Consider the following 72,089-nt stretch of genomic DNA (forward strand, 5'->3'; position numbering starts at 1 on the left):
AAAGTTTTTGTCCCCCAAAGGAATAGCAAAGCTAGATCAGAGAAGATGGATATAGCCATTCTTCCAAAGAGCCCTCAGCAAATTCTTTTATTTCCCCTTCTCCCATAGCTCTTTGCTCCAGCTGAAAGACACTTCCTTTACAATTACCATGCTAGAAGCAATTCAAGGAAAAATTACAAGCTTTGGCTTGGTATTTGAGCTGTTTTATGAGAAGTCATTCTTCACTGCATACTTAAAACTATCTGAAACTAAGATACGAAAAAATGGCTAGAGAACTTCCATGCTGCCTCAAACGTAATTCAGTACATTTAATCAAAAACATATGGATTATAAAAAAGGGTTTTGAGAAAAAAATAATAATGAGAACAGCTATATAAAGTCATTTAAAGGGCACTTTAGCTCAGTATCTAGCCTGAAAAGGCAGTCAACAACAAATGCCTAAGGAATAACATCAGAATAAGGCAAGCATATGATGCATCTGCCTTGGAAATCACATGCAGCTTCTGGCAGCGTGGTTCAGTTACTTTCTGAACCAGAGGTGATATCTTGGTGTTTAATACTTTCAAACAGACATATTCATGGGGAGAAAAAAAAATCCAACGTTTTTGGACTAATCTAAATTTTAGCGTCCTTAACATCCAAAGACAGTTTCACAGCCTAGCTATACTTGAAGCATCTTATTTCCTTCTGAGTACTTTTCTTTTCCATTTTCTACTTGATAGTTGTATTCACTGCCCTTTATGTCTTGCATTAGAAAAGATAGACATGAGTTTCCATATCTCTGTCATATGCATTCTTAGCTGTAGTCTATTGAATTATTCCTATATATGTGAGCAGGTTCATGTGTTTGGTAATGTTTGTCACTCATCCGAGTGCCTCTACTATTCCAACATCATGCTCCAAGTGTATGGAAACATGAAAAAAAAAAAAAAAAAAAAGCATTTCAGAGCATAAAGATTTATGGACCTTAACACATGGCAAGACTTTGTCTTCAACCAGCTCAAGAAGGCTGAAGAACTCATGAATGAGTATTGCTATATATACATATTAAGCTCAGGTAAAAGCATCTTGATTTGCATATGGTGCCTCAGCCCACACTTTGGCTTTCCAACACTCCCTGCAGACAGAGAAGCAGAAATACTAGTGCTGCTGGCAAAAATCCAAAGATGACATACACTAGATGAAATGTAAATAATTTTTGAATGCATTGGTTGGAATTTCATTCAAGGTAAAGACACCTTCCAATCTGAAACTGACAGATCTCTCATAAAGCCATCCTGGTGCAATATACCACCTCGTCAGCTTCGAAGGCCAACAGCCCAGGTTAGAACCAAGGAACAAGACTCAGGTTTGTTCCCTAACTCACCTGAGGTACTAGCAGTTACCCTATTTCCCAGAACCTGAATGGGTTTCTGGAGCTCCTCATCTCTTCCTGTGTGGGATTTTAGGGAGAATAATCTCTGCAGTAATGTGAACCAGATGTCTAAAGTTAGATACTCAAAACACTGTGAAGAATGTTCTTCTTACTCTAGGCCATTAAGGACCTGACAGGCACCTTACCAGTCTTACTGCCATCCGGACGCCTTAAATCTCAGGTGCACCCTTAGTACCCAGCTGCCTCAGAGAGTTTGGGTTGCATCTCCTTCATCCCCATCTCCTATCTCACAGCCCCATCTGGGTATTTTCTGGACCCTAAGACACTTTAATGAGCACTACAAGCATCTGTAAGACCCCAGGAGTCACCAGTGAAAACTAACAACTCGTTAATAGCTTAAAACGAGAAGGCCACAGCAAATTTTCATATTTCCCTCAACATCTTTATTCCCTTCTCCGGCCAGCCCTGAGTCAGGGCAACGCCTGTTCTCGTTGGCTCCTCGCAGCAACGTGACAGCAGGAGGCAGGAGCAACGGGTCCTTCCGGAAAAAACAACTTAATTAATTAATTAAACCCAAAGCCTGGCGTATCAGAAATACGCATCAACGAATGCTGTGAGCCTTTCAAGCCGCAGCCCACAGAGGCGCCAGGTACGCGGCTCATCGCCGGCAGCACGATCGGGGAGCTGCCGGGAGGAAGACAAGGAGCCCCCCGGCGGAAGGCACCACGCCTCACGGAAGGCGACACCCTTCCCCCGGCCTCTCCCCTTCCTTCTCCGGCTCGGCCCGGCCGCCTCAGCGCCGCCCTCAGGGCCGCCCCTTCCCCGCCATCACCGGCGGCTCCCGGTGGGCGCGGGGCCGCGCCATGGCGGCGGGGCGCTGCTGGCTGCCGGCCTTGGCGCTGGTGTGGGGCTGCGCCGGGATGGCGGCCGCCGCCTTCACCACCGCCACCCCGCCGGTGCAGGGTAAGGACGGCCACAAGGCATGGGGGAGCCGCGGGGCTCGGGGTTTTTCTCTTTTCTCCATCCGGGGGCTCCCAGCCCAAGCAGGAGCCCCCTAGGCTGCTGCCCTCCACCGCCTCGGGTCGGGCAGCCCGCCCCGAGGGGGTCGGGGGGTGCTCGGTGCTGCCCTGCTGCTCGGGGTGCGTGTGGGGGGATCTTCAGTTTGTTTGCCTTTAATAGATGTGACCAGAAAGGTACAGTACTTGCATTAAATTAGGGTATTGCAGATGGACCTTGACCAGTACTCTTAGAGCCCAGCTTGCGGGGGCTCCATTCTTTGAGGGTAAGGCTTACGAGTGATAAGAAATCTCCAGGTTTTGGGACAGCTGACTTGAGGCAGAAGAGAAAGGGAGCAGTCAGCCTCTCTCAGCTATTGGAGAGGAAGGGACCTGCTGGCAACTGGAAGCTAATCAGTTTCTTTCTAATAGCTGTGTGGGACATCAGCCAAGCTGAGGAGTTTGGTTTGAGCCAAAAATCGGGTTGCCTTGGCAGTGAGTCTGCTTAGGGGTGCCCTAGGATTGAACTTCTTGTGCGTTTTTATTTCTGTGTGAGGTTGGGAGGTTGCTCGTGACACAAAGTTTGTTGCTGGTATGGAAAAGGATCGTATTATATAGAATTACGAATCCATATTGTACAGAAGGATTCAAGGGACTTTTAAGAAATGAAATGAGCAATGAGATTAAGTGAAAAACTTATTTTTTCAAACTTCCTGGAAGTTTGCCCATGGGAGATAAGAAGGGTTTAAGCTGAGACTGTGGGCAGGGAGCAAATTAACACAAACTGCCTAAGAACAGCCTTGGTGTAGGTGTGGAAGGGTTTCTGACTGAGTGGTTGTGCTGGTTTTAGAGGCGTAGTAGGGAGCTCCCTCCCCAAAGGGTCACTGATCCTAAGGTTATGTGGCAGTCCTTACTGTACAGTGGATGGTTTAAAGCCCTGTCTTCCTTACATAAATAAAAAACACAATAAAAAAAATCTGTGTGCTACCTCCATGCCTATTGGAAAGGGGCTGTTCTATAAACAGGGCTTTATTGTCTGTGCTGTTAGGTTTTACCTGTATTTTGTGAAAGACCAGCCTTGTGCTGGAGCTGTGTTACGCTGGTCCTTGAGGACACCTCCTAGAAGGTGAGCTCACACAGGTTGTCATTTTACAACGGGTGCTCCAGTAACTGAAAACATAATTAGTTATAATTAATATACTACAATTCCTGTACATGTGGGCTGAATTCTGGTAATTTCCTAAAAATGTAGGAACAGTACTAGCTTTTTCCTATCTCCTTGTGAGAATATAATCCTCATGAAGCTGTGGCTGACTCTGCAAGGTGTATTACGTTAATGGAGCTGCTTTAGTGAAACTGATGTAGCTTATTGAAATAATTATGACACTTCTTGGTAAACCAAGGTGGGCATGTAAAAATTAAATAAAGGGATAAAGGGAAAATTCATCTTAGATACTTAATGTCGACGTTACATTAAAATAGAAGGAATGATTGTTCAACAAATATTGGCTAAAATATAGTGCGAGTGATTGTTGGTAGTGGTGCTGTGGCTTATGCTTTTTTTTTTCCCCTGATAAAGAGATTGCAGTAGTCCCTTGAAATATTAGAGGGAGTCTGTCAGCTTTCTATGTTTGAGTCCAAACATTTCCAGGTTGCTTTTGTTTAATATGCTGGTACCCGTATTGCTTTTGCAAGGTGCAGTGGAGGGCCTGAGTATGTTCTCAGTTTGAGAGGTGTTTTTTTCCGATGTTCTGCTCTTGAAGAGAACACTGACTGGTGGAAGACTTGTATGCCTTGTAAGCTAAGGGACCTGGAGAAATACATAAAGCACAATTATACACTTTTTTCCTGGTTACTCATGGTGATATAACATTTTGTAACGGAGTACGTAAATCAAAGTCTGATTTTATTCTTTTTATATTTTGAGCCCCAGACTTTTGGTTATATTACTCTTATAGACTATGTGATATATGTCCGTAAGAAGGCAGTTGAGGATAAACAAGGTGAAAAGCTTTTTGATAAGGATCTAAGGGATGTTACATTACTTCATTTGGTGGTTCAGTTACTGAAAATGTAACCTAAATCACTGGTGATGTTGAACTGTGAGAACTTCAGCAGAGATACTGGGAGGCTCTTGGGTTGTGTTTCCCATGTTGTCCTTAAAGTAACAATCCTCTCTCGATGAGATGGCTTACCTGTACCTTCAATTCCAAAAGCATAAATTGTTTTCTATTTCAGAGGTCAAACCTGACTGCTTTTTATCTCTGTTTGCTACAGTTCTGGAATGAAAATATTAAGCTTTCATTACTTAATCAAAATTATTGCACATACCTAGTAGTGGGGGGACCCTAAATATTTCGTTAAATGTTTGACATTACTGAATAAAAGTAAATTATACCTATGTGTTTTTTTTTTTTTTTTCTTCAGCCTGTTCAGAATTGTCCCATAGGTCCTGTGAAGAATGTCTAAAAAATGTTTCGGTAAGATTTTAAGTATCTTGGTTTTTTGACTGATAAGAATGTGGTGATTTTTTTTTTCCACTTAATTTTGTATTGAGTTGTTGGGTTTTATTTGGCTGGTTGTTTCTTTTTTTGAGTTCTCTTAAAATGATGAAGCTAGTTGAACTACCCTTAATAACAGGAAATCCGGATCAGTTGGCTCTTGTCTGCCTTCAGTTGGTAAAAATTGCCTGCCTGATGTCCTTCTTCCCCTTGGAGCCACTGTGCTTCCTGTCTCCCAGGGTTACAGGGTGGCCCATGATTTGGTTGCTCAGGGTATTTCTCTGGAGAGGAGTGACCAAGCAGTACTTAGGCTTCCCCTTTCCATGAGTGCTCAGTGCTTGCACAGTGTAGTAGAGCAAGTTGCTGCTACTGGTTTGGATTCATTTTTCAAGCAGCATTGGTTAAATTTCCATCCTCTATGAGGGCTGGATGAACTGAATCCTATATGGATGAAATGCCTTGAATTTCTTGTATCCAGAATATGAGAGCTGACAAATTCAAGTAAGCAAGCTAGAAATGCCATTTTCTAGAGATGCCCTGAGCACTAGCACTGTGTTCAGCTGAGGCAGACTGGTCAGTGCTTTGTAGCTGTTCAGACACTGGCCTCTCTGACTACGTGAGACTGAGTGCTTCGGACTGTTGTGCTAGATCACTGCTTTTTGTAGCAACGTGTTCAGATTTCCAATGAGATTGTGGTAACCTAGACATTTAAATCAATGGAATCGTATGCCATGCCCTTTGCTCAAAACCTTATAGCTACACAATAAGGGTTGTGATAAGTATCCAAATGTGTCTGTCACTGCAGTGCAGAAGAAAACTCCTATGTTTACAGTGAGAGTGTTTCAAATTCTAACTTCAGATGTCACTGAAAATGAAATGCTTCAGGAGTCTTGAAGTTATGTGTAAGTTACCGCAGGACTTTAAGGGAAAAATGCAAATTGTGTTGTAGTGATGTAGCCATTGACTATGTGCTGCTAGACCTCTATTTGTCATCATAAGCCTGGCATACCGTAAAGAACTCTTAATCCTCAAAAACACAAACTAGGAAACATGAAATATGTGTTATTAACGGTTAAATGTTCGTCACTACCACTGGTGTGCCTGTCACTTCAAATAGGTGCTGTAGCTGATGCCTGTAGGTGCTGTGACTGGCACTATGAGCACCACTTTTATTAACCTGAGAACTGTGTGCTCACCTTGTGAGCAGAATAAATCCTTCAGGTGTGCACTGAAGACGCTAACAGAGTTACAGATACATTATTCTCAGAATCTGTCAAACCAGCAACAGAGTCCAGGCTTGTTCTGATGGCTGAATGACGGATGACTCAGGGCAACTGCTGCAATAGCATCAGTGTTAACCTTGAGGAGGTAACTCTAGACTTGATTCAGACAATTCGTGCATACATTTAAAGAAAAAAAGGCTATAAATAAAGCCATTAGCATTTGTGTAAGCAATATGAAAACAAAGGATTGCTGAAATTACCTTAACTGCCTCAGTAGATGGAATTACCAACTGATGATAATGTAGACAGTAGCAGCAGATAAAAATGAAAATTGAACTTTTGGTGAATAGATAAAAATAATTCCAAGCAAACCATAAAATGTTACCATTTAGTTCAGTTAAATAGAATTGTGATTCAAAAGATCAGATTTTTTTTTTTTAATTATAATTGGGTTGGTCCTTAGAGTTGATTGATACCAACTTTCTTGTGTTTTTTATCAAGAAGTTCTGAGCGCTTGGTACTTCTATGGAGATGCTGTTGTGTTTGATTTTATCTTAAAGGTACTGTTTTGTAAGGAATAACATATAAAGGTTTTGGTAAGAGCTTTAGAATCCTGAAATACTACTTTAATGTGCAAATAGCTATTGCTTAATGTCTTGAGATTTTTCACTTTGTGTGATACTCTGCTTCATTTGATTTGCTTCTAAATAAGATATTTTTAGCCTGCCTTTGTGGGTTGTGTAGAGAGGAATCAAAGTTAAGGAAATGTTTTGCCCCTGGGTGTTTAGGCTTTTTTAAAGTCAATTTTGATAATTGGATCAATTTTTAGTGTCAGGAATAAGTCAACTGAAATATTTCCTTACTTCAACCTCTGCACTGGTTAGTAGCAGCATCAGCTATTACCTGTAGGGCTACGGACCTTTCTAATAGAGTTGTCTGTAGAAGTCTCTGTTACAGGGATACAGCTGGCCTTTTATGCAGGGTGCTACTGACGGTGAATATTGTGAGGTCATCTGGTACAGCCTCCTACTGGACACAGGGTGACCACTGCATTCAAACCAAGTTTAACAGTGACTTCCAGTCTATTAGTATTGTTATTTTTGAGCTGCTAGTTTTTGTTATTAAATAGCCAGGCCAACAAAAATAAGCATGGTCTGAGCTAACATTGTTAGACACATTTTACCAATGTCTGTGTCTCAGTCTACCAGCTACAGCATGTGAATACATTGGTTTTGCTCCTTTCCTCGCTCATTGCAAGAGAACAGAATCCACTATAAAGGGGTTCTTTTGTATTTAACATTTTGTAACTCTTGAGAGCAAGATAACTCTTTTTATGCAACTGAGGATGTGTGAGAGATGTTCTTGATAGTCTGGTTAGATAAAGCACAGTTTCTGCATGAGCTTTGTCTGTAATGAATCCTACAAAACCCCATTCTGTCAAGGATTCCTTTTACTCTTATCTAGAACTTATTAATGGGTTGTATTTTTTTTTTTTATCTTACTGCAAAAATTTCTGTAGAACTGTAAAAGTTCTTTATGGCTTTATTTCTGTTGGTAGCCAAATATAGGGCTGAAGTAAGATTCTAAGTGTGTTTTGTATTCCTCAGAGATACTGCTGGCTTTAAAATTTTGAATGGTTGGGTTTGGGGTATTGTAATTTTTGTTAACTTCAGTAATTCTAAACCCAAAGCCGTTTGTGCACTGAGTACCTTGGATTGTCCACAGATATTTTCAGGTTAGTGTATATATTTATTAATATTTATTACCTAAAGGTACAAAATTCAAATTGGGCTTACTTTGGAATTGTACCAAACTTTTGTAGGTTTCATGTTACTAAGTGCTATCAATGCATCTATATGATATTGTACATACTTAAAAATATTTTCTGTGGAGAGGAGCACCAGATTGTAAACTGTTTTCTGAAGATCAATAATGTTTCTTTTTTTTTCACAGTGCCTTTGGTGTTACACCAACAACACCTGTATCGATTATCCTGTAAGAAGCATTCTTCCATCATCTTCATTATGCTCACTCTCAAATGCTCGATGGGGAGTTTGCTGGAGTAGGTACTAATTTTACTTTTGCTGTAGAGAGAGAGATTTGAGTATGTTTAGTCTAAAATGCAACTACCACTTACTGATAACTTGGTTGGAGGGTTGGGGGAAAGCAGTAGTTATGATTTGGGGTGGGAGGCTAGCAGGGAGATAAGCAAAGTAAATTGCTCACCACCTCCCACAGGCAGACTGATGCCCAGCCAGTCTCTAAAAAGTAGACACCATGGAAAACAGAACACCTCCTGCCTATCCACCTGCTGCTGACATCTTCTTCCTCTACCTCATTTTTTTTATTGCTGACTGTGGCATTGCACAGTATAGAATATCCCTGTGGTCACTTCAGGTCAGATGTTCCAGCAGTGCCCTGCTCTCGGTGTTTTGCCCACCACCAACCTATTCACTGCAGGGGGAGCAAAGTCAGAAAAAGAGCAGCCTTGATGTTGAGCAAGCACTGTGCATCGGTAGCCAAAACACTGGTGTGTTACCAGTGCTGCTGTAGCCACAGATCCAAAAGCCATATGGGCTGCTAGGAAGGGAGTTAACTCCATCCTAGCCCGTAGAGGAAGACATCTGTGCTGTGTCCTTTTGCAAAGCAGTGATCGCACTTCTTTACAGACAGAAAGGGTGCTCTTATCAGTTTACTTTTGTTAGAGAAGGGATTTCTGGCTTGGATATGGATTATGTTTCTAGATTCAATGTAGCTTAAACACAGAATGAAAACATTGTATTGAAGGACATTCTCAGCAGAAAAAGAGTGTAAATAAATAAACCAACCAATAAAATTTACAGACAAATTTGCATTTCCTTAATATATTTTTACATATCCTATGCAGCAGCATATAGTCTTATTGAGAGTATCCTCTTCAGGTATAGTAGGAAACTTAATTTCCCATGAGAGTGCTGGGCTTATTTTTTCCTTTCTGTGAATAAAATGAAGAGCCAGGCATTGGCTCAGTGTTGCTGCAACTATTGCAGCAATAGTGTTGAATATTGCAGCTCTCAAAATTCAAAAACAAACGACTGGCTTCCAGTTGCAATTTTATATGGAATAAGACATGTTGAAAGATTGTTAACCAGCAGTGAAGAAAAAAAAAGGTATGGAAGCAAAATAATACAAATTAGCTTAATTGCTTTGTTTTTCATAAACGATAAGCAAAGAAATAGCTGAGACAGGAAAGCAGACTGGATACTGACAACTTTATTGTGCACTTAGTAACTTCAAATTACTTTTTGCTTCAATTAAATGGCAATTAAAAATATAAATAGTATACTTTATTTTCTTAATGGAGATGAAACCATATTTAGAACACCGAACAAATTTAGTTGCTTATAACTTAGAGGAGTAACAGAATGAGAGAAGTAATGTGGTGAAATGTTTTCATATGAAAATGTGTAGGTTCAGGAACTATATATTAAACTGTATTATAAACCATAGCCAGTAAATTACAGTGCACAAGCAAAAATTTGCCCAGAGAAGCTGTGGATAGCCCACCCCTGGGTTCCAGGCCAGGTTGGATGAGGCTTTGAGCAACCTGCTCTGGTGAGAGGTGTCCCTGCCCATGGCGGGGAGAGGGATGGAACTCAGTGATCCTTAAGGTTGCTTCCAGCCCAAAGCATTCTGTGATTCTATGAAATGTTTACAACATTTTTCTATGGAACAAAATTGAAGTTGTAAGTTGGAGTTTATGCATCTTCATAGTTGCTTTGATGCTTTAATCTGCTTTAAGCTGTTCATTAGGTTTGGGACACTACAAATATACTTTATCACGTTCATGTTTGTCACCCCAGACAAATAATGATTGTTATGTGTCCTGTTCTGAGGAATCCATAATGTCAATAAAGAGCACAAACTACTGGGGAAGTATTGTAACTGATTCTAGGCAAGGATTATGAAACAAATTAAGATTGCATTTAATTTTGTATATGTAAAGTAAAGGAATCTACAGTTCCTTTCTACATCCAACCTTTTCTGTATGCTTACATCCCATGATTATTTTTTTTATATTGAATTATTTTGAAAGATCTTTGTAAAACACTAGCAGAACTTTTTTTTTCTTTAATCAAAATTCATATTGTTTGGGGCCCTCAATATGTTGAGGCTTCTATCTTAAACTGTGTACATTATATGTAAGCAGTACACAAGAAAATGAGATAAAATTTTAAAGCTGTTTTAGTGTTTAGAGTATACATACAATAATTCTTTATTGTTAATAGAATTGCATGCTACTCGATTTGGCTGCGTGTTGTCATATATCACATAAAAATGACTTGAGTTTTATTATCGAGGATGGTCTTATTGGCAGGGCTCATAAAGTAGTTGTGGGCTCATAAAGCTATAGCGGGATTTGGGGTATCTAAATCTGAATGTCTCTTGCTTGTGGAATGAGCCATCATGGTTTAGGGGAATAAACAGTGAAGTTGTTGACGTGGTGCAGTAAAAAGGTTGCTAACACTACAGTTTGCTGCTCGTGAATAGGAGTTCATCTTTTATTTGTGTGCGGCACTGTTATGATAATACTTGAAAACTTTGCGTGGTTCTTCTGTCAGTATTTTTAAAGGATGTTGAGAAAGAGAGGGTTCATGTGAGGATGACAAATCATGATTTAAAAGCTGGAACAATGATTCACAGTTTCTTATAGGGTGTAATCAGTCTCCCTACAAAAAAAAAGATGTTGAGAGGAGACTTGGTTAATGTATTACTACTGAGAAAAGGTAGGTCTTAAAGGTGTTTTTAGAATGCAAGAGGTAGATACAGAACCAAATTCAATGACTGCAGGATCAAACTGGGGAATACTCTCCAAGTCATATGCTGTGCTTCAGTGTGATTTGACTGTTAAAAGAAACTACTAGAAAACTGGTAGGTTGTCCATCGTACCATCTTCGAGGCTGGGATCTAATCTTTCGCAAGATCTGTGAAAGATGCGTGTCAGTTAGACACAAGTTGGTGAGGTCAGTGGAGAAGTAACTCTCACTTATGCATGTGGTCAGAGAGGGCAGACTTTCAGAAAAAGTCATTTTCTGAATTTGAGTTGCTCATCACTAGTACCCCAAAGCAGTAAAAGCTAGAAGTAGCATGTGCAGCTGCTTTTTATGGCAGCATAAGGCTGCTGAATTTTGGCAGAATTCAGAGGGGAGAAGTGAAGCTTTGCTGCCACCCCATCATGCTTTGAAATAGCAAGAGAGTGTGGGGTGGAGGTATTTCTGTTTTTAATCTCTGTTGCTAGAACCTCCCTTAGTCACTTCATTTTACGCCCTTTAAATAGCTCCCCAGAGCTGTGTCCATTGCTTTGCTTATGTTTTCTGTGTTTGTTTGCTTCTCTGGATGTGTTCTCCAGAACTACAGATTTCTGACTTCTTTTATGAATGCAGTCCTGTCTCAATTTAGACCAGATATAGTTGTTAGAGCATACATGTATGCTGTTAAAATAATAACTCCTGTCCATGTGTTAATTGCTCTTTGGATGTAGGAAATGACTTAGGTAGTGTGGAGTGGTTTTTTTTGTTGTTGGGCTCCTTCAAATCCCCTGCCTGATACTGTCATATCATTTGATTTTGCTCTTTCTCTCCCTGCTGCCTGTAGTGTATACACAGTAATGCTGCACCTACATGACTTTTTGTTCACCCTGTACAGAGGCTGAGGTAGCAACTGGGGGACAAAACTGTGGAACTGCACCAGAAGATTTATGTAATACAAAGTGTTACAGAATGAATGTTTAATAACTTCTTGTATGTAAAGAGCAGCTTGTTTTACTGTTTTCTCGGTGCAGATCATGCATAGTACCTAAATTCTAATGATATGCTGAGTTTTAATTGGGGTGATTACACAGAGTTGTGACTTGGGATTTTTGTACATAAAGCTAATAAAAAAATGGGAGGGGTTTGGGAAAGAGTGGAATAATTATTGGAAAGGTAAATGTTAATGCTGGAGTCTAACAAGTTGAATGTATTCATATCTTTCAGTAAACTTTGAGGCTTTGATCATTGCCATAGCTGTAATAGCTGGACTCATTCTGGTGTCCATAGCCGTCTGTTGCTGTTACTGCTGTTACTGCAGAAAGCGTTCCAAGAGGTATTTATTTGTGTATTTATTTGTTTCCTTTACTAACTTTGGGTGCTGGTTTCCCCTACCTGCCAACCTGCCATTCTACTTTCCAACATACTAAGTCTTTTAATTTGGCAGTTAGTTATGATAACTTTGTATTTGTTTGAAAAAGACAACAGAAAGGAGGGGTTTAGTGACATGAGTGATTCTGAAAATGATGCTGGAAGGATGGTGAAGTGATGTTAGGGGCAGAATTACAGACATGTTTTTTAAATAAGCTATTGCTTTACAATTCTATGTTTTATATTTCCTTGTTAAGACCAGACATGAAATATTTGTATGGCTAAATAAATACTTGTTTCTTGTGATAACAGAATGGATGACTTCTTTTAAGGCAAGCTCATGGTACAGCAAAAAGGTAGGGAACATGTAACAGAGCAACATCCTAGTGTTTGGTGGTCATGCTTCAAAGTTCGCTTCAGGGTCTGTCAGCACGCTATCAGTATCTAAGTGTGTTTGCCTGGTCCATGAAATATTCTAAATGTAAGATGATAATTCTTTGCTCTAAGATACTAAGGAGGACTGACTTATTTTCAAGTAAAGTAATACTGCAAAAATTAAATGTCTTTTAGATCTTGGAGGACTTGTAAAACTTTTCTACTGGTGTACTTACTTGATTGGCTGATGTCCCTCAAAGTGGGGGTGAAACAGTTGATGAGCAGCTTAAACACAGGCTCAGTGCTGCCATCTGAAGTTATCAGTGCTTATTTCATAATAAAACACCTGAAAAGCTATGTTTATTGCTACAGCACAATGTTCTCCTCTGCATTGGTGAAGTTCTAGGCTTTTGGGCAGGGTAATTTCAGCTAGCTCTGTACCCTTCATGCTTCAGCACTTCTCATGTGAACAAAATGCGGGCCTTATTTCTTGGTCTGAAATGATTTTGGCACTATTTCAAGTACTTCTAATTCATTTTTCTTGTTGGATTCTTTTTTTTTTTTTATAATTTATGCAGTCATGCAGTGGCTTTTTTCAAGCCACTGAAAAATGGTACACTGGCTTTCAAGGAAAAGAAAAAAAAATTGTCAAAAAAAAAAAAAAAAAGAAAAAAAAATTGTAATTCCCTTCTCTTTTCCGTGAGGAAGATGCATGTACCTGTTTTCCTGGTAGATTGGTTCATCTTAGTGCAAATCCATCCTAGTGCAAAAATTGGTGGCTCTTTAGCCCTGTGCTGATAAGCCTCGAAGACTGTTTTAGATTTTTTGTAAGATCTGCCAACTTCCTCTCAGAAGAGCTGTATTGGTTCCAGTGGCTGACATGCCAACAAACAGAGCTTGATTCCTGCACAAAAAGAGATTTGTGTCAGACCTCAGTGTTACTAGCTAAGTCGTCAATCACTGCTGTAACATCTAATTCTAAATATAGAGGGGTAGTTGAGAGTTGGTTTATGTCAGGGCTCCAGAGGTGTCAAGCTTAATCTTCTGACACTTAAAAGCTGTAAAGGTCTTGTCAAAGTGGGGTCCAGATTATTTCAGGAAGACCCAGAATGTATTATTACGCTGAAACCTGAGATATTACTGGCTCTCAACCCACTCATTCCCAGCAGGAATTCTTTTGCTTTCTGATTCCTTAGGTCTGGGAACTCTTCTTCCACAGAGAACAAAACCAAAACAAAACACCAACAACTTTATACTTTTAAAAATTAGAAAAAGGAAAATTTGTAAAAGGGTAGTATTAGATCTGCTTTATTGTTTTTGATCTATCTTCTCATCTCTCAGGTATAACCTTGTTTGGCAGAAGCATTAGTGTTCCTTTGGAGAATTTACAAGCTGTAAGAATTTATTAGCATTCAGATGACAAACTCGTTCGTTTTTCTTGAACAAGGAATATTTAGAAGCATTAATGCCCACATTAATGATGTAGTTGGCTCACCTGGTTCCATCCCTACCACAGAAATCCTAGGACTATTGATGCATTGTTTCAGTTCATTATTTTTTATCCTTCATTTGGATTTTGAGTCTGGTTCCGTGTACTTGCAATATAATTAATTGCAGAACTGTAATAAACAGACTCTCATTGATGACTTCAGGATATTAAAAAAAAAAAGTGGTTGTTAATTCCAGATTTTCTGACTTTGAGGAAAAACTCAATTCCCTTGCAGTATCTAGAATCAGGTGTAATTTTATGTGCTTTTTTGTTATGGAAAAGAAATACATTTTTTGAATCCTATACCATTGTTTCGCTGATTTGTTGGTTTTGTATTTTGCAACACTAAGATGAAGTGAGACAATTGCATAGTTAAAAGATACCAGCGTCTCCAGTGAAGTAGTTTTGCAGAAGGATGCCCAAGAATGAAAGCTGCTGGTCTTCCAGGACATGCAAAAATGGGGAATTAATTAGTCAAACAAAAGGATGCCTTTCTAGTAAAGGTGCATCTGTTTCTTGCTGCTAATACCTGCTTGTCCCCCAGACTTTTTAACTCTTCAAGTGGAAACAAAAATGAAGGGACTAGAACATTTGTACATGAAACGTTTATGTACGTTCTGAATTACTGGCTTGCATTTAAACAGCTAACATGTTCAAATACATGATTGAGCAGATGGAAAATTTGAGTTTGGTTTACAGTTCTTATCTGTTAAAACATTACATGTGCTGTAATTAACCACTGGATGTCACTCTTGCTTAACTTGTGTGCTGGTTGTTGCAGATGTGTGGTACTAGAGCTGTCTATTAGCAGGTGTGTTAATAGTGTAAATATTTAAATCAGACATCTTCAGAGAGTGTATTTAGTTCTGAAAAATTAACAATTTCTGGAGAATCATGGCAGGTGTCCATTCACAAATCCTGAGGAATTGACATTTAATTCTGTCAGAAACAAATAGCAGACAAATATTGTTTGGCACGTGTTTTAGAGTTCTGCAACTCTCATGTGGCACCTCTGATGAATAAGTGAAGCTGAGCTTTCTCAAAAGCAAGTCACAAACCTTTCCTTAAGGCAGGCAAAGGCTGTATGTTGCAGCTCTTACTGTGCTATGTAGCTTAAGAGCACGCATTCAGTAGAGCATATCTGCACCTGCACAGCTCAGCTCTACCATGTAGACTCAGCGTTTCCCAGAGTCATGCAGCAGTTGCACTCAGGTAAATTCTTGCTTACTCCATAACAAGGCAGGCAGCTGCCAAGACAGTTCATGCAGACCGCTTTCCTGGGGCCAACTTGGGATTGGATAGTGATGGTTGTTGGGAAAGATAAATAGTTCTGGCACTGAAGTCTTATGAACCATCAATCTTTGAAGGTGCAACAATGAACTTAACTGTGTGTGTAGTAGGCTTACTCTAAATGGGGTGTGACACGTGGGGAAAATGGCAAGCAGGAGAAGTCTGCGATGTGTCCTTCAGAGGCTTTAAATTGTCCTGTGGAGTTGGAATGGCACATTGGAAATGGTACAGTGGGTGAAATGTTTGGGTGTAATAAAATTGTGAAAGGGTAATTGTACTTTTTTTTCAATTATACAGCAATGAAGTTATACATCGCTGTGAAGAAGTCTCAGATCAGACTATAAACACTTTTCAAAAATAAGTGTCAACACTGTCTAGCACTAAAATTTTTTTTCTCCTCTTCTGTTTTCCTTCTCTTGTTATTCTTCTAGTAGACGAGATGACGAAGAGGAACAGTTAGCTAGAAAGAGAGAGGAGCGAAGACTACAGTCTCTTCAGAGGTAAGTTTTGGCAGCTCGATATATAGCCACTTCTTGGTAATACAGGAGTATTCTGCCCTTCTAAGGAATACACAGAGCACTAAGCAAAAAGTCCAATAGCTATTGTGAACTTTGGCATAATAGTGGATTTTTACAGAACTGGGCTCAATGTGAGATTTGCAAACCTGGTTAGGAGACTGCATTTCCATGGCTTAACAGGTGCCTCTGAGTTAGATATCGTGAATTTTGCTCAGGAAATGGAAAACTTTGCGTCAGGTCTCGTTTTAGACTTAGTCCCGCGTTGCCATTTCTGTTAAAGCTGTGTAGAAATAACCAAGAGTAATGGTGCTACAGAGTCATCCCTGGTACAGCGCTGTTCGGTGAGAACAGCATCTCTCCAGGTGAAGGATTTTATTACTTTAGTTCTCAAGTGACTGTTCAGGCTTTTACATTGTTTTTTAGATAAACAGTTCTTATAGGTAAGATCGTGATACATGGTACCTACCTAGCCTATGTACATTTTGAATCATAATTCCTTTTGAAGTCTTTATTTTGGAGATTGACAGTGGATTAGCTTCAGCAAGTTAAGAGGAGAGTCCTAACCCAACTAATGCTAGGCTTGGAGCTGTCAGGTGCGGGTCTAAGTCTGTAGAGACTTGGAAAGGAAATTGATCCTAAGTTGCTGCTTCCTGGTTATGTTTGCTAAATACTTGGTGGCCGTATAGCAGGTGAGCTCCTTTGCTGCTGTTGCTGTTTTCTCCTGAACTCAGATTCATTTTTCGTGAGTAGGGACTGCAAGGGGCAAAGGTGTGCTTCCAGTTGACTCCACTCAGGGAACTTTTGGATGGAAGCATTAAGTTTCTCATGCAGAAATACTCCTTTCTTTTGACACCTTAATGTGGAGCATGTTGCAACAGCAGTGTGATTGCTCTAGTAAATTCTGAATTCTCAAGCTCATCTGAGACACTGCTGTAACAGGGTGTATGTCCATGGGACCAGCCCTCACAGCTGATCTAGCAGCGATGACTAGCTTAACAATTTATTGTAACATGGGACTGGCTCCCATTTGATGCTAGTCACATGCTTTTCCATAAATATATGGAAAAAGTCACATGCTTTTCCATAAATATATGGAAAAAGGGCTTTTTCCATATATTCATATCCTTCTTTCCTTCTGTTGTGTCATCTTTTGCCTCATTTTGAAACAGATGTGTCAATCTGTGGTCGTAGTTCTCCTGAAATGCTGCCACGTACAGTTCTCTTAGCACTAGTCCTTCCTATTAGTCATTGATAGTTTCCTGCCCTCAAAAAAAGGCATTCACCAAGTGAAACATTCCAGGAAGTGTTAATTCACAGGTAGCCATCTATTCTTGTTTTCTTGTTAGCTCATATCACTCTTTAAATATGTGAGACAGTGAGAGTACAGGTGTCCAGTGCCGCCTTGCTGCAAACATTTATGACGGCCTTTGTCTATTAGCAATCTGCTACATCCTGTGGTTGAGCAGCTTCCACCTGTACATCTGATAATGGTGCTGTTACACAACAAAATACAAGATGGTAGGAAAAGAAAGAGGATTTTGCTTGGTTCTTGGTCTTGAATTCTATTGGTTTTGGGTAAGATGTGCATAAAGGCACCAGGAGGAAAAATATGGAATTCCCAGAGCCTAGCTGGGGTACAGAGTATCATGAAATGAATCATTCTGTGTTCTGGACAAGTCATCTGAAAAATTCAGTGTTGTGTCTTACGCAGCTAACAGCTGGGCATGATATGCTGCTGTTGCAGCACTTTTGTCTAAATTCTATTCAATTTTTTTAAAGAGAGAATCAAATGGGTCTCGTAGGGAAGACGTAAATGGTTATAGTAAAACAGAAGCCATCCTGTAGGATTGCTTAATGCCTGCTCGCAGTTCACTAATTGATTTTGAAGATGTAGGGAGAAGAGAAAGAAATGAAGGCAAGTGATATTGTATGCTTAGAAGGTAGCATCTAATGTAATTTCTGTGCAAGAATGTCCTGGCTTGATGGAACAAGTCATGATGGCAAAATGTCCTGAATACACTAACATAAAAAGGTAAGTTATGCATTTGTTTGAACAGTCAAGCAATTGATATTTTAGAATGTAGCATGCTGTATGATTGCTCTGTCTCTCAAGCTCACTGAAAATAAAAAATTGCATTTTTTTGTACTGTTTCTTTGTAGGTATTCTTTGGATTTTTTTTTTCAGTACAGGTCCTATGCTTTGCACGCCTGTGCTTGCATTGTGATTTTGTTAGTTATAATATCTTCAGGGATAATCTCATCTAGTTGTGTGGTGGTTATTGTGCTTCATTAACTATTATGTGCAAGGTTTTAAAAAATCATAGCAAAATATCCTCCAAGATAACTTTTCTGACACTATGAATACTTCCAGAGTTGGTATGATGAGATGTTCTTTAAATGCCAAGTCATCCCAACACAGCTTGCTAAGACTAATTGGCTACATTTCTTCAGGTGTACCAATATGGATACTAGTTTTTCCTCAAGAACCTTGACAAGCTGGGTCCCTCGATCAATGTTTGTCACACTGTCTAATGTCAGGAGATGACCTTTACAAAATACCTCAAATAGGCATAATTTTCAATGTCAGCAGTATGTAGCTGATGTGTAGCCGCATTTATTTACCCTTCCTAGATAGGAGTCATTCTGACTAGTTTAGATTTCTTGAAAACTGGATTGGTGAGGGTGAAATAAAGAACAACAAATGAGAAAGAGAGAGCTTTAATCTAAAGAAAAGGAATTCCGCGAGCAATATCAACATTTTGTTGTATGTCAAAACCACGTGCCTTGTGCTGAAATGTCCATCCTAAATAACATGTAATGTTGAGCGAAATCAGCACTTAACCTGCATTCATTCTAAAGCAATGGCTCATGACCAGGGGCACAGGGGATAATTGTGTACCATAACCTTTCCACTGTGATGTGTACATCAACTTCAAATTCTTAATACAGTTAATCTGTAGGAAATGCCATGCTTCTGGAGGGTAGGGTTTGCTGTGCACGTGCTGGGCTATGTGCAACACAGAGCTGAGGTTGAATCTGTTCTTGAATTAAGGATCAAGCATCTCTGGGAGCAGGCTGCCCTGCCAGAGCGACTGCCGCAGCTTTGCAGCAGTAGCTGTCTTCCCTAGCTTGCGTCAGGACTGACTGAAGCAGACAAACTGCTCCAATTGCAGGAGGAAACATAACTGCAGCCCTGGGTATTTCCCATGGTCTGAACTTATGCTTATGATGTGCCCAGGGATGGATTAGGAGGGTCATGGGGAAACAAGGTGCAGGCTAGAACACCTCAGCCTACCCACTGCTCTCTTCCTGTATGTCTTTCTGAAAGGAATCGCTTGTAGCAGGTTGCAGGACATAGTCTTGCAAGCCTTTCTTGACCATTAAACTACAGAGGAAATGCTGTATTGTGTTATGTGGTCTGTCCTCTCTAGCTGCTAAGGACCTGCTCTTTGCCAGCAGTTTGCCCACTGGAACTCCTCTTTCTCTCCGTGTATTTCTGATGTCTGGTATTGTTGGAAGTCTTGATGGATCACTGGCACAGATTGCACAGAGAGGCTGTGGCAGTCTTCATCCTTAGAGGTTTCCTACGCTGTCTGAACACAGTCCTGGGTGGCCTGCTTTAGGTGGCCGTGCTTGAGCAGCAGGATGGAACAGATGACCTCCAGAGGTCCCTTTTGAAACTTAACCACAGTGATTCTGTGAACTTAAAATTTGAAGGAATGTGGTCATATACTGTCCAGGAATGTGTTAGTCTCTAGAATCTGTAAATATATTATTACATTGTTGAAGAGAAACACAAGTAAATATCTTAAAATAGCTGCTACTACACATTGGTGGTCAGTAAGGATGCTTGACAGCTGGTGTCTAATAGTCTGTTTTCTACCACTTTATCCCTCGTCTTTGTGGCTCTTGGCCAACCTACCTCCTGCCGGCAGTGTAGACATCTAGATAATTTTCTAAGAGGTTATTTGAAATAATTAAAAATGTCGTTGTTCTGATAATCTTTAAAACCCACTTCATGTTCTCAGCCCCTTGACATTGTTTATGGGAATTCTACAAAAATACTTTATGAAGATTGAAAATCACTGCTGTAATGTAGAATTTGTACTTAATGAGGAGCAAGAGGCAAAGGAAATCTGGATTCAGTTTTTAGCTATGAGTATAGAAGAGAAATTGCTATCTTATTGCGTAACTTTAATCTTTTATTTGACTTTTATCTACAAGAAAAATCATTTAAAATGGCATCAAGTAGTATATCTTTTTCTTGTTTTACAGCTGCAAATATGTAGTATGTTTGTTAGATTTGTATAACTTGTAAATCATGATTTGCTAGCTGATAACCAAAGAACAGCAGCGATGTCTTGAATGAGAAACTGCTGAGTATTATTTGGTAGGGTTGTGGTAAGGGAGAACAGTGTTTGGGGGGGAAATAAAGGATTGCAATTAATTTACAAATAACCAATTACGGAAAACTATGGATTGTTATTATCAGGAAAAATACATTCTTTGCTTATGACACTGAGGGCAAATTGTAGAAGCCAAGAATTTTGCATGCTGAAGAAGGAATAATAGCAGTAGTATTAAGAAACAGAACCAAGTTGGGGGCACTGTACGATGACACTGGTTGATCGTAGTGTAAGATGTTAAAAGTAAGGCTCCTTCGGGTGGCTCATTCAGTCACTCTTCAGAATTGTCTGACTCTGCTCAGTTGATGTATACCTAAGGGTTAGTGTGAACGGATTTTGTCATGGATCCTATTACACGGTAGTGGCTGCCTGGCAAAGTTTGAACGTTCCCCAAATATTAATGGTTTTACCCTTCAGACTTAAAGCCTTAAATTATTACATTGTTTTAGATCTTATTTTATTTTTTAATAGTCTTGGGGTGGTATCCCAAAGTATTTTGAGATTTAAGGCTTATACAGACTGATTTCAAACACCCTTCTGCAGATACTTAGCTGCTTTCTGTGTTTGGAGGGTTCAGATGAATTGCTGAAGCACTGAGATTTCAATTGAAACTGCAGCAGTGAGTCTCCATCATTGGAGTTAAAGCATGCAAAAAGGTCAAATACATTAGTACCACCAGAAAAAACTTGGTTTGAGGTCACGTAATGTCACATGAAAACCATACAGAAATAAAGATCGGCTTTATACAAGAGAAGGCTGCTTTATGCAGATTTCTTCTCTTCTCTTCCTGAGATCCTGTGCCTCGTGGTTGTGTCTTAATGCAGTACAGAAAGTAGGAATCCTACCTAAGTAGGAAGCTTACCATCAGCAGGTAAACCCAACTTCTCCCTGTTCTCTTCAACCTCTCAGTCCTCTCAGCACCCTTGCTTTTCTTCCTCCTTCAGTGTGGCTAGGTTGTTCTGTGCCCCGTGGTGCCTGAGCCCAAATAGCAGAGTGGGATAGAAAGGAATAGGATAGGTATCTCAGAGCAACAACAGCAGAAGGTTTTGGGTCAATCTCCTCTGTTTGGTTTTCTCATCACACTTTATCTGCAAGCCTTCCAGAAGTGCAGTTGCAGGGAAAGGCCAGTTCAACCCTTCAGATCCACAGGAAACAGGATAATTGCTTCTGAGGACGCACAGAATCTGATTAGCAGTAGGAATTGTTTGAAGGTAGAATATGCATAGGGCAGATGGAATCTTTGGTGAAGTAAGCTGTCAGTGCCTAACAGCTTTTTGCTGAATATGTGTAAATTAGAATCGGGGAAAGTCACAACTTGTCTAATTGGGATGTTTTTTTTATAGGGACAACAAACAGCTGATGTTTTTTATGTTAGAGGAATATTCTTTTGTCAAATTTTGTCCTTTCTGCAAAATAAAAAGAACCTGGATCATCCTAGTGAAACAGTTATGTAGGAGCTTTGTTTTTTTTTTTTTTTTTTTTTAGTAAAATATATGATCCCTTAAAATGAAGATAATTTATCCGAGAAATGATGGAATCTTTTCCATTTAAAATTCCTTCATTCCTTTGCCTTTTCAAAAGGGAGGGGAAGAAGAAATCAACTTCACAGACACTTAACTTATGAGAATGATCGAAGTTTGGCAATGCAGTATTGAAAACTTATAATTAGAAGAAGTAACTGGAGGCATCCTTTTTTTTAATAGCACTATATTTTAATTCATTCCCTACGTGGTTACCATTCTGGATTTTAGAAACTAATAGTTTTCACTTATACTTGCTGTACTGCTTAAACAAAACAGTTAATACAGTAGCTTTTATCTTCATAAAATTATTATATTGAATAGTGATTCTGAAGCACACTGATTTCACAGCTATATTAACAATTATACTCCCAGCTGGAAAGCATCAGAGAATTCTCCAGTATTGCTACTTGCTTTTTTGTTTTTAATGTGCATACATCTGGGCACATTACTTCTATATAGGAAAAATGATGCATTTCATTATGCTTGGAAATATATTTTATTTAGTGATACTATTGATTAGTAAAAAGTTACAGAGAATATTAAAGACAAAATACATAACGGATAAATGTGATTTTTTTGAAGTTTGTAATTGTATACTAAAAATGTTGTAATGTCTTTCAGCTATAATTGTATTTTACTCACAGCTTAAAGCAGTCTGAATGTTCTGATGCTTTTATTTGTTGCAGGAAACATGAAAGAAAACAGAAGCATGATGAAATACGAAAGAAGTATGGTACGTGGTAATCTTGTTTCGATATTCAGTGTCTAAATTTATTCCTTTTTCCCCTTTTCCTAATTATTTTTAAAATTAATGGAAGAATCAAGCTGCTTTATGAGCAGCAGAACTAATCAAACCCAGTTTCCTACTGATGTGTCTTCTGTCACCTGAACACCTGACCTCGTTGCTGTTATGCTCTGTCTCTTCCCCTGCTGCCTCTCCTGCTTGGCAAGAGACTGTGCTGGATGAGTTGTTTGCTTGGGGTGGGCATTTAAATGTATTAATTATAATAAATTGTTCTTTCTGTCTCTTCCTAAGTAAGAGCACTGATTTTTATTCTTGAACTCGACAAAACAATCTGGTTGAAATTGGCTAGCAGACCCGTGGTTATTGAAGAAGGACAGACTGACTAGCAGATAACAAACTTTTAAAATCAATTTATTAAAAAAAAAATAAAAAATGATGGAGAATTCAGCCTGATTGTTGGGTTTTGTTTGTTTTTAAGTGAAGCTGTGGTCCAGTAGGAGACTCCTATCTCGAGACTGTCAGACCAGATGTGTTGTATAGGAGGCTTTTATTATCTAGGCTTGTCAGTCCTTTTGGTTTTCAATTTGACTTGTTCATAGGGTTAATAGCACTGTGTATTCAGAGACAGATATGCTAAAACTATGCTGCACTTATTATGCAAATTACAGTAATGTCAGAGAAGGTGATTCAAGGGGTCTGAAGAGTCGCTCAAAACTGATAATTTTCATCCTCCTCTTAAACTGATTGGCAGTGTCTGGCAGTGCCTTCATGAATCTGCAGCGTATCCTTTGGTTGATGCAGAAGTAACACAGACAGCCTCTGCAGGGAAGTCTCTGCCTGGGGAGTATTTGCAAAAAAATACACTTCTTTACTGGAATGGAGGAAAAATGTAGTGTTATGCTTGAGCTGCAAGAGGAGGAATGTTGTAGAAAGAAGAGTTTTTGTTAAAGTCCTGTGGTATTTTATAGGATAGTTGACCCTTTTCCCCTGCCACAATTCAGTTTCAATAAGTTTCTTTGAATTAAGCAGTTGACAGGAGTAGTCCAGATTAAATAAAGTGACAAACAAAATAACACACTACTTGTGCTTGTTTCTCCTTAGAAGAGACCCTAGAGTTAATCTTGACAAATTTGAAGCATTGGGATAGATCTGGTGAAGAACCTGCATGTTCAAGATAGTGGCTATGTCTCCAAAATAACCATGTGTTGCTGTATAGATAAGTAACTTTGTGTATCTTTAATGCAGTGCAGCTAAGAGGAGCAAGCTCACTAGGTTCCGACTTTGCTATAACAGTATATCAAAGCACTGTGCAAGGGTTAAGTGACATTTCAGAAGGCTGCATTCTGCTCATGAAACTCATTCACTTGTCTCTGGATGGCCCTACATCTTTGTGAAGACAAGCTTCTCTTCGGTGCTTAACATCAGGATGGCTTGGTTGGATCTTGTTGGAGTACTTGAGTTTTCTGACAAGTGTTAAGTGTGATTCTGTGCCTCTGGAATAGATGCAGCAAATTCAGAATCTAGCTATACTGTACACAGCTGAACAAGTGTGTCATTTTGCCCCCACTTGAGGCATGCTAGTCCATCAGTGACTTAATTAGGAACAAGTTCCTGCATTCATTGTGTTGGTGGGAGGAGCACCTTCTCGTCAGACATTCTTCCCTTTGAGTAGTTATACTTTGCAATGCAGTTTACCCACGAAAGATCATAATTTAACTATCAGACATAAATTTCAATAGCAAATCTCAGAGGTTTATTTGTTGCCTTGTTTGCTAGTTATAGACACTGCATAGTCAGAGATCAATTTATACTGTCAAATAGGTTTGAGGCCTGAATTCCCATAATTCATTGTTTGCCCTGTAGGAAAAAAAAACTCATAGAAATATTTGGCATGTACTGAAAGGATCTATATAGCTGAGGAAAAATGAGGCAAAATGTAAATCATGGAATTCCTAAATATTGCTAATCTGTACAGTTTATATTCTGATAGCATGCAGCCAAATGGCTCTCAAAATAAATCAGTGGGACAATGCAATAAGTCCTGCTATAACCTTTAATCTTGTCTTAATTTTTTGCTGCCTAGTAAATGTGTATGTTAGCATATTAAACATAATCTAATAAATTGCAAAATAATCTAGGGTTTCCATAATTATTTGCAGCACTCTTAGGCAGGGTAGAGAGGATTCTCAGTTAAGCAGGCATGGATGAGTGGCAGAATGACAATGACTTTGTTAACCTGACTCTGTAGATTAAGATGATCATGCCTGAAATTTCAGTATTTGGTTGGCTTTAAGGGAATGCCTTTTCCCATTTCATCCACCAGCTTTCCTTACCCCATTTAAATGGTAATTACACATTTATAATGCATTGCAGGTGTCACTCTAGCCACAGTCCTTTGGGAGCACTGGAAGCCATAGAGAGCTTTAGCAACCAGGAATACACACTTTGAATTGTTTCTTTGTTGCAAAATTTGATAGTATTTTTCATTTGCTCACATATATGAATGCAATATGATTACACAAATTATATGTTGACTGTTAGAAAATTTTAAAGGAGAATTCAGAGTACTTTGCAGCTTGTATAGCATACAAAGGAACTACAATTTAATTGCTGCTGCATTTGCTGCTATTGTATGTTCAGTATAGCATTAGTAAGAAGCTGCTTTATTCTTTATTTCAGGATTTTGCCTGGTATTAGTGGAAGGCTTCTGTATCTCCATTTTTACAAAATGATTGCCTCTCATGGTTTTGGGGCTTCCAAACCACTTGCTTCAATTCTGCAAAGGTTTTAATAGTTACTTTAGTGATACATAATCCTATCTCCTTTATTTTTTGCGTGATGCTGATTTTTATATTCAGGAGTTTCAGTAAATGTTCCTTCTGGTCAGGATGCATACTTATTCATGTTGACCTTCTTTAGGTCCCCTAAGCAGGGAGATCATGTATTGCTGCACTTAATGCTGTTTAGTTTGTATGTTAAGAATAAACCTGTTAATTGGGGGGTTAAAAATAAAGAGGAGAAATGTAATAAGGGATGAAGATCTGCAGCATATCACAAACTAGTTCAATTTTTGCAGTATATACAGTCTCTTGTAAGAATTCTGTTAATTCTATTTTTAGGCAGTACTGATATGTGGTGAGGGTCAGTCAGGTCTTGATGACTGAGAAGCTGCATAGTTGGCATGGTACATAAATGAATATGCTAGAAAGAGGCATTAGATTCCTACAACTGCCTCGTCATGTCATATATATTAGAAAGCCTCATTATTTCGTAGAAGCTAAGGAATGGTACTTTACTATCATGCCTTTCGAAACTTCCAGTGCTGTTTAATACTGGTAAGTAGGTCAAATAGTAATCTTGTAATGAAGTTAAATAGAAGATGCTCTTAAGCTCTTGTAATTGTCCTGCATATTGATCTTTAAGTTTACAGTAACCTAAAATGGACATTATTGCAAACAGGACACTTCAACCTACAAATGGCTAACGTCTTTGAACCTGTACATGTAAATTACAAGTTGGGTAGTTGCTCCCATGTCAAATGGGAAACAGTTAGGAGAGACAGCCTTCGTGTCTGGTTCAAGGCAGTCTGCGAGCTTTAGTTGCACCAGACATGCAATCCAATTAGCATAGGCTTGCAGCCCCTCTTTAAGTGTCATGGCTAAGAGCAGCTGTGGCAGCTGACAGTAGCTTTTTGTCATGCTGCTTTTTTCATCTGTCTCTCTAGATTGCTTTTGTCCACTTACTGGAGCCTGAGACAACTTCTTCAGTAAGAATATTGGTGCAAGTGATGAGCTGCTGTCTCCTCGTTTAATATAATCTAGTGATCTATTTAAAATGCTGAGATTAAAAGAAATTCAAACCTTGGATGCAGTTTTGAAAGCAAGACTGAGTGCAGAGGTTATCTGATGTAACTTCTGTGGCTATCTTCATTCAGGAGGAGGGCTTGTCATTTTTCGTAGAGTACCTTCTTTCCAGGGAAAAGAATGTGTGAAGTCATGACCAATGATGCTCACACAGGATTCACCCACAGTTCTTAATGCCTGAGCAGTTTGGTTCCAGTATCGTGCAGTAAAACAGATCAGAGAACTTCAAGTTAACCTAAAGCATGTTAATGCCTTGTTGGTGGAAAATATCTGCTCACTGTCAAGCCTGTTAGTTCATTAAAACTAAAGCAAATATTGTTGAGAATAGTGTGTAAAAATGGCACATTCACTTGAACTACTGGGTCTAGCTGTCTGAAATGTTTTTTGGTTATGTGTTAGAGGCAGGGCAATTAGGACTACTTGCCCTCTTCAGAATGATATATGAAGATTTCACCGTAGAAGTTTCATACCTTCCTCTGAATAATTTGAAATTGGCACCAATTCCATTGAATCTCAGCAATTTAAGTTGTGAGAGAGCGATGCTGAGGGTTTTACTGCATTACCTTCAGATGTATGAAGTATCAAGTACGTATTTTGAATGAATTATAAGAGAGACATAGTAAACACTTGCCAGAATATATAGAGAAGTATGCAATCTAACTAAAATCAGGAGAGTTACAGGTGTGTGTGTTCTTTTCAGGTAGAAGGTGACTTTTTTAGTGTACGTTTTGTAGCTTTAACAGGTCACAGACATTTACTGGTTGAGGCAACTCAACCAATGGGGACACCTTCTTGATTATCTTAGTGATTATTATTATTATTATTTTCTTTTTTTTTTTTTTACCAAGACTTAATTTTGATTTAGAGAGAACCCCTTTTATCCTTTTATTCCAAAGTTAATTTTGTCAGGATATCTGGCACCCCCTCCTACAGCTTTGTGGAAGATTGTTTTGAGATTTCGTGCCTGGAGTTCTGAGTGGAACTGCTTTCTACAGGTTTAAAGATACAAAAATCTTGATCTGATGTGACTGACTTATTCTTTGGCAAGTAACAGCCATTAGGTATGAGGAGGGCTGGTTTTGATTTTTAACTTCTTACAAATTGGCTGCTTGAAATCTTTACAATTTGAATAATTACAGGAATTTTTGTGTGTATTCCTGAATACTTGCTGTTCCCTATCAGGTAGTCTGCAGTTGCTGATACAATAATCAGCCATGCTTCTTCCTTGGTATCTTAAAACTTGCTGGTAGTTTGAAAGAAATGCCATAGCAGCAACAAGGTAGACAAGACTACAGTCTGCATTTGGTGTTTCTGAGTTTCAGATAGAGCAGTGAATTTTGAACACCTGTATGCAGGTGCATGTGGAAAAAGTATGCTGTGTGAAGATCTGAGGGGAGTTCCTAAAAGATTTGGTAGAGACAAGTATAGTCTTCTCTGCTGTTGTGAAGCTGAATGCTTAAGAGTTGGGGCTGTTTGGCTTTGCTATATTCTTTCTCTGTCCTAAATGAGTGAGCTAGAGAAGAGTCCAGGCTTGCCAGTCATCAGTATAAAAAGGTTGGCAAAAAGGTACTGGCAGTTGTGCTGTTCTTTCACAACAAAAGGTCAGCTTCTGGATTCTTATGGGGCTCCTTTATTTTCAGTACATGCTTCTGCCTAGCCTAAATCTGGTGTGTGGTTTTAAAGTCTCTTTGAAATAGTTGCTGTATGCAATAGTGATTGCTCAACTAATGCTTAAAGATGGTGTGCGTATCTGGTCACTCAGTAGAATTGGATGCCTTTGCAATGCTTTCTGCAACAATATTCTGGTTAAAACATCAAGAATCTTTGTGATGGAAACACACTGCAATCTGCTTGAAGTGATGCACTTGTTCTATCCCTGGAGCTTTTGGTGAATGCAGAGGTCATCTTCATTTGTTCTTAGAGATTGTTGTCCTGTCCTGGAAATGCAGGAAATGGCTGAAAGTGACAAATGGTTGTGCGTATTCAAAGCAGTACTAAGTCAAAATAGCAGTGCCTTACATTTAAAAGGATGGTGATCTTAAAATAGCTTTAATTTATAAGCTGGCCAGTCTGAATCTGCTCTTCCTGAGCCATCCCTGCTTAGATTTTGTAAACTTGTCTCTCACAAACGCGTTCTGTGGAGTATACCTCACAAATGAGAAATGTTTTCTCCTTAAGAACTTATCATATAAATGATTTTGGAGGGAGAAACCATGAAATACCTATTCGTGATAATAGTCTGAGAAATAAGAGTGTTTAAGAACAATTTCAATTTATTATTTCATTTGAGTGTCTGGGTGATGATAGATTATCTATTGCAAGACAAGAACTGTCTTCTAGTTTTGTTATATAGAGTACCTATTTCAGTGGGCTCAGTAACTCAAGCCTTATAAGCAGTACTGGTAAGAAAATGATTAATGCATTTATCTTATTCTTGTTTTGCAGGTCTTCTTCAGGACTCTGATAATCCATACAGCAGATTTGAGAATGAATAAAGCTGAGCACATTGCATTAAGTGTATAGCTCCAGAATACAGGAAGATTTTTTGTTTGTTATCATTTGCCCTGTGAGATCTATTTTTCCAAAGATTGTTCTCCTTTTACCTCCCCCACTCCCAGTTTTAAAACTAGGCGTGGATGAGGACTGCATGAAATACTTATTTCTTTTACCTATATAGGATGATTTTTTATAAATGCTTTTGGTTGTTGAAATGTTTGCTGCCTATATAGACATCTGTGTGAAACGTTACCTTTCTTAGTCTGTCTTTTGTTACCTTATTTAGATGGTTTACAGTCATGATCATGTATTTGAATTCAGTCTTAACTGCCACTTAAACAGTTGTTCCTGTGTTCCTAAATAAAGATTTTTTTTCCTTACTGTATGTTTTATAAAAATAAAAGGCAACAAGGAAGCATAGCTTCACACAGCAGAAATAGCTCATGTTTGTACTGAGGAGGAACTACAACGGGCACATTCTTAAGTGTTGTTATAGAATGAGAAGTGTTCTATTTTTTTCCCCCCCGGAAAAAGAGGAAAGACTAATGTGTAAGGGTTGAGTGAGGGGAGCTTATATGTGTTTGAGTAATTAAATGCAGTAACAGAAGTGCTAATGTATACTTCGGCTATATTAATGATTTTGAAAAAGAAACTACACAGCAAAATGGGCAAGATTTACTTTTGGTAAAATGTACTGAAACTGATGATTGACTAGATGAATATACACCTAACTTGAACCCTGTGAACATGTTCTCTTATAACTTTAGTGTTTAAAAAATAAAAATCAAATGTTGCCAGGATTCTGCAGTTTGTAATAGAGTAAGCGTGGTGGGTTGACCCCAGCCAGCAGCTAACACCACCCAGCCGCTTGCTTGCTTAAAGTGAAAGGGGGAGAGAATGTAACAGCAAAGGTGAGAAAAACAGTATGTCAAGACTAAGATGGTTTAGTAAGTGAAGGAAAGGGGAGGAGGAAGGGAAAGGAGAAGGAAAAAAAAAAAAGCCAAAACCAAATGATGTGATCACTACCTCCCTGAAGCAGACCTCTGCCCAGCTGGTTTCTGTGCACTGACTAGCTCCCACCAAAACACCCTCTTCCCTTTTTATTGCTGAGTATAATGTTGTGTGGCATGGCAAATCCCTTTGGTCAGGTTGGGTCAGCTGTCCCAGCTGTGTCTTCTCCCAGCTTCTTGCACAGCCCCAGCCTATTTGCTGATGGGGGCAGAGGGGGGAGGATGAAAACCTTGACATTATGCAAGCGTGGCTCAGCAAAGGCCAAAGAAGTGGTGTGTTAGCAACTCATGTTAGCCACAACTACAAAGCATGGCGCCATGCAGGCCATACTGTGAAGAATGCTAAATGCATCCCAGACAGTCCCGTATAGTAAGAAAGTATTTGTTTTTTAACCTTTTATTCTTTTCTATAATATGATTTATTTCCTTTCTCTCTTCCTAGAGGTGTTTCATTGGGCGTTTTTACTAACTTACCAATGTAATACAAGAAGCAAGGATCTTGTATGGTTTAGATAACCTCTCTGTGTATTATCCAGTATTGTACAGTATATAATATATTCATCTTATTTTTATCAATGTTCTTAAAATAAATCCTTTAATATCCTTAATTTGGTTCTGTTTAATTTTGGTCTTTTACAATGTTAACCTGGTTTAAAAGAAGTGATCAAGTATGAGTTAGAGAAGGGCAAGAATGTGGTTTTGCTTTTTGCTGTTTTCTGACAAAAGAATGAGAATGTGAGGGCATGTAGATGTGGTGTGAATTAAATCTTGTTTGTGCGTACAGAGGTGACTTACCATTCCTTCCAGTGCCAGAGTACCTGCCTGTACTTCAGCTTTGGTAACTATCTTCTATTGCTGATTTCGGTACAGTGTTTACTTTTTTTCACTGTATTTTTCTCTCTGAATATACAGTTCCTTGGGAATTTATGTAAAAATATGGCTCCCAGTTCCTGGATCTGTAGTAGAATTAGCATTGATGAAACAATGGTGCTGTTTTCTTTCTTTTTTTTTCTTAACTCATATTTAGCACTTTTTAATTTAATGTTTTCTCAACTCAGCTGTTCTCAAGTCTGAGGTATTACTCAAAGGGCTGTCTTGGGAGAATGATGGTCTGTGATAAGAGTGAGTTGATAGTGTGGAAATAAAACGTGCTGATGGTATTCCCTGGAGAGAACTTCTGCAAAAATGATGAAGGTCTGCCTGCTGTCTCCTGATCCAAGTAGTGACATTCCTGACTTAATAAAAACACATTTTTCTTCAGCACCTGCTACAGTATACGAAGGGCGGGCTGTCATGTGCCCTAACAAAAGGGGGAGGAGGGCAAACCTTTCTTAAGAAAAGACTCAAAATACTTCGGGGAAATGGACTGGGTGTAGAATAGTTGCCTTTTACATTTAAAGAGAAAGTTGAGGGAATGTAATTACAAATATGTGAACCTGGTGGTTGTGGCAATCAAAAAAGTAAGAATTGGTCAAATTTATTTTAACCTGTCTGTTGTTATATTCTAACTTGACAGTGTAGGCTATAATTTATACAAGTCAAGCTGGACATCCAGCAATGTATGATCTTGCTTATGCAGTTCAAGACCAACTCAAGTTCAATTTAGTGAGACCGTTGTGGGCAGCAGCCTTACAGCTCAGAAAATGCAGAAATCCCCAAACAATTCCCGGACTTCAGATTATTTAACCTATATTTGCGTGTTCACTGGAGGAGTTAATTGGATGGAACATATCCTCATTTCAGTATATTAATTGCAGCCTTCTCTGGGCTTTCTTGTATATCAACGTTTCTTACTTTTCCAGAAATAGTGGGTTTGGCTTATCAGTAGCAAGGTTGCTAGTCTGTGTATTGTAGTGCAGCCACAGGAAATTGGGAAAAATACAGTAAAAAGAAGTAACAACGTATCTTTCGTTCCCAGGTGGGTGAACAAAGGCATTTATCATTTTCAGTAATGAGCTCCCCCTTCTTCATGCTTCAACAAAAGAATTAGAAGGGATGCAACGTATAAACAGAGTGAAGCTACGTAAGGAAACAGCATGGCCTAAGCTGTAATACCTCTGCTAATCACCTGGTTTTGTCAGGCTTCCCTCCCTTTCCTTCAAGCTCTATTCTCTCTGTCCTCTGTAGACTTTTTCAGTGGTTATTGCTCATTAGTTTTAGTAGTGAAGGTGTTACTGTCTGAAAAGAAGGGCAACTAAGAAACTGAGAAGTCTAAATACATGTTTATCTTTCAACAGAATGGAACTTACCGTCCTGAAAACTCAAATAGGTTCAGTTAAATTTAATGTTGACGGATGTAATTTGTTTATGTAAAGAGAGTTTTGGTAGATTGAAGTCTGCTATTTTAGCTTTTTTTTTTGTTGTTGTTGTTAGTGCAGAAGGATAGTTTTTGCCGCTTCTGAAACCTTGGGCTTGATGATGAGTCCAATTATTTTCTGCACCATGTCCTATTTATTTATTTGATTATGAAACAGGCATATGAAACTCATTTTGAAGAATGGTCAATTGTCTGATATTTATTTGTTATAGTATCTTCATTGTGTTGGATTTCCATACATAGTTATTGCTGCCTATCCTTTCAAATAATGTGTGCCAAATTGCTATTTCTTACTATACCAAGTAATATACCAAGTAAGCATCCAAGGAGTTGATGCATCCTATGGTTATAGGGTGCCTACGAAAGGGCTGCTGAACATGCAGTGCTTGAGATTTTCAGTTTGTCCTGGAAGGAGTGCAGGAATTAGCTAGCATGCTTTTCTTCCCCTCTTCTTTCTGCCAGGAACCAAACAGGAAAATAATAAAGGGAAAAAAGAAGCTTTTGGAGGAGATGACTGGGGAGAGTGGGGAAGTCAGTGGCTGGGAGACAGTGATGTTGGCAGTGGTTGCACACTCTTCCTGCCTGTCTCTGAGCTTGGTCAGCTCTGGGTTTGGGGCTGCAAGCAGCCCTGACTGCCCTGTGCTGCAAATCGTGACTCAGAGGCTGTGTGGGTGGAGGCTGTTGAAGGCACATACGTGCTCTCGTCTCTCCAAAAGACAGCAGTGCCAGACTTGTTGCCAATTGACTGATTTATGTGTTGAGTTGGCCTCATTCTATAACAGCCACTTGAAGGAGAGAGAGGAGGGAATACTTGTCAAAGTATTTCCCAGACTGAAGTATGGTTCGCTCCAGAATATTCCTGAAGCCAGGTTCGTGCTGGCAGTGTAACACTTCACAGAACCGGCTGAGACCACTCCCCAAATACTGCTTTGCCCAAAACTTGAAAGGAAGGGTTATGCTTGTGATACCTTCCAACAAAATCCCAAACCTATAGAACCTTTATTTATTTAATGTCTTCATGTGGTTTATGCTCTGGCTGGGGAAATGTATTCAGTCTTTTTTGTGGCATCATTAATGGTTTGGATGCAGCATGAGAGGATCATATGACTGAACACTTAGAAATGTGTGCTGGCTCCCAAACCCAGCACTCTCCTTTTTTTCAGCTTCATGGTATCTTCATGTCTAGGTCTTCTTGCCATGTATCACTGCATGTGTGAGTTCAAGTGCATTTGTCCTCACCAACACATTTTAGTAATTAAAGAAAAAAAAAGTTACTGCTTTATCTTCTGATGCTGAGTTCCTTACAACAGGTATTAAATGCCAGAATGAGAACAAGTCTTTGTTCCTCTCTGGTTCTTCATGCTTCTTTAAGTTAAAGTGATGTGGTGAAGGCTGGGCAATATGCAAGCAGCGGATGGACCAAACTCTCCATGAAAGGGAAAGGCTGTGAAGGGAGGGCAAAAGGGAAATCACAGCACTAAGTGGGAAAATGGTAGAGTGGTGGTCTTATGTATCAAAATACTCAGCTCCATTGAGTTGCCTTATCAAGCACTTTCACATCAATTTATTTGCTGTATCAACAACCAGGCTTACTGTGTATAGAAAGAGTGGCTGAAAATGCCAAACTTTCCTGACCTATCTTACACAGTTTACAAAGAAACTTTTTGGTGGTGTCTTATGTGAGCTTCCACAAAGCAGGAGGGGCAGAAACTAAGTCTAGACCTAGAGAAAACTACCAATGGGTTTCAGCAGTTTAACAAGTTTATCAGTCTTCTGACCGGGTAGCTTGACCATTGGTATATACTGTAAATCAAATGTTGGAGTGGCTTTTCTGTTGCTGACAAAGCAATTGTTTCTCAACATGAAAAAGTAATAGAGGGCAGAGTTTTTGAGCTGTCACTTTGAGTCAAATGCTTGCTTGGCAGACAAATGAGTAGGAGTAAGCAAAGTCACTTTGAGAACCATGTAAGCTTGAATCTCTGTGTGTATTAACATGATAAAGATGCAGGATGAAGATAAAGTTATTTGCAGCCTGTCCAGAGACATATTTTTCCTTTTTTTAAATTTTGACCTTCAGCCCAGTCTGTGCAAGGAGCTTCAACTGGAAATACAACTAAAATGATTAGGAAATGTTTAATTATCTCAAGTTTAGGTGGATTTTCATAGCACTGTTTCTGTCACAGTTCCTGAGCTAACTGTATCTCTGACCTGCATCTCAAGGGCAACCTTTTCTGCACCCTGGCTGTCACCTGGCTTGAAATGGAGTCAGGCACTTGGTGTTCTCAGACCAGCCCTAGTTACTGATTTCCCAAGCAGCAGTTCAGGTATGGTACATACACAACACTTGACCTCAAGAAAAAAGGCCATCAAGCCTACATCGAATCATGGAATGGTTTTGGTTGGAAAGGACCCTTCAGGATCATCCAGTTCCAACCCTCCTGCCATGGGCAGGGACGTGTTTCACTAGACCAGGTTGCTCAAGGCTCCTATTACTTTTTTTGCCTTACTTTTCCTTTTTATCCATATGGCACTTAATTTCTTATAACCCAATGACCTCTTAAGTCCTCAGCCCTGGCAAAACAGGGCTTACACCTTTTCAGGGTGTTGTGGGAATCTGCAAGGTGACAATTTTACATATTTCAAATGTACCAAAGTCTTCTTTAGTGCTACAGTCTTCTTCCTGCTTGTTCTTGAAGTTCCACTAATCTACAGAGTAAATTCAGAGAGTGAAGTGCTGGATAGATTAGATCAGCATGGAAAAGATTCAGCATGTCATTTACAATGAGAAATCCTGCCTCTCTCACCTGTTGGAGTTCTAGGAATGTGTCAGTGAGTGCACAGATAACATCAATCTAGTGACTATGACACAGCTGGAATTACAAAAAACTTTTAACCAGAGGTTACTGAAGAAATGAACTTGACTCAGAATTGGAGGAAAGGTTCTTTCACAAACTGAAAGCATGTCAAAACGAAGATGGAAATAATTTTTAAGAATGGAGAAGAGTGAGCCACAGGGATAGATGCTAGGACTCAGCATCCTGGTAAACTAGAGAAGGGGGTGTGCAGTCAAATCTCCAAGTTTGCTGACAATAATGCTGGACTATTGGTGAAGCTGTTCATGGAAAGACCTCACAAAAGTGAGTATGTGGGCACATGGGCTTTAGTGCAGAAAAAAGTGAAGTAATGCAACTGAGGAAAAAGACTAAGCCTACACAATGCCGAAATTGCAATTGGCATCTGCAGCTCCAGAGAAAGATATGAGTCGTTACTGACAATTCTCTGAAATCATATAGCAGCCAAAAAAAAAAAAAAATCGCTAATTGCAGAATTTCAAATCGCTATGAAATCATATAGCAGCTACTGGATTACTGAGCATCAGGAAGGGGGCAATGGGGTGTCATTTTGTTACATGGAATTTTCTGCTTTATGAGGAGAGACCAAAAAGCTGGACCTCTTCAGACCAGAGGGAAAAAAACAGAAGAGAGTGATGTGATTGAGGTTTAGAGTAATCAAGGCTGTGGATAAGGTGAGATCTGAACTGCAATTTCACATCACCAGAACCAGGACACCCATGGTGAAACAAGCGGGAGATCAATTTAACACAGACCAAGTACTTCTGGAGCAAGCTGTCATGGGGCGGTGGAGACAGACAGTATCAGCAGGTTCAAAAATGCAAACTCATGGACAGCTAGTCTTCTTTAGTGATGGGAATCCTAAAAGGTAGATAGACCCTATGACTTTGTTAATAAAAGTGTGAATAAGGGACAGTATGAGGGGAATGGTCTATAGTCTGTGGTCTCTTAAACAGCAATTCTATTTGTGACTCTTTCCTTATTATTTTTATTTGCAAGATATGAATTAAACAAGCAAGCAAACAAACAAACAAAACAAAACAAAAAGTTTTGTGGCAGGACTGACACTGTTGCAACAGACTAGTGAAGTGCTTTGATGCTTTATTTGACCAGCTCACAGCGAGAGCCAGAATAACAAAGACTTCTTTCTCTCTGCCTCAGCTCATTTTGTGCATGCCGGTTGCTGGTACAGCTATGCTACTTTCCTTGCAGTTACAAGCAAGAAGCAGGTGAGCATTTGCATGGCATCATGTTGTCATGGCTGCATTTTGGGGCAAGCTGGTGGAGAGAAGGCTCATTCATGCCTCCACACAGACACGGTACCAAGAGCAGAGCATGCTCCTGATGGAGCTGAAGAAGTATTCCCATCCTTCCATACTCAGCAGCAGAGATCGGTTGCTGTGGATTAGGAGGGGTAACTTTGATTTTAGACTTCACAGTCTTAATTATCACTGGACTTTACCTCATGGGTCATTGTCTTCTGGAGTTTTTGCAAAGATCCAGATGTCAGCACGGCAGTCAGCCTCCTTAACAGGCAGGAGAATGGTGGCTAAAGGCACCATTGGTCTGATACGAGAGAATTTCTTTTATTTTCAAGGCTACATCCCGCTCCTTGTGTCTGAAGCTATTTGTGTTAAGAGTTGGAGATGATCCCTTGCAGTGTGCAGACATCCAGAGTTAATCTTAGCCTACACGTTAGGATAACACTAACTGGTGAGAAGTCTTCAAAGTCAGGGAGCAGAAGTCAGTGCCTGGGAGCAGGAAGCATTCTGCAAAACATAAACCACTTCATAATCTGCTGGAGCTTCTACTTTTTTTCCTACATCATCTTTTCCATTCCCTGTTTGGCTGTTGCTGCATCTATTTATTTGCTTGTTTATCTAACATTAAGAGCCTGGAAGTCCTTCCTGCTGCTGCAAGGATCGCTTCCATTTATTCTCAAAGTCTGCTTCAGATCTTCAGCAATCTGCCCTGCCATGGTGCACCATGATATCTTTACAGCTTTTACATTTTAAGACATAAGTAATCCTTTCAGTTGTGCTGAACTTGAATTTTCTGCCATGTATGTTCAAGAATTTAATCTCTTTATACATATGCCATTAATTTCTACAAGCTGTGGTCTTCCATCTCAGCGTTTTGCATGATGTTTCATAACTGAATGTCTGTGATGTGAGCCCTCTTTTAAAACTAAGCCACATTTACTCATGCATATTTCAGCACTCTATATAACAAAGCATGCAGCTTACTTTTTTTTTTCCTGCCCCTCTATATCATTTATGGTCTTGAGATTCATAGTACTCTATCTAGACAGTGTAAATTGTATGGATATGTTTGATTTCATCAAGTGATTTGATGTACAGATGGGGAGAAAAGAGACAGAGCACTGTACAGAAATCTAGTTTAGAGCTATCTGAAGCAAAGAGTGGTTGGGTTTAACATCCAGTAAACTCTGCTGCTACTACATTTCTCTAAAGCATGTAAAGAGGCTGACATTGCTTTTAAATTACTGGGAGTCAGTGCTGCTCCCACGTGCTCTGTTGGTTTGACATTTGAGGTCCTGCTTCTGGGGACGCTTAAAAAGCACAGCGCGTGGGAGCAGGAAGCTCAGTGGTGAGGCCAGCTGCAGGCAATGCTGGAAATCCCTGAGCTCGTAGGAGATGAACCGGTGGAGACCAGTGCCAAAAGAGAAAATGCATGTGAGGAGCTCTCCCAGGATGGGAACAAAGAGTTTTAGCAGAGGTTTTAGCCAAAATAAAATATCTCACTATTTTTGGAGATTTCGGTTTCACTTTGTACTTTTTCCTCTTTATTCATTAACAGCATTATAAAAACTTTCAGAAGTTCCTTATCAGGAATAATTTCTTAAGTCTTGGTGTGCTGTTATACATTTGGTAGGTGAAGTGTGAGTAACACAGAATAAAAACATTTAGGGAGATATTTTTAAAGACATTAAACATCTATTCCGGGGTGCAAATGTCATGACTAGCTGCATGCTCTGATCAGTTTCTGCTTCTGCTGAAACACACACTTCATTTTAGTGCTCAGCCCTGTACTGTAAATCCACAAGAGACCAGAACTCGAGGCAGGCTGATATCATGAATGTCTTTTGAGGCAGTGGGATCAGGTGGACTAGGCCTCTAGGGGAGGAGATGCCATCCATACACGCAAATTATGCTAAGGTCATTTCCAATTTTCCTTTTTATTAGAATTGGTTTGTAACTGCCATTCCCGTCTATAAGGAAAATCATATTAAAAAAGAAAAAACAAAACATGCTTATAAAATCAAATCTATCAACATATGGGAGCTCCTCAGACATGGCCACTGTTGTCTTTATCAAAGACCCACATTCTAGGAGTATCAGAAACACCAACTTCATCAGACAGTAACACGCTTGGTGTTGTGCAAATATGTTAAAAAATTGTCCCCTACAGCTTCTCATCCATACAAATTGGCATCCTTGTCATATTAAGAGCATTTAAGGCTCAAAAGGCCATGAAACTGTGAAACATTAAGGCCATGAAACTGTGAAAGTAGGGTATTCAAGGCCATCTTGGTGCTGAGTTAGTCTTCTCAACAAAAATAGCATATGATGGCTGGACAAAGCTACCAAGTCTGATGTTATTTCAAAATTGACAATAAAATTGCTGCGTGCAAAAAATCCTCTAGTAGAAAGATTTTTTTTCCTGCACAAAATTGAGAAGAAGAGTGCAAGGCATGGTATAAAACCTGTTTTCTAGATGGGCTTTGGAGAATCCTCTTTTCAGTGGGTTGATTTCCTGAGAGCAGCTCCTGAGACCAGCTCTGCTTCGCAATGCACTCTGCCAACTGTGCTTAATTCTTAACTCTGGGTTTCACCACTCTGTGTGATCCTTTAAAATGTTATTGTTCTTTTAGCTCATTTTTTGTTATGCAACTTGCAATAGTTCCAGTTATTCACCCTGTATTTCTATAAATGGCATACAAACTAATCACCCAATTAGAATGTGTAATGATATTGTAAAAAAAAAAAAATAAAAATTAACTGAGCAAAGGAGTATTAAAAAAAAACTTTTTAATAGTAGTCACCAGACATGATAGTAAAGAGGAAGGATAGATACATGAGGTTTATTACATGCTGATAACATGGTACTTTCTAAAATAACTTCAAAGGACGATACAAACTTCATTAACGTAATTACTTTTATGACAAAATTATCAGAATATAATGAGTAAATTTAAAATGTTATCTGTACAGTATGTTATCAGTCTAATTCTCAGATTAGAATTAAAAAGAACACTAAGAATTACAAGAATTTAGGCATGTTGGCATGACATTCAAAATACTTGCAGATCCTTTGTTAAGTTGTGTTACAATCAGATTTAGATCGGAGATAGGAGTCTCTTTGCTTTCATTTGAAAGGATACATGAATTCAGTAATGTTTTCAGGCATATATGCCTGGATTTGGCAATTTAAATGCTAAATTTTTCTTCCTCAGAGAATAAATAATGGGTTTGAAAACTATTTGAGGGAGGAGGGTGTAAACAAAGGAAAGCTTTAGACTCCTTTCACTTACCTACACAGCAAGGAAAGTTCTACCATGAGACAGCATTGAGACCATGAGACAGTGTTCTACCTTGAGACAGCATTCTCTTTTTGCCACTTTCTATTTTGTTTTGTCTTAAAGTCTTCCAACTTTATTACCATGCTTATTATAAATATGCCTCTGTTTCCAATGTCAGCAGCAGAACTGGGGAAGGCAATGTGGTGTGTTAGTGTAGAGACTTCATCTAGCTGAAAATTAATCACTTTTGGAGGGGGGGGCCTATGGAGGGTGTTCATTTTCAGCTGAATCAGGTCCCTGAACTGGCTCATTGAGCAGCCATCCAAGCGTCAGCGCCAGTTCACAGGGAGGGGACTGGAGCATGCAGCCATGGAGCAGGGAGTTGCAGCTGCCTGCAAGTGGCTTGGCACAAATAGCTGTGGAGCAATGCCATTTGAAGAAAAGCATTATGCTGGTTTAATTTTAATTTGTGTTGAAATATTTTTTTTTTCAAATAAAAACTATTTTTTTTTAAAATACAGATACTTAAATTCTGCAACTATACAGAATTATATCAGCCGGGGAAGGTATTTAATGCCCTGGGGCTAGGCACCACCAAATCTGATCAGGCAGTTCTATGATGGATTTGGATCTTGGATATGATGGAGTAGTTCTACGATGTTGGTTTTAATCATTGCACTGGTTATTACTTTTCTTAAATGAGTATCACAAGGGAACTGTCATTTGAAGGAATACATAATTAGATTAGGATGTGAAGCAAAAAAAGGAGACATAAAATCTGTGTCCTTTGTTGCAATTTTCCTTCCTGACATTCTTTTCAGTACATCACATAGATTAAAAAAAATATTTTTTTTTTCCTTTGTATCTTCTAGTTGCATCACATGATGAACTCCCATTTTAAAATACAGATACATGACATCAGTCAAATTAAGAAAGACAAAACTATACTTATTGGAGTACATTGAAGCATATCTTGAATTGGGACTTGCAACAAGGAACAAAACCGAGCATTTGTTTAATTAGTTTTGAACACAGTAAAGCAAACCTCTTCAAGTTATCCTGGGAAGAACTATGAAACAAAACTGCTCATTTACTTAATGTGAAAGCTGCTCAGATGGATGGAAGGATAGATGCAGACTGAGCTGTTTGTCATTACTGAGACCAATGTTCTTGCTGACATCAAACACAGACCATGTATTACAACATCTGAGTTCTGTGTCTGAAAAGACAGATGATCTTTGGACAACAATGCACCACCGAAGCCCTGCGAGGTCACTGACTGTAACCTTCTAAGGCCAACCTCTAATCCTCAGTATAGAAATTAAAAAACATACAGTGATGCTGCACTACCAATGCTTTTATTAATAAACAGCAAAAACCCAGCACATTTATACACTAAACAGAATGACAAAACTTCAGTTAGAGGAAGAAAATGTCCACCCATGTATCATACCCAGAATTGCAGAATCTGATGAACTCTTTTAGAGTGGGGCTGCTGTGCGATGGAGCACGCTGGGGAAACTGTGATTGGACACTACAACACTGCTGCTTTGAGAGTCTGATACACCCAACAGTCTGTAGAACCAGTACCAGGAGTATTTCTGTCTGTTCCCAGCCTTATTATTCAGTAAGTAAATGGCGAGATGCTATCCAAGAGCCACTGCTGGGGAGTTTATTTTTTCACTGACAAAGACAAGCTGAGGACATCTTTCTGTTCCTCAATGGACTGTTTCCTTTACCTCCAATCTGTTTTCTCCTGAAGAACGTCCTGTATATACTCCCTTCTCTTCTGCTTGAGTCTTTTTCTCTGCTGTTGCTATAGTACCAAGGAATTCTTTCTGAGGACATGGGTTATTCTGATTTACTGGTTTTCAGTGTTTCCCCTTGTTCTCAGTAAAAAATGAGAAACAAAGCATTAAAGTTTCATACAGTGCAAGGTTCTTCCATGGCAAAACAGCTATCTATGAACTGGAGGAACTAGGTGAAAAGGTGGGTTGAAGGCAATAGAGATTTTGTATCATTTGACTAGGATGGAGTAATGAGGGCTTAAGTTCACCTCCTTTGGGATCCTTGGAGCATGACATGCAATTATAAGGGCCTTGTTTTGTTAACTCTGGGAGATGAAATTATCAGGGGCTTTCCGTAGAACTGTATAACCCACAGACATTTTTTCTGAAAGACATTTTTCTTAGCAGCACTCTGTCAAGGAAAGCTTTCACCAAAAAGAAGATATATATATATATATATATATATATATATATATGGAATTTGTCTTGGGAATCACTCCCCAAGGATATCTTTCTGTGGATGTGTGCATTTATTTATGTTGTGTATCACTTTTTATAAATCTTAGAGCTATGTCCATCCTGGATGATTGTGAGTGCCAGGGGAATTTCAGAAATATTTTAAATACTTCAGCAAGTAATTCGGGACTACTTACTGTCTAAACTCTTACTATACTAACTGAATCACTGTGAAAGTCCTGTTCATTTTATTAAATTTTAGAGATGGCTACTTATAAATGAGAAACATAATATGAAATCTGGAAAATTATATAGAAATAAATAGAGCCCTGTTAGAGTACTTTGTGATTGGCAAACTTTTCTTATATGAACTCAGTAATAAAAATGCTAATTAGTCCTGAATTTCATACTTCTTCTGATCCTAGGTAGAGAGTTTGGGTACTTAATTTAAAGCTTGAGGTTGGTTGACATGAATGTATACTAGGCTTGAAATTTGTTTTGAAATATAATCATTACAATCTTGGTAAAATAAATAATGAAAAGTTGTAAACTTTGAATAAGGTTAGATTTAGTTGCAATATCACAGGTGTTTTGGGATCAGTTCATATGATGTAAGCAGACATATCTTGTAATCCTTGTTTACATATAGACCAACAACACTAATGGATTTGCTCACTGAAGTACTAAGACCTCTGTATTAAGCTCTGGAGTTGCCATGCAGCTCTGGCTAGCAGCTTTACAGGGATGACTTTCTTTCTATCAGACTGACTTCCTTCTACTTAGATCTCAACCTGCTTCTCTGTTAATTCTAGCCTAATGGTTCCACTCCACTGCTTTTCTCTTGTTTGTCATCATCTCACCCACCTCTCTCCAGTTTGCCTCCTTGCCTCCAGCTGTGGTACCTCAAAACTGTTTTGAACATGCTGGTCAGCCTCTCCTGTTTGAAAGCATTCCCTTCACCCAACATCTCCCCACGAAATTCTTTAAGGATCCGATCATTTCCATCACCCATGCATGGCTGTACACTTTAAATGATTCTTCCAAGAGGCAGCAGGATCCCAGCTGAGACCATTGCAGTGCAGGATTGGTGAGCCAGGGTTCAGGTAATGGATAAAATGGACTCCAGGCAACACAGGCTGCCAGGAGTGAAATGAACTAAGATACCATTAATTCTAATGCAGATTTTCTCTGCTGCAATTTGTTTCTTGCTAGTTTGTTTTGAAATTCATTAAAATAACTTGTGTTGTCACCTGACTTATAGGTCAGCTAACTTGAGGTTTCACAGCACTGTACTGACAAGGCCGTCACAAGTCCTGTAATTAGTTGGTATGCCTGGAGTTCATCACAATTTTAATAAAATAACCTGGACTTTTCTCCCTCCTAATTTTGCAGAAGGTCTCACCTCTTAGCATTTACTCAGTGTGTTGCTTTTTTTTTTTTTTTTTTTAATTTTAACAAAAGACCAAGGAAATTGTCTTATTTTCACAGCCATCCAGACTCCCTAAATTCCCTAAATCTGGCAGCACTTTTTTTTTTTTTTTTTTTTTTAGCACAGCTTTTCCTCTTTCTCCATGCAGCTAAAATCTTCTGCTTCTCACAGGCTGGCTACCACAAGTTCCTACTCTTCACTTTTGACAAGGGTTCTTTATAAGGCTCCCAAAACCTGTTTTAAAGACCATATTTCCAGCTTATGGTCCAGAGTATATCTTCCATCTTTTGTTTCTTTCTGCTGTCTCTCCATCTCTTGCTTCATTACACACACCCTCTTTTTTTTATTATTATTATTTTTATTTTTTTTATTTTTTTTCCCTTCTAAAACTTTTTATTACTTAATTCCATGTAATTCTCTTCTTGCACCAACCCCTACCTCTAATTAGTGTCGCCAGCTCCTCTTCAGTTGAATTTTCCTTAGAATGTCTTTATGCTATCTCTAAATCCTGGAAGTAGGTCTTTTAAAAAACAGGCACAAAGCCTCTCTTTAATCTTTCTCAAACCTCATTTTTTACTGGGAAATATATTCCATAGTGGCCAATTTGCTGTGCCTTGTGCTTCTGACTCATTTTGCAGATGATGTGTACTACCATTCTCCATCTATCACATCTACTGGCTGCCTTCCATTGTAAATTTCAACTGCAGTGTTTTTGCGACACAGTCCGTATCTGCATTACTTGCATGGACATCACTTAGTCCACAAAGGTCACTAAACAGCAACAGGAGCCTCAAACTGCTGCTGCAATGTAAGAAAGACTGGGGCTGAGAGATCTTGGAGCACTGCTTTGTGCTGCCTCTACGAAGACCAAAATACAGTGCAAGCTAGCAGTGAAGGACAGCACTTATTTTGTACTCAGTACTTAATGGTGTGCACTGCTTTGTTACCACAGTGATAGGAACTAAATAAAACTGTGAGATAGTTTCCAAAACCTTTCCTGAGAAGAGAGTGGCATGTGGGCTGAACTGTTTTTCAGTGGTTAAGGTGCTGATTTTGGGATAGGGCTGAGTGTAAGCAGCAAACCTGAGGAAAGAACAAATGATGTTTGAATACATGCCTGAAATCCACCTACATTTTAATGTTAAGAAGGCAGATTTCCATTTGACACAGCAGCCTTTCATGTATAACCCTTGCAAATGTTTTGCATTATTGGGGAGGGGGGCTGGGTAGGAGGTTATCTCCCCAAGGGGAGTTGATATTCCCATTATGGTCTCTCCTAAAGATCTGAGCAGTCCAAAAAGGCAGAGATCATTGAACAAACAGACTCTATCCAATATGCTGCTTCTTTAGCACATCTGGTCTAAATGATAGCCATTGCAAATGACTAAAATATATCAGAAACGGGGAAAAATACAAAAGCAAACCAACAAGAAGTTGAATAGATCTTATAAATAAAGTAGGGTTTACCTTTTAAACTTGTTTGTCCAAGTTATCAGGAGATATATGTGTTTCTAATTTCACATGTAATGCTTAAATATTCACATCCAGGATCAATTAGGTTTGTGTGCCTTCTCAAAAACAGGGATTACTTATGAGCAGATCCTTGCCCATGAGAAATGTTCTCTGCCTGTGTATTCTATTTTCCCAGCCAGTCACCTGGGTTTTGTATGCATACAGGCATGATCTTCAAGTTGTACAAACAGAGCTATAGCTCTGATAGCCAGGGACTTTGCTGCAATGAAAAGTAGTGATGTTACAGTAAACACCCTTCACCCAATATTTGCGATAAAATGACATGATTCACACATGCTTTTTGAGTGCATCTAAACGGATCATCCTCAGTCCTCCTGCTGTTTCATTTTGCATCATCTTCATTATGAAAGTGTTTGTTGAACACTTCAGTGACTTCAAAGCTTTGGGATCTGATCTCACAATGGCTGAGGCCATTACATTTGAAATCCCATTTTCTAGAAAGAAAGACCTTTATCAAGATGTCACAAGAAAATGAGCTCATTAAAAGTTTTGTTCTACTTATTTCACAGGAACAACATTCAGCTTTAATGCTATGTTGCTAGGTAGCCAGGTGAACTTAAACTGAAAAGCATCTCAGCATACAAATCTCTGCATATCTACTGTACACATGCCTGCTTAGCACTATCTCTGAGATTGCACAATTTTTACAGCAGCTTGAATTGTAAAAGGTTTATTTTTGTATTTGGTACTTACATTTCTTTATTAGTGTGAAGCATGTAGGTTTATGATGCATAGTCATTCATGATTTTTTCCTCTCTACTCTACATCCCCAGTGTGATTTCCCTCCATCTGTGTGTACTGGGACTGGTTGGGATGGGGTTAATCTTCTTCCCAGCAGCTCTTATGGTGCAGTAATTTAGATCTGTGACCAAAGTAACACTGATAGCACACCAATGTTTTAGCTATTGCTGAGCAGTGATTGCACAGTGTCAAGGCCTTCTCTGTTTCTGACTCCCCTCCTCCCCCTGCCAGTGAATAGATTGTGGTTGGGCAAAAGGTTGGGATGAGACACATTTTGATTGGGAATTGGCTGGGTATCAGTCTACCTGTGGGAAGTAGCGAGTGATTGTCCTTACATCACCTGCTATATCCTTCCTTCCTTCCTTCCTTCCTTCCTTCCTTCCTTCCTTCCTTCCTTCCTTCCTTCCTTCCTTCCTTCCTTCCTTCCTTCCTTCCTTCCTTCCTTCCTTCCTTCCTTCCTTCCTTCCTTCCTTCTTTCATTTTCCACTTCTTCTTTGCATATAAAACTATTTTGTCTGGACTCAGGACTTGTCTTGCTTTTGCTCTTCCTTTTCCCACTGCAGGTCGTGGTGGTGAAGAGGATGAGCAGCTGTGTGGTGCTTGGCTGCCTACTGGGGTTAACCTACAACACTCTGCCTTAGGCAAACTAGAAAAAGCTCACACTTTCCAATGAATTAAAGTGTACTTGCTTATGCCAGGAGGGAGTTGCCTAGCAGGTACAGGAACTGTAAGCATCAAAGCTGAAGATGCTGTGTTACACCTACAGCCATTTCACCACTAAGGTGAGTGTAAAGTAAGAAGAAAATAGAAAGTGACCCCACATATCAGTACATGAAATAAACTGACCACTAGAGGGTACTTGAGAGGTAAATCACGGGTGGTTCAAAGGGTCATTCCTAACCAGCAGCCGACCATCAGGTGCAAGGAAAACCAAACCCTTTACACTGTGTCTTTGGAGCTATGTGAGCTGTAACTTATCACTTCCTAACCCAGGGAGTGGGGTCTGACAGCAGCAGTCAGGCCTGAGATGTAACATCTGAGCCTGTTTGCTCCCAATTTATCTTCAGGAAGGCACCAAATACAAACAAAGTAAATTTCCACAGGTTCATAAAAAAATGGGATTTAATAACAATCACCAAAAAGGCAAAACACGACATGTCAACTCTGAGAGCTTTTGGGGGAACAGCTTATGATGTGGACGCAGATTACACAGGTACTGTTCTTCCGTTACTGCTGAAGTTTAATTTTTTTCGCTAATGCATTTTGCTAGCAGAGCTTAAAGGTCACATCCCTAAGGATATGGCACCGTTTGTGTTAGCAGAGCCTGCCTTTCTCTTTGGATAACAGTCATCATGGATTGAGTATTACTAGAGGACAAGTGAAAGTGAGATTGCAGGGGTGGGGGGAAGAGAGTGGAGGGGTGTTTTGTGACTTTACATCCATCTTCATCAAAAGAGGGTCACTAAGGAATTGCTGTGTTAACAAGTAACCCAGCTCTGAGCACTCAGTCCCACAGGCCGCGCGGCAGGGAGAGAGCTTTTCAAGGTGAGCAGACTGGGCTAATGGAGGATGTCTTCGGCTGGGGAGATTTATGAAGATCTGCTTTACATTGGCAGTGAAGGCCTGATGGGGCTGTGCCCTCCCGCAGGAATTACAGCTGAAAACCTTGCTCTCTATTTCACTCCTGAGGGAGGGAAGACACTTGAGGTGAGGGCTGGCTTGCCCAGCACCCCAAAGCCATGGCATTAGCTGCCTCTTCCACACACACACAAAACCCTGGCTATGTGCTCTTAGGGTTTTGGAAATTCAAAACCTTGGCCTCACACGAGTTCAAATAGAGCAGGAATGTAACTCAAGCATGCAGCCTTTGTGGTGTCCCTAAGGAAAAATGCTGGGGGTTGGGGGTGATGGGAGAGCTCAGACCACATGAAGTTACTGTGTGAATCCAAAAAGAGAACGCCCTGAGATCTGGAAAATGCACAACTCTGTATTACTCTGTGAGCCACCACCTGTGTCACACATCACAGATTTGGTTTTTGTTATCTCATCTTGCCCTGCAAGCAACAAACAGGGCAACTGTGGCCGTTCTATCTACAGAAAGGAGATTTCTGCCATACCGAGTGCTCCAGGCCCATTACTGCACTGTTTACAGCTTTAAACAATATGTCAGTTTACACAATAATAAACAACTGCCAACCCTGCTGTCTCCTCTCCTCCAGAAATAACAAACCCAACCCCGTACCTCAGTGCAAAACATTTACATGATTAGGCTCACTGGTCTGTGTGATGCATGGAGGCAAATGTTTCCTGTTGTCCAACTTGCAATTGATATCTTGGCAAATATTTTTATTGGACTCGATAATCCTTACATTTGCAGACTGATTCAGCTTGACTCAGTGGCTGTGGCAGAGGTCAAGATTTGTAATGAATTCTTACCAAAGCCAGGCAAGGAGATGCAGGAGTCATAAAGTAACTGCAAACTGCTTTTTATGTAGGGTGTATCTTTGGGGAGTTGATGTGAAAAAGGATGTTTTAAATAAAGTGCCTGGCTTTTTATAATGCAGCTGTCCCATTAAATGCAAACGAGCTTTAACTCTGTAAGACGCTTGTGGAAGAAGGCAGCAAACAGCAATATTCTTTAGCATTTTGTTCATGTTAATTTTCTTATGCCACAAATTGCAAGACTAAAACATAAAAAGCAGAGCCAAAAGCTTGCCCCTACAAGGAAGCAAAATGTCATCATTATAATAGCTGCTATCTCTGTGGTTTGCAAATTGTGTATTTCTGCCTTACTGGTTTCCTGAGATGGGTGGTGGAAATACAGAAGAAGAAAAATAACCACCAACTTATGAACTTGATCAAAGCTACAAAAGTGATTTCACATTCCTGAATTCAATGAGTTTTCAACGCTCATGCCCCTGGAAACAGAAAAGGGTTGGGTGGGGGAGAGAACAAAGAAGGACTTTAACATACATGTTTCTGTCAAGAGAAAACCACACAGGGAAGAATAACAAAACCTGCAACATGCAGTTTGAAGGTTTCTGCACAGCTTCAACCTCTTCCTTCCTCTGGTGAAGCATGTCTGTGTAACATCTCTGCAGACTGAGATTGTACAATTTTCAGGAGACAAGGGATGTGTTTCTCTCACTGGCACCACACTGCCGTCTAATTTAGGCAAAATTTTCCTTGATTTAAAAGAGCCTGACATGTGCCTGTAGATTGCTCCCAAGCAGCTGCAAAGCCAGACACTTGTCAAAAATTTGGAGTTGCCTGTACCGTCACAGAAAGCAGAACACACTGCAGTCATCTGGCAGAGGCTTGTCCTCCACGCCTGATAAAGTTAGAGTTTACCTAGAAAATAGGGGCAAAAATGGGAATGTTGTTCCAAATTCTCTAGGTGCTAGAAACATTGGTTTACATTAGTAAGACAGCATCAGTTAAGCATGGTTAATTACAGGTTCCTCAGAAACTATATCCCTAAGTGCCAAGAGAAAGCCACAGACTGAATTACGGCAGTGTTCGTACAAGTCTCAGCCAGGCAGCAAGGCTGCCTGGCGTGAATGGCATGCACAGAAAGTGAAAAGGGCTCAAATGCTCAGCTTTTGCTTCTGGACCAGAAAATATTATTAATGTTGATGGCGTTTTCCTCTTCACTTGGAGTAGGAGCATTCACAAATATTAGCATCAGATGTAAACAAAGATCAAACCATTTAACTATTATTAAGGACTTAAATGTCATTTTTTTGAACTGAGTAAAATATGCTGAAGTGCTTGTGTCCTCCTTTTTTTCTTCTTCCAGCCTCCTTGTCTGTTTCTTCTTCTTTTATTTATTTATTTTTTTTTCCTGTGCCCATCTGTAAGGTTTCAGTTTCCACCCCGTCTCCAGTGCTTTCCGTAATATGACATATCTGACATTAATGTGGCATTTTAGCTCCTATTTCAAAGACGCTACCATGGTCATTAGGATTCACACCCCTGAAAGCTTTTTTATCAAACAGGCTGTACATTCAGGGGTTGCGCACAGGACATTTTGCCAGTGTTACTGTACTGCTATATAGCAGGACAATTCCCATAATCTGGTACCTCACAAGAGCCACACACATAAGCGGAGAGCAGATTTCCACCTCGAGAGGCTCCATATTTGCCATCCCTGCTGCATTGAAATAGACAAGTCCGATCCCAAAGAGCTCAGAATTGCAGATGGCTTGAACCCAACTCACCTAAACACTTGTCTAGACAAATGTGCTTTTAAAATTGAGTTAACAGCTCTTAGCTTGGGCAGCGTCTAATCCCAGTAAATTGCGTTAGCTAGCCTCATTAAAACCCAAGTTCATTTTAACCAGATAACACGCATCAAAATACAATTTGAAACAGGTAAACCTAGGTTTAAAACGTGTTACCTAGCCTGTGGTGTTCTCCAGAAGTACCTTCTTTCTGTTTTGGACTAGACACGGCCATCCATCTTGATGGGTTAAACTGATTTATTTTTCAGCAACGTTGGTTCAGTGGAGTTAACAAGATCAAACGCTCTCAACGCTCATTAAGCTGCAGGCTAACGCATATGCAGGCGTGTTGGCCAGCTGTGTTTTGGGGTGCACGTGGGAAGAAGCCCAGCTTTCCACTTGAGAGCTGGGGTGCATCCTGGGGGGGCAAGGCACCCTTGTCCCCCTGCTGCAGTGGCTCAGGGTGATGCCTCGGGCCAGAGCCTCGGGGCTGTTGGTGGAGGGAGGGAGGGATGGATGGGGATGGGGATGGATGGAGGGATGGATGGAGATGGATGGATAGACGGAAGGAGGGAGGGAGGGATGGGGATGGATGGAGGGATCGGATGGATGGATAGAGGGAGGGTTGGGGATGGAGGGAGGGATGGACGGGGCCCGGGGCCGGCCCGCTGTCTCCCCGTCTCTCCCCTTTCAGCTCACGCTTCCCCTCCCGGCCAGCCCGGCCCGAGGACACCGCCCCGCAGCCCGGCTCATCCCGGCGGGGCTGGCTGCAGCCCGGCTCGGCCGCCTCCTCCCGGCCCCGGAGCGGGGCGCCCCTGCCCAGCCAGGCTCCGCCTTTCTTCTCCTCCTCCTCCTCCTCCTCCACCTCCTCCTCCTCCTCCTCCTTTCTCTCCCGGCGCACCCCTCCCTCCCTGCTGCCTCCCTCCGTGCCCGCACCCGGCCGCACTCCCTGCTCCCCGCTCCCCTCCGCTCACTCCGCCTGCCCCCGGCTCCCCCCTCGGGCCGTGCCGGGGCAGCCCGGGGAGCGGGGCCGGCACCGCGCTATGAGCCCCGCGGCCGCTGCTGCTGCTCCCTAGGGCTCCGTCCCCGGGGGGACCGGGACCGGGTAGGGAGCTCCCCGGGCTAGGGGGCTCCCGGGGGGAGAGTGGGCAGGGGTCGTGCCGGCTGTGCCGGAGCCGGGACGGGGGTTGGCGAGGAGGGGGTGCCCGCCGTGCGTGCCATGATCGGCTCGCAGTCCGCCGAGAAGCTCGGCAGGATGAAAAAGTTGCGGAGAACTTTGTCGGAGAGCTTCAGCCGCATAGGTGAGGGCCCGGAGGGGGGAGAGGGACCGGGGCCGGGCGGGGGAACGGGGGGTGGTGGTGGGAGGATGGGGTGATGGGGTGGTGGTGGTGGGGTGATGTTGGGGTGTTGGGGGAGGTCCTGGGGTGCCCACGGTGCTGAGGGGCTCCCCCGTGCACACCACTCCACCCGCGGGGGGCTCAGTGTGGAGTGGGGGGCTTTAGGGCCGTCACAGTCCCCCCAGGAAACGTTTCCTACAAGTAAGGCCCGGGGAACACCGGACGGTCCCTGGGCAGTGTGGAGCTGGAGCTGAGTTGGCCCGGCAGAGGGTAGGCTCCGTTGCCAAAGGGAAACCTTGAGAAAAAACGTGGGAAAGGGAGTTGTTTTTGTGGTGTTGTTGCAGGTCTGGTCATTTATTTTTGGTTCAGGCTGCGCATTCTTTTAAGTTGAGGCATGAGATGCTGAGGCAGATAATGCTGGAGCAGGGATTTGGGAGGCCAGACAAAAGAAGTCTGTCTGTCGGCTGGTGCTGAACCTCGTCGCGCTTTTGCCGGCGCAAAGCATCGTGAGGTAGCGTTATCTGAGCGCCGCTGCCGAGCGTGGTACCTCCCAGTGTCACCGCCTCACGCTTGGCTTTGACAGCAGGTCGTTTTGCTCCAGGGTCTGTTCCTGAGAACAATGCCAAAGAGTTGCTCTGGTGGGCTTGGGCCGGTGTTTCTCTTCATTCCCAGCATGATGCTGGGCTTCATTCAGCATTCAAAGCGTTAACACCGGCCACCAGCATCACCGTGCAGCTGGGCAGGGAGAGAGGGTAACCTGGGTGAGGTGTGAGGGGGCTGTGGGCTGAGGTAGCGGGAGAGCTGTGCTGGGAGGCAGGGCAGGGGCCAAAACAGATGAGGGGATGCAGCAGCCGCTGTCCTTGTAGTCCCACCAGAAGAGGGGCTGTCTGCAGCCCTCACCCCTTGGCTGTCCCATCAGGGCACCTTCCCTTGCAGTCGGTCAGGCTGTCGGGCATGGCTCTACTTTCAGAGCTGCGTTGTCCCAGAGAGAGAGAAGGATGTGCCCAGAGCTGTGGCATTCGGTCCTCCCTCAACAGCCTCATCGACGAGGCTTGTTAAAGTATGTGGGCACTGTAGCTTGGCACGTGTTGTGTGTGTGCTGCTCAGCCTCTAACTTTTAGGGACTGCACACCTGAAGTGTAGAGGAGCATTTGAAATCAGCTATCTGTCTTTTTCTGTCTGATTGAAAGATGGTAATGACTGAAAGTTCATGTTTGTAAAAAAAGAATTTCAAGGGTAAATGTCAAGTTTCAATTCTGAAGTGAATATTAAGTTGCAGTTCCGTATCTCTCTGTGCCCATATGAAAATAGCTTTCACCTCTAATCAATCTTATGTCATTTAAACACATTTTGCAAGTTTGATTTAAAAGAGAGGAGTCGGGTGTTTGGTCTCTCACATACTCGTGTGCCTGTACGCACACACAGACACTCCTGTACAGGGCTGTGGGCAGGTTTTAGCCAGGGGAAGTCATTAACAAAGGAAGGATTTTGAGTGCTACTTTATCATAGCAGTGACAGTCCCCTTAATGCCTTCTTAGTATCAAAACCTCTCTGTGTGTTAGTTTCTGCACATTTTAGTGGCTTTGTTGGGTCATTGTCTCTCTTGTCGTTTTCACAAATGAAACATTTTAGTTTCCTTGGGAGCTTTGGCCTGCTGGAGGTACACATGCTGTTACATCTTCCCTTTACCCTGGCTCTTTGTGCAGCACAGGAGCACGGGAGGCTGCCTTGTTTGTTTGTTGTGGCTGTTTTGTCATTAAACTCAGCTGCTACCAGCATGACTGCTCCATCCTCAGATGCTCTAATAGCTGGGCCATCACACCAGGGATTGCATTGTGAGCAAAAACTCTAATTTATCACTGTGAGGTTTGGACCTAGTCCACTCCCCGATACCCACAGCCACAGATAAGCCCAAGTAAAGCCAGACTTTGTTTAAAACACTCTTAACTTGCGTATCAGGAAATGCTCAGGTAAAACACATGCTCCACTTGTGTTTTGAAATGAAGGAGAGAAAACCAAAGCCTCATTAGGAAAGGTCTTCTGGCTTTTTGTTGCTCTAATTTTACACCTCTTTTTGGCAATAAGGTGTTCCCTGGTGAGATCAGCAAGTTACTGTGTTTAATCTTGAGTCTTGTCAGTCTTCTGTTCAGTTACAATCAATTTTGAATCTATGATGATCTTTAAACTTTTCCCTTTCTGCTGCAGTTGATATCTTTTCATAGGTTCAAGTACACAATAGCATTATGAACACAGTCACATAAGTGATACCAGAGTAACATGGTATTCAAGTCAAACTGTGAGCTGGACCTTCCCCTAGTGCAGCAGCACCAGACATCCCCCAGTGTTAGCAGTATCTGAACTGTCAAATACAATTCCTCTACTGCTACAAGACCGCTTAATTTTGATCCTGATGTTACTGTTAGCTTCTTTGATAAGAGGAGTGGAAATGCATCCAAGATGTCATTTGCAGTGTGTTTTTGCAAGGGCTTGTAAGTTAATACTCACTGAACTACTTTCAAGACCACTTTCTCCCCAGAAAGTACTCAAAGTACTCTATTTGAGAGGCTGTATCAGCAAGGAATTCAAAACTTGATTATTTTTTTTTTCTTTTCCCAGTGTGCAATGGTATGTAAGTTAAGTAACGTTTGAAGCTATTTCCCAAAAGAAGAAAAAAATGAAATGTGGTATGGATGTTCTGGGTATTTCCCCCAGCATCTCTAGATAAAAGAGGAGGCAGATTTAAAACCAGCTTAGTTATCCCTGGGGCACAGAAAGGAGCCATTATTTTGTACCAACTGTAGCCTCAAGCAGACTTGGCCCGTTTTCCTAACTGTGATCTGATACAGTTCAGTCACTGCATCCAGAAACTGGCAGAGGGTCATGAATTTGTCTGTATTGTATATCCTCATCCTGCACAATGACGCAGGCTGGCTGATCCAGACCATAGCTGTCAGAGTTCCTAGCATGAAGACTGTTCATTTTGCTGTTTATGAGCTAAAAAAATGTGATGTGTGAAATTGTCTACCTTTGAGCCTTCATCCCAAGGCTCAAAGTTAGACAATTGCCTTGTCAGTCCTATTTGCAAGTCTGGTAAAGCACAATATGACACCGTGGTGTGTTGGAAAAAATGCATGTGGCCTGTGGTGCTAAACTGAAGTCTATATTCTAAAATAGACAGGATGGCCTTTTATTGCAGAAATTACATGCTGACAGTTCCAGAAGAATTAACCTTCTTTGCAGCTAATGCACCATTTCTGCTGGCAGAAGTTTTCTGGTGTTACAAGGAGTTATCTCTTAAAATTCAGCACGTCATGAAGAACTTGCAGTGCTAAGAATCCAAAAATGTACAGAATTCTTTTTATTGATATGTTTCCCTAACACAAACAGCCAAATTACTTTATAAATTCTACTTTCCTTGCTTACACACTGTTGTATGTGTACACAAACATATTATACTAAACGTCAACCAACTTTCTGAGATTCATTTGACTCCCTGTTTCTTTTAGCATTTAAACCTTTATTAGGTTTGGTTCTTAGTTTTACTCTTTGATAATTATGGAATGAAAATCAATAATGAGTAATTTTATAAAATTATCATCATCTTGTAGCTAGTTATGTAAAGAGTTCGTAGCTATGCATTTGTAGAAGTTAATATAGTACCAAAATCATATTTTGAGATTTTTTCAGTTCATGGCATTTAACCTTTTTGTTTGTTTGATTTGTTGTTATTTTTTTTTTTCTTATGCAATCTGTTTAGTCAAAAACTAACACCAGGTTTGAGAAAAAGGAAGCATTGCTGAAGGTTGTTCACAGTGCACTAAAAGTATTCTGTGGCAGCTCTGAGCATCTATGTGCTGTTACTAGCTCCTCACTGATACAAAGGTTATCTCCACTAATCTCCCCTAATGTACACTTGCATAGCTGGCATACCTGAGATAATGAGAAGTGCATTTCTAAACAGTTTATTTTTTTTTAATTGAGAGGCTTTTTTAACTTACAAAAAAGGATTGCATTAATGAGAAAACATGCTCATAATGTCATTAGTTGTTAGGAGTGTAAAATATGCTGGCTTGATTTTTTTTTTTTTTTTTTTAAGATGCTATGTGAATTTAATAATTGTGCTGTTAAGCAGAATCTGATTAAATGAGGGGCTAGGACTCTCATTTTCTTATTTTTGAAGGTTCATTTAGAAAAGCTGTTTTAGTCAAAGTTAGAAGTGAAAGTACAGACAAGCCAGAAATATGCAGCGGATCACAGATTCCCATTTCTTGTTCTGTTATGTTGTGAATTATGTTGGTTATCTGTTGTTTGGTTATTCCTGGAATGTTTTGGCCTTGTGAAAGTCAGGAGTTTTCATGAGGGACAAAAGCTTGTCAGCATGACCCAGGTGTATCATATTCCATATTTATAGCTTGTATGTCCTTGTGACCTGAGAAGTAAATAAAAAGATTAAAAATGTGTTCTTAAAAACTGGTTCATGTTTTTTTTTTTTTTTTTCCTCTTTTCTTTATGTCCCAACTCATATAATTTTTGGGTACTTGGGACTGACAGTCTGAAGATGTTTTGTCAGGCCTTTAAGACTGTAAAAATGCATTTCATGATAGAAATATACAGTGTGTGCACCTCAATCTTCTCAGCAAAATCTTTTTTTTTTTTTTTTTTTTTTTTTTTAAGATTTTTTGTTTCTGAACATGAAATCTGGAATCTAGATGAGTAATTGTAAAACAGTAATTTTCAGAGATTTTTTCAGAGATGGAGGAATACATTTGTCATGTCCCAAAGAAATGCCAATATGAAAGCAAACAAAGGCTGGAACATCTGTGCTTTCCTGTGCAAGGAAAACTGTGATTTGTAGCTTGCTGCCTGGGGCAGAGGTTGCAGAGCTGCAACACTTTCCTGCAGTGCTGTCCTGTGACAATGCAGAGCTCACCTGCCTCAGTTATCCCTGTGGTACAGCTGCTATGGTTTGGGGGTTTTATTTTATTTTAAGCTTTTGTTTCTGAAGACAGGGTTTGGAAGAGATAGTGGATTAGAAACTCAAGTGATTTGAAGGGAGAAGGAGCACCTGAAAAAGGAAAACTACTGAAGTCTAGATCCTTAAAGGTGCTGGGCACTGCTGGAATCAGTGAAATTTAGGTGTAAGAAACTTTATATTGCTTACATGGTTAGGAGCTGTCTGGGTCTATGGTCATTCAGGTTACCTCTGTCGAGTTGCAGACATTCACTAATAAATGGAAAAGAAATAGTGCAATCATCAGCTCAGTGGTTTGTCATATTTTAACTCTTCAAGAAAAGTCAACGAAGAGCAATTTAAGGGTGCAGTGCCCAATCCCTGTGGTGTGCAAAGCAAAGAAAGGTCTTCTGCCGTCTGAGTGATATGGTTCCAGTGGAGATTTGGAGAAGTTAAATTGTGTTCTCGCTTCAGTAAAGATATCCAGTATGCTGAAGGAAAAAAAAAAGTTTCATCAGATTAATGCTTGCTACAACTTTAGAACTATTCATGTCTGTCTCGCTTCACCAGTTCATGTGATTTTGGTACGGTTTTCATGCTTCCTTTTTTGTTGATTTTGTGCTAGTTAATAGTGTAAGAAAGACAGAAATATCATCTGTTTTGATGCAAGTCATGTGGTTTAAAGAAAAACACCAAAAGCCTGCTACAATTCATACTTCAATATAAAGATTTAGTACTTGACAAGCTGAATAGGCATTTAGGTGTTTATTATGCTTTTGCTTTATGAAGTTCAGTCAGGCTCTCCATAAAATGCTCAGTAAGAATTAAAGAAACTTGTGGACTTTTACTTTCCATAACCTGGAAGGATAATATTTTTCATAAATATGTAAATTTAGTTTCTTGGAAACATGCTGTGCAGTCCTACATTCCATTTAGTTTCATATTTTGAGTATAAAATTGTTATTCACGCCAGCATGTTCTTTCATAGTATGACAGGAAAATGTTGCTCTGTTTTTCTCTTTCCTGGAGTTAGTTGTTTTGTGCTCATTGAAATGCAGTACAGATAACTATTTCTTTTTTTTCCTTTTATTTTTAAAGCCTTGAAGAAAGAAGATAGCAGCTTTGATGAGGTAGGTTAAATATCTGTGTACCTCACATAGTCCAAATCTGCCTTATTATTTCTCACTAGTGCTTGGAGACCCACAGACAGTAGTGTTACTACATGCATATGTGTTAATACATGCATATTGCTTGAACATGTTTTCATTTCCCAAATAACTACCAGATGAATTTGTTGGTTGAGGGCTCTGAATGGAATGCTTGTTTCCTTGAATATAATAAAACTGAAAAGTCATATGAATAGTGTTCATGTAAAAAAAGTTACGTACAGAGAAATGGTGCATGCCAAGCAAATACTTTATAGGACTTTATGTACAGGAGTTCTTGTAGGTATGCAGACAATATAAAAATGTAATTCTTGAGAGAATGCCATATAAAGTGCTGCTGCACTGTCTTCATATTGAATATCTCAATTGAAATAGGTGCTACTTGTGAAATTGAAACACACACACACACACACACAACCAACAGCTAGCTGGAGTGGTAAAACTGATACTTGATTATTCACTGCAGTTGTGTTCGAGGTCTGTCCTATCTGCAATATGATACGTGTTAATTTTTAAAATATGCTGCACACAATTTGTGCTCGATTTATTTATGACAGGCTTTGAGAGGTTCAGGTTAGTGTTAGTTGTCCTGCAACACGAGTTTATGCAGGAACAGGTATAGGTCTTAGTGTGATGAGTTGTCAGTATTGAAGTCAGTGCTTGCCCTGTACTGCTACTGCGCTCCACCACCTTAGCTGGAAACAAACAGTAATATTTTCAAGCGTTGATGTTATACTTCTGGCCATTCCATGTCCTCCTTGTTGGATGCAGTAAGCTTAAGTCTTGGCTGATTACAGTGAGATAGCTGGTGAGTAATGCCAGATTCTGAAATAAATGGTGATGTAATGCCCTTGATTCTGGATCAAATCAGACTTCATCTCTTTCTGAACAGATCACTTGAAATTTTATACTCCTCTGCTGAAATTCACTAATAGCAATACAAATGTTTTAAACTTTTCTGGCATGTTGCTGGCTGTTTGAATACAGCTCAGCCCCTCTTATGTCTAGAGCGAAGACCCTGGAGTTGGACCGTGTCCGAAACCCTTGTATGTCAGTGGTCCTGACTATTGCAGTTCTGCTACAGCACTGTTAGAACTTGATGCCTTTTTAAAGTTATGACTGTTTTGATAAGTGGTTGATAGGCTCTGAATCCTTCTTTCACAAATCTGGTCTATTTTTGTTCAGTGCTTTCTTTATTCTGAATGCTTCAGTGTTATATCTGTGCTATAACCTACCCAATAAGTACCTTGTATTATATTTGATACAGAATTTGAAAGGATCTATAAAAATTTAAAAATGCTGTTTTACAAAGATGGCAATTCTTCTGTCTCTTCCCCTTCCACAGGATTGTTTATCTACAGGTTGTATATGGTTTTTTTTTTTTTTTTTTTTAAACTTGGCTTTCTGTTTGAACAGGAGACAACTTGAATGTGCTTTCTATTTAAATTTAGGTGTGTGTGTGTGGGGGAAAAAATGTCAGATATGTTTTTAATGGAATCAGATGTATTGTTCATGTGACTTACTGCAGTGGTTGCAAGAGAATGCTAGTGGGAAAAATGCACAAAAGAATTTTCTTCCATCTCCTGTAAGTATGGAAGAGTTTGGTGTGATGTTAGTATCAGTCAGTTCCATAGTTTTAGGTGACACTTATTGGAAGGAAGAAACCTGGGCATAGTTTTTATGTTGTCCTCATTAATCTCTTCAAATTAAATGAAGCAGTTCTTGGCAATCATCTAGCCTTAAGTACGAATCCAATGGACTGTACCATGTATCACTTAATTCCTTTCTTTTCAAACATCCTTCAAATCAGAAAATAAAACAGTCTTTAGTGACCGTAGTGTACTTGATTGTAGTTACATACTTCTAAGGGAGAGGGCACTTAACAAGCAGAGAAGTGAGCACATTTGTTGGTCTCAGAAGGCTCTCCTGAAAAACACTATTCAGACCATGGCATGATATAAAAGGAAAGAATTCTAGTCTTCTGGCTAGTATACCTAGTATTGGTATTGCCAGGAATGCAGTTATGAACAGAGTTATGATGACACGAAATGGGAATATCAGATGAAAAGGGGAGAGAGGAAGTAGTTATTTTGGTAGTGTTTTGTCTCAACTTTTTAGGCTTTATTATGAAAAATGGTATGGCCAATCAATCTCAATGGAGAAGGAGAATTCATGGTTTTAGCCATTCAAACTGTGACCAAAGCACCAGTAGCAAAAGCAGACTATAAAGGACCTGAAATCTCTGAGGGGAGAGGGAAAATGGCATAAAGAAGACCTTTCTAGAGTTGCAAGGTCTGGGTTTGCTGGTAAGTCAGTTGTCAGATTATTCTGCATGTTTTATGTGTTGCATCAGGCTCTTACTTGTTTATCCTTTGGGATATGTGGAGGAAAAAAAGAGCTTGTTTAGAAGATCTTTTTATACCTACTTTACACTTGCATGCAGTAGTTCAGAAATGTACAACGCTGCAGGAAGTCTTTATTTTGAAGAGAAACTACTAAGAATTGAGATATCAAACATGGCAGGTAAGTGTGTCACATAATTGCTTTCTGTGCGTTATGAAATTAATCTGTCTAGCAAATTAGGACCAAAAGAATCATCAAGAACAACAAAGCCTATGAGTAAGATGCATGCCAGGATATAATTTTAGTTGTTCCTGAAGTGTTATAGTGATCTTTTCAGTGCATTTAGTCCTGCCCATAAGCTTAGAGCACAGCAGTAGCACAAAGGAGTAGTGTAGGATTTGTCACTCTTTTGTACCTGCTTTTATGTTGCTTTGATTAAATTTCAAATGATAAGAAAAAAGAATATATATGCTGCTAGCCTTTACTTCAGTCTGTGTAAACGGTTTAATTGATATGGAACTTCAAATCCATTTATATCCTATTTGCCTTCATTAGAATTTATGGCATCTTCCAGAGACTCCTGTGAATAAATGAGTGAGATACAGGCCACTTTTTATGTTGTCTTTAAAGTTTGACTTTTCCTTTTTATCATACCAGTGCTTACTAATCACCTTTTGACAACTGGAACATAGGCTTGATCCAATACCTACTGAAGTCAGTGAGAAGTTCTCATTGTTTTCAGTTGTTTATGGATCAGATTCTTGCAGAATGAAATATCACAATTTGGGGGTGGGGTGTGCGGCACGTTCTTGCCTGTTTTCAGGGTTACTTTGAACAACAGGAAGTAAGCAGAGTTTTTCCATCTTCTTGTGTTCTGAAATACTGTTACCTGCTCTCTGAAGAAGGCCAAGTGCAAAAGATAGTTGTCCTACTTCTTGGAGCAACCTAACCTAAATCCAAGGATCTTCCCTTCTCTCTGAGTGCAGATTTTGGTACAGAAAGCATCTGTTTCACTCTTTCAGGCAAAACATTGAGATGGGATTATGTGCAATGCGCTGCCTCATTATCTACTCTGGATAGGAAGATATGAGGTAAACACCTACAAGGTGTAGTGATACATGTAAAGAGCCATCTATAAACAAATGTTTGGCCTTTGAGTGAACCTTTTTTGTGTGTTTGTGTGTGTTCCAGTAGTTTTCTCTGTTACAAGTAATAACTTCCAACTCTGCAGGATTATTTTGATGCTTGTGAACTTTTAGCATAAAAAGAACTGTGGAATTTGGCCACTGTGTCTTATAAAGGTGCAACTACTTTCTTTTTCACTTGAATGTGATTGAGGCCAATTGCGTGTAGCTGAATTGCAGCATATTTGTTGGAGTGACACCCAGTGTTGATATTGTGACTAAGCCCATCACAACGCTCGTAACCTGTTCCTTTGCTTAGCTACTTGCATTTATGATTTATTTCTAAATTATTGTTAGTCTTGAGCTGTTCATTCTTGTTCTTCTGTTTGTTAGCAGTTTCTCTGAGCCCTTAAATTGTAATTTAAGACCTTTAGTCATATGTATGCACACTGGCTGAATTAACATCAACGTCATAATGAAATCAAAGTGAAATAATCTAAAATCTCAGAATCATTTATGGGATTATTTTTTTATGTATTGAGTTGTATTGCTGTTGTTTAGCTATATTTTGTTCAGTTTCAAGAGCATATCAGAAAAGTAACTGTAGGGTTTCTTATGAAATACTGTGATTGTGCCTGCCACATACATAATCCTTTCTGACTCCTCCCAGTAATTTTGAGGTTGGCCAGCAGTGGCCTTCCAGATACTTGACGAAAAAGCATGTGAGTTGGCTGAGGGACAGAGATAAGAATCTCCTCTGAATGAAAGGCTGGAATGCAAGGTCATGTAAATATAAGAGAATCTGTGTGGAAGGGTTATGAATACTTGGACCTCAGTAAAATCCTTAATACTCCTCCACTCCTTACTTCATTTGTAGTCTCCAGGCATGAGGAAACTGAACTTCATTTATTTAATTGTTTCATTCATGGAACAACTTCTGTGTTTTTGAAGTGGAAGTCTGTGAAAGGGGAAGGAGTTTTGCCAAATTGCTTCTTGGTTCTGCAATACGTTTGCTCTTGCAACCTCTCTTTCAATAAAACAAAAACAAAAAGGCTATTCCTTCTGTGTGATGTTGCCATTGAGAGTCTTAGTTTAAAAGACATCTATGCTTGAACCAGAAATCTTGTGTAGAGAACTTTTTGAATTAAAAGATTTAAAAGGAAGGATACAGCAGGAAAAAAAAAAAAAGTAGAAAAGTAAGTAGGAAAAAAAGTAGAGGTCTGTAAAGAATAAACAAGAGGAATATGAATGCAGTAATGCAGGAAGCACATAATACAATACGTAACATAATACAATACCTAATATTTGTGCCATTTTTTCAATGTTTTCTTTATAGTAAGTAGCTTGAGAAAGCAGTGGATATTGGAAAGTATAGATATGGAATGATACCTTTGCCTTCTCCTCCTGCAGCAGGGAGTCTTCAACAGAAGTGGAGGAGAAAGAAATTTAGCCTTCTTGAGACTTAATGTTACTTTTTGTGGTATCTTGGAATAAGCATTAATAGTTTCACACCTGGGAGACTTAAAAGTGTGAGGTTGGTGTGTGACAGCCATAGGGAAGAGCATGTGATACAAAGGATTCTGGAAAGCTGCTTGTTATTCCTCTGGGTGGGGTAGTTCTTTATTGCTCAAGGTACTGCAAAATCATTACAGCCATGGCCTGGTTGTCTGCTTCCTGGTGACTGTTCACACTTAAGAATCAGTGGACTGGTGACTACTGAACTGATTTGTGTAGTGGAAAGTTCTAGAGGAGCGGTTAAAAGAAGTGTTTTGTGCATAATGTTTAAGATTAGCCTGCAGATCTTTGGGGAGGGTGGAGGGAGGGCGTTATCAGCACTGAGAGCTGAGGTTTGGCATAGGGTGTATGATGACTCCCGGTGGCAGCTTACATCTGCATGGAGCAGAGGCAAGCAGGTAATAATATGGATAACAGTTACGATATGTGAATGAAGGCTGAGGGAAAAGAGATTTGGAAAGAAGTGCTAGGAAAAAGAAACAACTATAAATAAATCTGAAAAGCAAATGGAAGTATAGGTGTCGAAGCAGTTTCTAAATAATAACTAGGGAGCTGGGTCAGAAATCTTTGTCTGGTGGTTCACATTAGCTTGCCAAAGATGTACAGAGTTGATTGAAACATCCTGAGAGATGTCTGCTCAGACATACGTCACAAAGTAAATGAGAGGAAATATAATTCCAGGCAGAAGATAAATTCACTAGCAGTAACTTCCAGGACTGAATTATCACTTGGGACATAACATAGACAAAAAATTTTTGGGGGGAAGAGGGAAGTAAAAGCTCAACAATCTGATGGTTCCTGCAGGAGGCCTGTCTTTGTTTATGTAATGCTTGGATTCACAACAAGGTCTTTGTGTTGTTGAGATTTTTCCAGTCTGCCACCTTTGCGAGAGAGAATGGGTGGGGATGATGTCTCCAGGGCCTTTCCTTTACAAAGGAGATTTCCTGGGAAGTGATTTGGTTGGGTCTGTGTTCTTACCTCTCATAGCTCAACTTCTTCTTACCTTCAGTACTGTTTGTGTACACTGCTGATGGTGTTGGTTCAGTGGCTCTCTAGAGAGAGAGGGCTCGAAGAGCAGCTTGCCCTGCAGATTTTCTCATTGTTGTTGCCATATGCTGGGCTTTAAGGCCTTTCTAACAAAGTATGAATCTGAGTTGCGGATGGATGTTTAATATGACTATGTGTGGGTTTATAGCAGGACAGTATAAACACTTCAGTTCTTACAAAGATGTTCTCAGCTGCTTAAAGTGAATAATCCTTTCCTCTTGAAAACTGATAATATAATTAACAAATGTGCTTCAGGTGAGCCTGAGGATGAAGAGAATGGATGTAAGACAGCACACTTTCTACTGGAGTATGGCAGCTTCTTACTCAATTGGCTGTGAGAGATGTCCCTTTCATCATTTCTAAAAATGCTTGTTTGTGAAACTTCCCGTGGCTTAAAAAACAAACAAACAAGCAAACTTTGGAAAGCCTCACATAACTTCTCAGAGAACTACCAAAACTCCTTGTTTTATATGACTATTTGAGATTCCTGTCACTTCCCTGTGCTGTGTTGCATGTGGAAGAAAGGAGGGTTCTGGAAAACATGAGATGCCTCAGAAGCAGGCCTACGTAACAACAGTGCAAACTAATAAGTAATTGGCAGATGGCAGAGAAGCAGCTGAGTAAAACTGACTGGAGCATGGCTGCTCCCTTGCATTCAGTTTCAAGGCTTTGAAGCAAAATCCGAGACTGTTTGGAAGGTTTACAGTTTTACTTCATGGTGACTTTTTACTTAGAACAGGAGTTGACCTTGGTGGGAAACCTGAGTTTGAAGAAGTCAAAATTTGAGAACTTTTCTGTTGTGTTCAGGGGAGGATTTTCATCCGGGAGCAACACTAAATCTGTTGATTGGCAAGCCACATGTTGAATTGTGCATTCTTCTGCCTGGCGTGTTTGTTGACAGCACATCCAGTTGCCTTTCAGAAAGTGTACGTTATTTACATTTTGTTTAAAAAAAAAAAAAAAAAGGCCAAGTCAACCATGAAACTGCTTACTCCCCTTCTCTGCTTTCCCTTCTCCTATGGGTATCGGATGGAAGAAGTGTTCATGTCAACAGTTAATGTGTATGTGTCTTTTGCTTAATTCTTCTTTGGAAAAAGACGAGGCAAAAGATCAGAACGTGATCTGAATCCATGCCTATGGCAGTGACCTGTGAGGATCTGGCCAAAATGCTGGCATATAAGAATTTTAACCTATGTTCTGGCCAGTTTGGAAATGTTTTAGATATCAGAAACATTATAAAATGAGATGAGTTTCCAGGTCTACTTCTCTCACTTGGGCACATGTATTTGTGTGGGGGATGTTTCTGTGAATCAGACAAGTGGGTATATGCATTCGAGAGATGTGGAGTCTGAATGTAAGCTGCTAAAATTTTGGTGAAGTGCACTTATGTGTAAATCCTGCAGTTTATTTTCTTTGGATAGATGGGATGTAGTAATTTATTTGTTACTCTGCTTTGTTTTATCTACCAAACAGAGTACATTACATATGGGATCAGTAGCTTCTTGTTCTTGACCTTGCTGGGTAGTCTGAGTTGCAAAAGAAGGAATAATTGTGTGTCCTTCTTGATGGTTCTCTTTCCTACTTTCCTTGTACTTAGACTTTATTGCTTTTTTATTATTTCTTCAAGCCACAGTACTAGCAAACATGACTATATTTAAATGTTCTTCTCTTGAAAGAATCTAAATGAAAATAAATGGCTTCTGTCTTTTTTTTCTTTCCTAAGAAATTCTGTGTGTATGATGCCTCATCTGATGTGTTACAGTGTCATCGATAACTGCGTATTTGCAGGATCCCATCCACAGTAATGAAGGTTGTGAGTCAGTTGACATCTCTTGCTTATTTATGTGGAAGAAAGAAGAAGGGAGATTGCAGGTTATGCTTGTTTATTTAAGCAAAATATATTTTATGTGCAAGATGCAATGCCATTTTGATGATGATATTAAGGCCTAAAAAAATTGTCATTGCCCTACGCCTCTTTCTCTATTTATTCTAGTGTTTGTTTATCTCTTTCCTCTTCCAGCAAAGTTTTGTATTTCAGTGCCAGCTGCTAGTACTTCTTTTGCTTTTTCCAGGTACAGCAGTTTTCAAACTATATTTTGTGATTCAAATGCGAGTACTATAGGTTATTTAAATGTTAAATACTGGCAGTGATTTAATAACCACAACTGAGAGTGAACACTGCTGAAAACTTAATGATAAAATATGGTGGCAAGACCACTGACAGGGCCTTGTAATGGTCATTATCAATAATTCTGATTAAGAACTGGAATTGGGTTCTCCTGAGCTAGTTACTTCATCTGAATTAAGTTTCTCTGTAGGATCCATATGTTCATTTTTTTCAGTCTTGAGAAATAGAAGCAAAGTTACTAGCTTTAGAAGCTGTTCAGTGTTGTGCAAGCCCAGGAAAACCAGTGGCTTACATAGATATATATGTATATATATTTTTTCCTGCTGACATGCTCTGTAGGGCTTTTCTCTGTACATGAACTTCTGTGTCTGATAATACTCTATGCAAGATGATGTACTTCCATACATACACGCTTGAGGAGTTTTCCTCTTTCTGTTACAGTAAAATGAAATTCTTGTTACTGGTGGACTTTTAATTGTGCAGAATCATGGTCAGTACTAATTTTACCTTAATGGATTGTTTGTCTTCCTTTTCCTCCACTGGAACTGTTTCATTGGATCTGTGGCAAGCTGATCCTGAAACCATACCTGAGGCTGGCTTCATGCTGTTCTTGAACTTGTTTTCTGACTACAGTTTTGAAAATGTAACAGTCTCAGGAAATTTGTTTGAGGTCGCTTGCTGTTATTAGTTAGGTCAGAGATGCCCTTCAGCTTTGAAATCTGGAAGGCTTTCTGTTATCCTAAGGATGTTGCAAGAAGCAGTGTTGAGACTAGGAGACATATTTTGGTTCATATTATTTTCTTAAGCTAATTCCCTCTCAGCAAAAGCATTTTTCCTCACTGTTTTGTTAGGCAGTTAGAGAGAACAGTTAGAAGAATATATTGAAGCTGATGTAGTGTTTAGTCAGTATTCCCTTGTTTTTAATCTCCATCTCTTTATTAACATACAGTGATTTTTCCTGACAGAGAAACAAGATTTTTCACATTATTTTTGATAACTGTTTTTTTTTTTTTGTTTGTTTTGTCAGAAGACTAGTTCCCTTCCCCCAACATGGGGCTGGTGTGTTAAACAACTTCTGTATCATTTGGAATTAACAGTTGTCTTCCTGTAACAGTTTCTGGCTTCATTTCACTTTAATTCATCCGGTACTGTGACCAAAACTGCATTATAGTCCAAAGACAGCATCGGTAGCTCTTAGTTAAGTCTTAAGGCATATTTATGCTTCTTGGATTTCTTCTGTGTTTATTTTTCCCCCTCTGTTTTGTGCCTGATTTTGTTTAAGGCTTAGTCTCAGAGTGTAATTATCAGTGTTCACCATTTATCTTTCTTCTTGTTGGTCTTGTTCTTAGACTGGAACGGTTTCCTTGTCCGTGGTGACAGGGCTGCTACTGAAGTGCTTGCCAGTTGTAGAGGCAGCTGCAGGCAGCACAGGAGCACAGCCAGAGGTGGGACCACGCATCCCAAACACAGCAGGCGGAGAGAGCAGGGGAGCACCTGCGGGTTGCCTGTCCCGTGGGGCAGTGGCAGAAGTGATGGTGGCTTCCATTTATTTATTAGCTTTCTAGACACACTTATCAAATGATCTCCAACCTGCACTGCTTTGCTGATGCCAATTACTGATGCAGTTTTACAGTTACAATAGTAATCTATACTTGTTCAAAAAAAAAAAAAAATAGCTTATCCATGCAAAGCATGATGCCTCTTTGATTCATCAAATTAATCATTCTTAGTTTCTTTAGATATGCAAAATGTCTCATGATTGCAGGTTTGCTCTGTCTGGAGGAAAAAAAAAAGTCTCTATATACATATATAAAAAGAAATTACCAGTTAGAAACAGGATGTTACAGACTTCTCATGCTGACCTTGGAGATGCACAGAATTCCAGAAACCAGAGAAGAACATCTGGAGAAGTACTTGAGAGGCTTTATTTATTTATTTATTAGTGCAGCATGGCTCAGTTAAATGTGAGGCATCTGGCCATTGTCAAGTAGTGATAGAAGCTCAGAGAAGATGAAGGGATATGCTCAATTTGCTTGCTCTTTGAAAGGTATACTGTAACACTTCAGACTTTTTCTGTTCAACTCAGTAAGAAAATGATATTTTTGTCTTTGAAACCAAAGTTTGAAGTAAGCAAGCAGTTACAAATTAGACTAAGTACGTGTATTTCTTATATCTCAAGAACAGTTATTTTGAGTGTTGTGGAGAGAATACTTAATCATGCATTATATTTGGACATAAGATAATGTTCAAGCTTATTTGAACCCAAAGTGATGATACTTAGCAAAATACTGTATCAAAAGTAAAAATCTAAGTTACTGTTAAGAAAAATGATTCTTGTATATTTGAACACCCTTGCTGGGGAAGCTCTTTTTCTGAAAGTTGTTTTCTGCATTAATATCAGCAATATTCTAATTGAGATACTGGTAGGTTTAGTGTAAATACTAATATTATTTAAGTCTTCCATAAGTGTGGTGGGAATAACATGGACTTTTACAGTTGAAGTGATCTTTCATTTTGGTGTTACCAGTCAAGCTTCAGGCAGGACACCTATTTGAATCTATGCTTATAGAACCTGGCAGAGCTCATGAGTATGTTTAATACTCACTGATAAGCTGGTGAGTCCAAGGAGGGATTTCAAGAGGTTGCTAGGGTTCAGTGATGATGTAAGACTTTGGAGCAGATGTTCTGCTGTGAGTGAGTCCTCATTGTGGAAAATTGTGTGAATCCTGTTTATTTTATTGTCAGAGTTTGGAAGAATGCCATGACTATCTTCCTTGCTGACTTTCTATCTCTTGTGAAAAATGCAGAGAGGAGGCCTCTTGGAGGGAAAGGCAAAATCTGATTTTCTTTTTCTTTTGCCAAAGAACGTAAATGGAATTAGAGTTATTTAGTGGGAAACTATTAATTATAGTCAGAGTGTGTTTCTTAGCTTTCTTCAAAATTTAAAACATGGATAGCCAATCAGTGATACAGGCAGGAATTAGATTGAACTTCAGAGAGTTGCAACCCCCCTGTTTAACTCCAGGACTATACTACGTGTGCTCATGGTCCATTGGTGTATTAGTAATGCCATGAACCATTCCTAGGGAAAGTAACATCGACAATAAATCCCGCAGGCATCCATTGCAAACTTTAACTGGGTACAAGATAAAACCCAGACCAGGGAAAAGAAGTGACTCTGTCTCTAAGACCAGTCAACACTGTTTCCTAAAAATGATTACGTTGGGTACCAACCAGGAAGAGAGCAGCTTTTCAGAAAAAGCCCTGGGGGTCCTGTTGGACACCAATCTGAATATGAGCCATCAATGTGCCTTTGCTGTGAAGGTGTCTAATGATATCCTGGGCTGCAGCAGGATGACAGTTGCCAGCAGGTGAAGGGAGGTGACTCTTCCCCTTTATTCAGCCCTAGTGAGGCCACACCTGGAATGCTGGGTCCATTTCTGGGCTCTCCAGTACATGGGCAAGGACCTACTGGAGAGAGTCCAGCAAAGGGACACAAAGATGGTTGAAGTAGTGGAGCATTCGTCCTGTAAGAAAAGGACAAGAGAGCTGGGACTGCTTAGCATGCAGAAGAGAGAGGTCAGGGAGGATCTTAACGTATATAAATACCTGAAGGAAGGGTACAAAGAAGATGGAGCCAGGCTGTTTTTGGTGGTGCTTAGTGACGGGGCAAGAGACGATGGACACAAACTGAAACACAGGGGGTTCTGTCTGAACATCAGGAAACATCTTATTGTGAGGGTGGCAGAGCACTGGCACAAGTTGCCCAGAGATGTCTTGGAGTCTCCATCCTTGGAGCAGCAGGAGATTGGAAGGCACTCCAGAGGTCCCTTCCAACCTCAACCGTTCTGTGATTCATGCGCTTTATTGCAAGCTTCTTTCTGCAATCTGTTTGAAGCTTTTTGCGTCACTTGTATCACAAGCAATTGACTTTTAGTTATGTTGTATATAAACACCAATGATATTTTAAATGTTTTTGTGAGGAGAGGTGATCTGCTTCAGATGTAATTCCATACAGTGCATTGCAAGCTTTTGTGGTCCAAGTTCTATAAAGAATGTCAGAGGTACTGTTTCAAAGCTCTTGTTTATGAAAGCTTAAAAGAAATCCAGATGTGAAGGTTCTGCATTTGTAATGAAAAGCTTTTCTTTAGAAGCCCGCTCCTATCCATCGCTCATCTGTCTAAAGTACCTTTGGAAAAATCCCATTTCTTTCCTTCCCCAAGCCTCTAACACTTGATCCTCTAGAGTAAACAACACAGAGCTTTGTCAAATGAGGGGAATTCTACACCATATCTTGATTTTTCTCTTTTTAAAGGACACTTTTAAAACTGGGGGAAGGACAGCGCTAAAGGAAAGCAAACAACTTTCTTTATGTCATGATCAGTAGTGGTTTTAGGCAGTATGGAGGAGGGGGGAGATACTGATGTTAGTTTGTGTTTTTTCCTCTGTAAACCTAAAGGAAGGGGGAATATCCCATTACGTTTATTACTTACTGCATGTGTTTATTTTCCTCAGTTTTCTAATTTAGTTGCTCTTCAGACGTGTTTCATCCTCTTCACAAATGCACATAGTGTGGAGCTCTAAGAAGTGAGTCTGGACTGGTTGAAACATCTAAATTCTTGATCTGAAGCGTGGTCATAACACGCTTCCTGTGGTGAATGTCTCTGTTTATAGGCTTGCTCCTGAATGTTTCTGGTGTTGGAACTGGCATTAGTATTAAGAAATATCATATGGAAAATAGTCATGGAAATAGAATGTGACCAGAATTTCTCATTACATCTTACTGGATGTCAGAAGGTCTCCTAGTTGTCATTCCTGGCTTTAGTGCTTGAGGGTCTTACCCCTGATTTATAGGAAGGAGTCTGAGAGCTGTTGATGATAATGGGGTTGTATTCCTAATGGGAAGGGTAATATTGTACCTATAATTTATTTGTTGTTGTTGTTTAGGCATAAAGCTGCCACCAACAAAGCACAGCTGAATGACTTGCATTTTTGAATGTGTGGCATACCTGTATTTCAGTTTTCTGTCTGGGATGGGCATGTGATCACATACATAACTTAAGGTGTAAACAGCTTCATATTACCTTTCTTTCATTTGTCTGGAATTGCTCCTTTACGTGCTCTTGTTGTGGAGCACCTTCCATTCTGTAATGGCAGGACAGCTTACATCCTGCAAACTTGTTCATGAAGCTCTGTCTTGATCACCAAACTTTTTCAATAGAAGAGTTCAAAAGATTGTGCTCATTATGCTAAAAATTAAAAATAAAATAAAAATGGCACCCCTAGGCTTCTGCATGATCAAACTTGGGTAAGTTTTAAAACCGGGCCATGATTAATTGTACAGTAAAACAGAATTATTAATTTATGTTTTTAAGAGAAGGGACTAAATTATGTTCACCCTATCTGTACAGTTTTGGAAAAGAGAAATATGCATTAATAAACAACATGACTGTAATTAATTAATGATCCCCTGGAGAGGGTTTGCTCCCAGAGTAGCTAATTACTGTGTAAAATACTAAAAAATTAATCCCAAAGCACATCGTGAAAAATCAGCCATGGGTTAGTGAATTGTGGTGATGGAAACAGATTGTTTTTTTTTGTCTTAATGGCTAAAGTTAACAACTGAGACAAATGATGAAATGCAAAACAAAACTCCAGTGTTTAGGTGCATTTTGGCATTCCTAATTAATGAGCTTTTAGCTGTGACACTAAAAATAGCATAAATATCTTAGTAGAATTAGTGTGAGCTATCAGAGAATCACAGAATTATCTAGGTTGGAAGAGACCTCAAGATCATTGAGTCCAACCTCTGACCTAACACTAACAAGTCCTCCACTAAACCATATCGCTAAGTTCAACATCTAAACATCTTTTAAAGACCTCCAGGGATGGTGACTCAACCACTTCCCTGGGTAGCTCATTCCAATGCCTCACAACCTTCTCAGTAAAGACGTTCTTCCTAATATCCAACCTAAAACTCCCCTTGCGCAACTTTAGCCCGTTACCCCTCATCCTGTCACCAGGCATGTGGGAGAACAGACCAACCTCCACCTCACTACAGCCTCCTTTAAGGTATCTGTAGAGAGCGATAAGGTCACCCCTGAGCCTCCTTTTCTCCAGGCTGAACAAGCCCAGCTCCCTCAGCCGCTCCTGGTAGGACTTGTTCTCCAGGCCTCTCACCAGCTTCGTCGCCCTTCTCTGCACCCGCTCAAGCACCTCGATGTCCTTCTTGTAGCGAGGGGCCCAAAACTGAACACAGTACTCGAGGTGTGGCCTCACCAGAGCTGAGTACAGGGGGATGATCACTTCCCTAGCCCTGCTGGTCACACTGTTTCTTACGCAAGCCAGGATGCTGTTGGCCTTCTTGGCTGCCTGAGCACACTGCTGGCTCATATTCAGCTGACTGGCTCATATTCGTACTCCCAGGTCCTTCTCTGCCTGGCAGATTATATAACCCTACCTTTTTTATTACTTGTGGAAGATCTAGACAGGTCCTAAATGTTAGAGTCCTCAGCTTCATCATTCCTTACTTTTTCTGTTATCTGTCTTCAATATTCTGCTGGTTGTGTTAGTTTTCTCCTTTTTCAGAGAGAATTTAACTTGTTTTATTTTTTATTTTTTGAAATTGTT

The 72,089-nt window shown here is 40.0% G+C and overlaps 2 protein-coding genes across 4 annotated transcripts in view; both read left to right on the forward strand.

Moving 5' to 3' along the window:
• Nucleotides 1–1,994: 1,994 nt before the first annotated feature.
• On the forward strand, nt 1,995–30,575 carry LOC309875293 (pituitary tumor-transforming gene 1 protein-interacting protein-like). Its single transcript, XM_082754554.1, has 7 exons — nt 1,995–2,338; nt 4,798–4,850; nt 8,048–8,156; nt 12,109–12,217; nt 15,838–15,906; nt 22,540–22,586; nt 28,907–30,575. Exons 1-7 carry the CDS (start codon nt 2,239–2,241, stop codon nt 28,954–28,956), a joined length of 537 nt encoding a protein of 178 aa, XP_082610680.1. The 5' UTR covers nt 1,995–2,238; the 3' UTR covers nt 28,957–30,575.
• A 20,161-nt stretch (nt 30,576–50,736) lies between these two features.
• Nucleotides 50,737–72,089, forward strand: part of CDK14 (cyclin dependent kinase 14) — a 329,577-nt gene continuing 308,224 nt past the window's right edge. For 2 of the 3 annotated variants that reach the window (XR_014317025.1, XM_082754727.1), the window contains exons 1-2: nt 50,737–51,149; nt 57,235–57,266. Coding sequence is in view for 2 of the 3 variants with exons in the window: in XM_082754727.1 (XP_082610853.1) it covers nt 51,068–51,149; nt 57,235–57,266 (114 nt within the window). In the remaining variant the exon portion in view is untranslated. The remainder of the gene's footprint in view (nt 51,150–57,234; nt 57,267–72,089) is intronic. The other variant, XM_082754726.1, reaches the window with a different exon arrangement.

Source organism: Aythya marila (genome assembly GCF_965140915.1).
Source record: "Aythya marila genome assembly, chromosome: 2".
NCBI classification, from domain to species: Eukaryota; Metazoa; Chordata; class Aves; order Anseriformes; family Anatidae; genus Aythya; species Aythya marila.

What these genes read in the sequence shown, in the direction of transcription:
- LOC309875293 (XM_082754554.1), top strand. Translation starts at nt 2,239, where the DNA reads ATGGCGGCGGGGCGCTGCTGGCTGCCGGCCTTGGCGCTGGTGTGGGGC. An exon ending in TCGATGGGGAGTTTGCTGGA is followed by an intron (nt 8,157 to 12,108) that starts GTAGGTACTAAT and finishes CATATCTTTCAG; the next exon opens with TAAACTTTGAGGCTTTGATC. An exon ending in TGAAATACGAAAGAAGTATG is followed by an intron (nt 22,587 to 28,906) that starts GTACGTGGTAAT and finishes CTTGTTTTGCAG; the next exon opens with GTCTTCTTCAGGACTCTGAT.